We start from the raw sequence: 51,301 nt of genomic DNA, 5'->3' as shown, positions 1-51,301 counted from the left end.
CCAGGAAGAAAGTGGCAGTGTCCTGCTGGGTATGCTAGTGAGGTGGGAGGTGAAGGTGGTCCTGAGAACCTATCGAGGGCAAGGGTTGTGTCCTTTTCATCTTTGCTTCTTCCTGGCCTAACACAGGCCTGGCACAGGATTGTTACTAAATATTTGCAGAATGAAAGTTGAGAACTGCTTCTCTGAAGTCACTTGGAATTCTTAATCTTCGCCTTCAACTCCAAACCAGCATGACATTATAGGTCCTAGGCTGAGGCAGGAGCAGAAACAGGAATGAGGAGGAATGGACAGCTGAGACAACGCAAAGCGATTAACTGGCGAGGCAACACATCACTAAGTGCTCAACACAACTACAGACAGTGGCGTTCACATGCACGCTTAGGGTTACAACTATGACCGTACATACGCCCAGAAACCAAGCCAACAGAGTCTGTTCCACAGAAGAGCAGTACGTTTCCAGAGCCCACCTGGTCAGAGGACTTCCCGCAAAGAACTGTCACCTGTGAATAGAATGTGAACTATGCCGCTTCTGCGGGGTGCTTTTCCAGTGAGGATGAGTGGACTGGGGCGGGGGGTGGGCTCCTGGCACCGGCTGAGGACAACTACCCTGGCTAATTGTTCCCAGACTTCTATTTCAAGAACTCAAGTTTAGGAGCCAATTTAGAAAGAGTATCTTTTAGTAAGGGGCACACAAACTCCACAATCTCATTGCCCGTGTCAGAGCTGAACCCAGTCTAGTCAGTTTCACCGGGAGCTCAACCTCTTTCAGAGCGGCAGGGCCAGGGCACCAGATCTGTGGACAGAACTAGGCTGATTAACTTATCTAAATCCTGGTTGTTTCTCAGACCACTCCACACCCAAAATAAAATTATGGTTTTGAGAGTCTCATACTGTAGCTGTCTCAACTCTGCTCCCCTCCCCCACCAAAGCACCAAGGGATCAATCCCTGTTTCTCATAACCACTTCGTGGGTGAGGTCTGGCCAGAGGGAAGGCCAGGAGCCTTGAGGCCACGGCCCTTGCTCCGACAGGACCCTGGGGCCTGAGAGCCACTGAGAAGTCTGCACCTCTGTGAAGAAGTCTTCGCAGTATGCTTATGGCCAGGTTGAAAGCTGATTTTTGATTAGCAATAAATCCTGGCTGAATGAAAGAGACCGAGGTAGCCTATAAAAGTTTCCTATCCGGAGTACCATAGATGAATTATATGTATGCTGAGGTATTCATTCTTTAGAGTTTGGGGAAGGGGGATCTGGCTGGTCACTTCTGGCCACAAGCAATCTCAACAGGTTAACCCAGTCTACCTGTTTATCCCAGAATCATACAAATGTCTTTTTCTTTTTTTAAGTGTCATGAGGTAAAAAGGATAGGTCTATAGCATTATCCTGTTTAAAGATAAATCTTTATTTCTAATAACTTTTGTATACAAATTAATAAAATTTTAAGACCCTAATACATTACATAGCAGTGGTTCTTTTTTTTTTTTTTGAATAATTATCCCTTTGAGAATCTATAATGCCAAAGTCTTTCTCCCTAGAATGTGCCTCCACTCATTCATGCAATATTTTGTATACAACTTCAGAGGGTTACAGAATTCAGATTAAGTGTCCATTCTGGAAGGATTCTCAGACAAACCCACATTTACTAATTTTAGAGGAGCTCAACCGCTGCTTTCCCTCACCCTTTCTCTAGTACAGCTTCAAAAGACCAGAGAATTGTCAAGGAAATCTCTGAAGACAGCAGCATTACACTGAACTCCCTTGAAATTTCCCAGGGAGCATGCAGAAACCACTATCAACTCCAAGAGGCATTCCAGAGAAACTCCTAGCTGCTAACCATGGGCTCCAAGCATCAGCTACCCTGCAGGACCAACGCTGGTTGTCGGGAACCACTTACAGGTACAAAGCCGTTCTCTGCACACCTCCTTTTGGGTTTGGATGCATTTTTGGTTAGTGTTTATACCAGAAACCTCATGTAATTACCTTGCAGTCGCCCTTCTCCACTGCAAGCACATGACCTTGCTTGTGTGTTAATCACTCACAGTTGCCACTAATCAAGGCAAAAGTGTACAAATGGGGAGTGGGGGGAAAAGGAACATTTTCATCAATTAATTTTAGCAGCATCTTTATTGCAACAAAGAACCTGTAATAAAATGCAACAAAACTAATGTTTCACTTTACATGATTAAAAGCCATGTAGCCGAAAATGAGAAAACCCATAAAATTACTGGAGTGAGACATGCAATTCTCTTTATACATGTCAATGCTTAAAACAGCAGGCACTTTATGTTCTAAAATTAAAGACCTGAACTCCAATTGTGCTGGATACAACATAAATTTGTATTTGGGTTATTTAAAAACAAACATATAAACACTACTTTTCCTCGCTGTGAGGGACTTCTCAAATGGTTACCCAGAGCTGTCTCTTGACAAAATCAGAAAAGCAGGAGCCAGCACCTGGCACTAACATGTCTCCATATTTTAGGCTGCACGATGAACAGGTGAGGCTGGGTGGGGCTGGGAAGGTGGGAGTCAGGACAGTTTCCTTATTCCTTTGTGTCTGCCGGGAATCGACACTCACCTTCCATGTCTGAGTTTAGATATGGCCATGATTCTTTTCTTAATTTAACTTGCTGTAATTTGGGCTCCCGGGCTTAAGCAAGCTCTCTACACTACATCCCGATCCCCCAATCCCCCACCACACCAAGGAAGACACATTCAGTGTAACAATTTTAATTAACTTCAGAATGTCATATACTAATTCAGAATGTCATATACTAATTAGAAGTACTGCTTCATTAATAAGCATGCTTAGCATTTACTTTAGAATGGAAAAATTAACCATTTTATGTTATCTTTAAAATGTTTCATAGGAATATATTAATAAATACTTCTTTAAAAATTTGCCCTTTCTACATATCATTTAACTACCGTGAGTCAGGATAGCTGGATGGAGTCTAGTACCAAATGAACACTAACTGGATGTGGGGCCATGGGTGCATTTTCTCCTCTCTCTATACGTGGGTTCCTCCTCTGAAAAATGGGAACGTTAGATTATATCAAAGATAGAACAACTTGAAAATTTGATTCTATAATAATGAGAGATCTTATAGGAATCATTCCACCTACAGAGAGGACAGCGTTACAGAGAAGTCAGATATACCTTCTCTAAGAAATTAAACATGTAGTAAAAAAAAGGAAGCATCGATATCTGGATCTCATTCTTTTAAAAGGTAATGCATGCGTTGTGACTTCATCCTCGTGTATGAGGCTTTGGAAACCAGCCAGGAATGGCATAGAGGGAAAAACCTTCATTCCAAAATTAATCTCCAAAGGGGATATACAGTTAATGATCCCTTCATTAACTTTTTTTTTTTTTCAGAGTGAAAAAAGGGCCAATGGTTATCACAGATGAGCAGCTATCTTGACTATTATTTTAGGTTCTAATAAATCAGTTCAGTGTAAAAAAATCACCTGTAATTTTTTTAATCCAGCTTATTCTCTATAGAAGAGTTTCTTAAGGTAGCCCACAAGTAACTGGCTTTAGAATCATCTGGAAGGCTTGTTTGAAATGCAGATTCCTAATCTCCTCTCAAATCAACCAAATCCAGATTTCTAAGAGTGATGTTCAAGACTGCATCTCTTTTCATGAGCGTCTCAGATGAATCTTAGACGTCGAGTCCCACTGCTCAACAACACATAAGGAATCAAACCTGTTGATGGTTGTTCAAGGGCACTGATTTACCAGGTCTGCAAAACCTCCTACAATGTTAAACCTAGTGCTTTTTGGTTCTCACTAAAAACGTTGCTACTTTTACATACTCTTGCCTTTTAAGTTGTTACCCATAAATAGTTTTAGTGAGATTTCTACTGAGTGCTTTAATTGACTATGATGTGTTTCACACTGATTTTAAAAATCAAATTCAGTCGAGCTGTCTTTCTGCAAGTGAATTCAGTCAGGTATTTTTCCCCCTATGGAAGGAGAATGGCATTTAAGTGACTGGGAACTATATTTCTTGTGATAGAAGGGAAGCAGAAGGGAAGATGCAAAAGGAAAACATCTGTGAGTTCAAGAGTCCATGAGGTTCTCTAAGGTTTGTTTTGGTACAAGATGCCATTTTGAAGAAACACCTTATTGGGTAAGAGGTTTCAAATGAGTAGCTGTCTGTACACCATTTCTACTTTGCATATTACATAAGGGTGGATCCCTGGAGGCCAACTAGTCCACAAACAAAAGCTGTCTTCAGTAATCAGATACATAGTTAAGTCACTGGGGGAAAATACTTTCTTGGGGAAGAAGAGTTACCCAAATCAATTTAATTTAACATTGAAAAAAATATAAACAAATCTTGTTATGGGAAAATATCATAAACAAGAAAACCAATACATATACAGACATAAGGAAAAGTGTGGTACCTATCATACAGTATAAATACAAAAACAGAAGCTCGATCCCTTTCCATGGGCAGAACCGCCAGGCCACCCTGCCATCTCTGGACTTCCCCCAGCTCCCGTGCGGCCTTCAGTGACGAAGGCCACCTCTGACGCGCAGTCACCACCCTCACTGATGGCGGCTGTGCTCTCTCGGGGAGAAATCTACTCTCTTTGTAGTGGTGAGAAAGGAAAGGAATAATTTTTTTTTTTGAAAGTACTGGTAACAACTTTCCAAACACTGAGACTTGGGCTAAAAAGGGACATGGCTTCTCTGCCACTAGCTCCGATGTGACCCATCTAGCACCCTAAGAGTCTAAGATGGTAGATCCCAATCAGCACCGATCAGCACTATGAGCTCCCTTAATAGTCAAGTGCTGGGGCCAAGCCAGGAAAATGTCATGGCCATTCAAGAAGTCGCTTATAAGCTTGGAACACTGAAAAAGAGGGCCATGGCTTGCTGGGGATCGGTTTATGGTAAAGAGGTTGTCTGGAAACCTCCTTATTTTTAGCTCACAATATCTAAGTCATGCTCAAGCAATTTAAAAAGTTTAAAGAAAGTTTAAATTTGTAAGGTTTCCAAAATTAAGAAGAAAATAACAAAAAACTAGAATTATCAAAGTGACTCTAAGGAACCTTTCCTCCTGTGACTAACGTTAGTCTGTAACTGTGTTGGCAAGAGCGTGATTTCTTAATTCTGGTTTCCTTAACTAACAGTCTAGGAGTTTAAACTTCAATTCTGAACCTTTTCCGTGAGCATTTTTGGTCATACTGTGCTGCTGCCTAGGTGTTCAGCAGACCTTGGTCTGCCCTCATTCTCCATGCCCTGGTCTCCCCCGCTCCACCGAAATTCCCTTCTATCGCCCTAAAACTCTGAAACATTTTAATGAGGAAACACCCAATGGAAACTGGCACCACTAAATTTTCCGAAGAATACAAGTGAATGTGTACTTTTTTTCTTTTCCTAAAGGGAAAGACATTGCCTGCATATATTTAAGCTCTAATCATTTGATTAAAATTCTCCTGCCTGTTAATTATCAATGTTATAAGACTAATTAAATCCATGCTACATATACAGTTACTTGCCTTTATGTGAAAGGAAAAATCCACTCGGTCATATCATCATAGAGAACTATTTATACTAGAAACAGTTTAAATTGGCTAAAAACTGGTCAGACTTTGAATGAAGTAAGTGTCTTTAGGAGGCCACTAAGTTATCCTTGAAAAATCATTAATGACTGGTTAAGCCGTAGGTTTAATGGTGATTAGTTCATAACATGCTGGATATACCCCAAGCAATGAAGTATAAGCTATTCAGTTATATTTAAGTGCTATCAAATCTGTAACTAGTCAGAGATTCTGGAATTGAACCAAACCGATCACTAATATCATCATATTTGAACAAACTCAGAAGTATACTGTAAAAATACACTAAGTCCATGAGGTTTATAATGCTATTAAAAATGAAAATAAGGTAGTATGGATACATGGTGCTAATGTCTTATTTTTTTCAGTAATTCTCATGGTATTGCTGGGTCCCTTAAAAATATGTCATTCAATTTTGTGTGTGTATGAGATTACTTTAGGTTACGGTATTGGATTACGGTCCACGCGCTGTAAACACCTGCATGGCACCACGTATACTCTCGGAAGCAGATGCTATGTGGCAGGTATCAAAATGGGATGACCAATTCTATATTCTCTATTGACTAAACCTCCTCATTTGGTTAACAGCCAGTGTACGCCAAGTTCTGCACAGGTCAAAATTATATCACTTTCAGAGCAGCAATACGTGATCCAAGGTTTTCTTGAAGGTAGTGCAAAAGATGCAGTTCATAGTGTTCTCCCGACTCAGGAACTCTTATGCTATGTCTCTCCTGAGGGTAGATCTTGACGGCAACAACGACAAAAAACCAAAACACACAAAACAAGAAATTAATACTACATCGCCTTCCAAAGCTGTCCAGAGATTTTCAGCAGGATTAGTAATATACAGCAGAGCCTCTCCAAGGTACCATATACATACATCCTATCTTAAGGCCCTTCTCCTCTTTTTATTATTTCCTACGCACCACTGGGGCTTACAGAAGGATTTATCTGTAGACCACTGGCTCTCCAAGTGTGGTCTGCAGACTTCTGGGGACCTCAAAAACCCTTCCAAGGGATTCACAAGGTCAAAACGACTTTCAGAACAAAAGGAAGACATTATCTGCCTTTCTTCACTGTGCTGGCATTTGCACTGATAATGAAAGGCAGTGGTGGGTACAAGTGCTGGTGCCTTGGCCTGAATCAAGACAGTGACATACACTTGCAGCAAATAAGAAAAAAAAAAAAAAGCCAATTTCACTTAAGTAGCAGTAAAAATTACAATTTTATTAAATTGCAACCTCTGAGTAGAGGTCTTTTTAATATTCTGTGGTGATGAAATGGGAAGAATTCATAACGCAATTCTGTATAGAATGTCTCAAGGAAAAGCACTTGTACAACTGAGTTTTTAAATGGAACGTTTAAAATGGAACTCCATTTTTCACTTGAAAGAATGACAAGTATGATGATTCAGGCTTGGGTATTAGGCAAACATTTTCTCAAAAATGACGTGAGCTGGTCACTTCAAGGAAAACAATGACAGTACTTACTGCCAATGACGAAATTTTGAACTTTTAAGTGAAAATTAGAATTCTGGAAGACTTGCAGCTACCACTACTTCTAGCTCATGAGCCTCCCAAAACGTAGAGACTTTTCTGTTGAGATCAGTGGTAATATCAATGCATGTGATTTTTAAAACATTTTATAATGAAATGAGCCAACATTTAGAAGACTGGCATAATACAGTGAATCAGTATTTTCCAGATGACCAATGCATGGGTAAAAGATCCATCTAAAGTACAAGATCCAAGAGATTTTAATGTAACAGAGTATGAAAATATAGATTTGACTTCAGGTTTCACACTAAAACCAACCTTTAAGAAGCTACCATTTGTCCAGTTTTGGTGTTGTAATAAAGAATATCCACAACAGTCTGTAAAGGCTCCCATTTCTTTACAAATTTTATGAGGTCGAAATTTTTTTTATTTTGAAAAATTGTCCCCCCCCCATAAATAAACATATAATAGGTTATTATTAATTTTAAATAAATATTTTAAAATTTTCTTGGTCTTTTATCTTATACAAGAACTGCCGAACGACATAACTCACATAAACAAAAGCTCTTTGGTATATGAAGGGGTCCTGAGACCAAAACGCTTGAAAACCGCTGCCATAGATAAATATCTCGTAATACTTAACATAAATGTCAACTAGAACATAAAAAAGGGAAAAGCAATATTTTTCCTTTCTTATGAGCACATAATCTGTGTAAGGAGTAAAAAGAGAAAGCAAGGAATAACGAGTCCTCTTAAAAGCGTTTTTTTTTTGTAATGGAGCAATGGAGGTGGGTGACTTGTTGGTTTCTGCTCCAATGTCAATATAGAATAAAAGAAAATCAGAAAACCATGTAATTAGGTCCTGAAAGTCCTTTACAACAATGAAGTCAAGCAGCATTTCCTCACCCTTCCAAGGGGAAGAAGCAAAGCAAAGGAGGTTAGAGAATGGCCGGACTCCTGTCATTTTGTCCAGGATCATAAACTGACGGCAGATACAGATACACGAGGCATGTAATCCGATAGGTCAAATTTCAGCCTGACTTCAACAGCATCTTAACTTTTATCCAACTAGAGGCACTACTGACTATGCTTATTACTTTATTTCTCTTAAGCAGAGAGTTGCCACAGCTGAAAATCCGACCTTACTCCATAGTTTACTATATTTCAAAGTAATCAGTCAGTAATCATGACTATTTTAATGAGAAAATGTGAAAAGAACTCACCTGTAAATCATATGGCTTTCCAGCCCTCACTAAAAAACTCAGTAATATACTGGTGTGTGCAAAATGGACATTCTCATCCAAGAACCCATGTAAGAGGAGTAAACGATTTGGTCTGGAGAAATGGAAATATCGGAGGAGGATTAGGCAAGCCACTTATTATTTGGGAAAACCACTTAATTCCTTTAAACTAATCACAATTAAGTACATTAATGTTCTTATACTGTAATAGTAGAATAAGGATTCAACATTTCAATATTAAATTAGTACTATATTAACCAGATGATGTATGCAATGAAAGGTTAAAAAATTAAAATCTCATGTGTTCAGTTTCCTTTTGAGAAATCAGCACACATCAGTAGTTATAGCATGTCCCTAGGAGGAAGAACATCATTACATTATTTGTAAAATATATGTAAGCAGAAATAGAATTTTTTCCACCTTGAAATGGCTGTGTACTTAATTAAACTTCTTTTAGCACTTAAGCAATGGCTTCAAATATAACTTGTAAAAAAACCCAAATTATATGAACTGGCCTGTAATTCAGTTTTGAGAAACATCCATGCCTTCTAGTATTCCTATAAAATACTAGGCTTAGTTTTGTCATAGTTGTAAGTTTTTATTATTACTAAAGACAATTAAAAAAAATACGACTTTAAATTTATAATCTTAATTTTAAGGCTTGAACTTACTCAGAGGGGAACTTTTCTGCCTGCATGGCCACAGAGCCTAAGTAATAGCCTTGTTCATTCTGGTCAGGGTGACCCATATAACGTTCCGTGTAGCCTGTATCATAGAAGATCCACAGAGTGACGGGGGCCCCAGCAATGGCAACCTACATAAGAAAACAGTGACAGTCAAACGTGGTCCAGAAAAGAATGGCTAGCGATGAGAATCTGTATCTGCAAATTTACAGGCTAAAATTATCCTCAGGCTTTAGCCCCACGACTGGGGCATACATGGTCTCAGGCAACTCAGAAAATCAGAGTGGAGTGCCAAGGTCAGGAATCTGATACTGTGTGCGTCAGTTAGCTTCACGTTCCACGGGTGTGCCACACACCAAGTCCTTAACCTGGGCTAGCTGACACACAAACATGGGCCTTTGTTAAAAGAGGAGGCTGAACTAGAACGTAGGAATGCCTCAATGTAAACTCATTCCTGCTTCTGGTGAAAAAAATATGGGACAAGTGTCAGCTTTATATAGGAAAAGCAGTCATTTTTTTTAGCCTCTACTGGCAGTACAGAATTTAAAACAATGAATGAAATATATTTAAGCACTGAACACTTGCCTCACTTTAAGGCACCCACACACAGCTTTGTATTTAAATATTCTAATTACTTTCTCTACAGCTGTAAGCCTGGGAAAACTGCTTTCAGAGTTCATTTTGTGGTTATTATAAATAAAGATTATCTGAATATACATGTAAGAACAAAAACCCCATCATTTTTATTCCTAAAACTTTCTGCTGTGAAATAAAATCATGTTATTGCAATATTAAAAAAAGAAAAATGCTATTTTTAATTCCCATTTCTTTAACAACTGTTAGCTTCTTTTTCTATTTTCTTCTAGTATATTTTTGTAAGAAGTTGTTTATAGAATTGTAATCACTGTTATATATTTAATAATTTATTCATCCAATACAGATTTACTTAGGACCTACCATGAGCCAAGCACAGTGCTTAGCTGCTGAGGACACAGTATAGGACAGACAAGTCTCTGCCCCCAGAGCTTGGAGTCCAATAATTAAACAAGTAAGTACAACCCAGTATATATGTGTGTATTTCACTAATCCTGATTATCTCCCATAATCTTTGGCATATGTCTATAAATAGCCAATAACTGATTATCAAGTTGACAAGTGTTTTATATAGACATATATATAGATAAAGACATGTAAATATATCTCACATGGATATCACAAGATGACAAGATATATCTATTATCTCACGCAGCTATTAAACACACAAACCCTAACAATTCATAACACTGTCAACTCTGTAAACTGTCAGAAAATCGACATTTTCTCATACCCTCAATTTATAAAAAAAAAATTCTACCCTTATTGCAAAAAGGAGTACAGCAGGAAGTGACATACCCTGAAGATATCTGACCTCTGCATGAGTGCCATCAGGGACAGGTATCCTCCATAGGACCAGCCGTGGATGCCCACACGATCTAAGTCAATGAAATCATATTGAGAGGCTAGATATTGGAGTCCTTCCACCTGATCGTCAATTTCTATTTGACCCTGTCAAAAAAGGGTGAACATTTCACTGATGCTGATGAATAAAAATCTCATTATAAGAGCGCTTTTAAAGCTGATAGATGTTTTTACTAAAAATACCTGTAGTTTTTTTTAAGGTAAGAACTCACTATTAATTGAGATTCTGTTGCTCAAAAAAATTTTTTTACTCTATTTAGAGATAGGAACCTACAGCTTCTGTTGCTAGCCTGCCCTAGAGTTTAGCTATCCTTAGTCATAGTGTTCTTCCCTACTGTGACCCAAAATGTCCCTTGCTATGTGCGTATTTCCCATTTCCATTTGTTCTGTTGTCTGCTAAGAGGTCAGCATCTTCCTTGTAACAAGCCTTCCTATACCCAAAGATAAAAAATTGGCCCCCTTAAGTGGTTGACTAATTTTACTTCTCCTTTTGAAAACTTAATGCAGTAAAGCAGAAGGGATCACCCTCGAGACCTTTTCCTCCTATTTTCCCATCATCTACCTCTAGGAACTGAACAATCTCTTTTAAGTCCTGTTAAGTCCTAATTCCTATCACCACCACCCTGTCTGTATTACTAGGCCTGCCAGTGCACACAATCTCACTTCACTGAGCCAAAAACAAAAATAAAAACAAAAAAACTTACATGAGAATACAACATAAGGTCAAAGAACTGGCTGTGGGAGAAACTCCCCATGTCTTACTCAGCATGTCCAATACACTGGCAAACACAGTAACTGCCTTACTGTGCAAAAGGAACATCGGATTCTCATCATTTCCCAAAGCAGCAGAAAGGACATGGGGCATCTCTAAAAGGTAGCATTTAAAGCTTCCTGTAGAGAGAAAGAGGCTTGTCACAAGGAAGGCACTAACCAGTTGGTTTCTCTCTTCACAGAGGACAGAACAAATCTCAATAGTGTACAGGACGCTGAACACTAAATGTGCTGCCTTCTGGCTAAGCTGGACATATAAAATTGAAAGAGAGGGTATTTCTATGTACAAGTGGTTCTGTCTCAGCTCCCCAAAGTTACATACAGGTATCCACGAGCTAGCCTACTGAGTATCAAGTTGCATCTTCCCTCCCACCCCCAAACTCCAACACATGCTAACACACGCGCACTCACTCACAGCCCCTTCCCCCAACTCTTCCACTGGGATTTCACACCAAACAATGCACCGAAAATGTAAATGGTTTTAAAAGAAAAATGCTTGTATGCTCACACACCATTTTATATTTAAAGGCGCCTTCAAATTTAAGCCCTCGGTGACAGGATCCCCTGTTGTCTATCACTACAACCACATAACCCAGAGAGGCTAGGGTATTCAAGCGGAAATACTTGATTCCTTTAAACCGATTATTCACCAACTGCACCTGAGGAAGAAATACAAGTTCAGTGAAATTTATTACATGGTAGCATACAAAAGCATAAGAGAGGCAGGATGCAAAAAACAGAAAGCTGAACGTTTTCATATTATTTTGCCTATAAAATAAAATTTTATAGAACACAACATGAGATTGACTCTCTTAACAAAAATTTAAGTGTATGATACAGTATTGTTAATCACAGGACAATGTTGTATGGCACATCTCTAGAACTTACTTATCTTGCATAATTAAGATCTTTTTTTTGCCTGCTGATTACCAATTCCCCATTTCCCCCCTCCCTGATTTATTTTTAAATTAACTTGAACACCAGAAATTGACATAACATTGCAAACTGACTATACTTCAATTTAAAAAAAAAGTATATAAATTAACTTAAATCTTTTCATGTTTATGTTACTTTTCTTTCTTAACTTCATGTTCAAGGTTCAGAGCAATTACTGAGCAACTATAGCCTTCAAAACTATAACCTATATATTAATTATATACAAGAGTTTTAACCTGCCCCATAGAAAAAGGGACTAAAATGATTACTTCTACCCTGAGGAAGAATTTTATCATTCAAATGACGGAATAAGATAATTTTTCCTCCCTACTTCTCTCTTCTGGGATTTTCTCTGATCAGTAGGGGAAAAATATAGTATTTTAATGAATACACTGTGACCAGCTGGCTCCCTTTTTCCTTTTACACAAATCAGTGCAAAAAGTACAGGAATTCTTAAATAACTTTATTGCCCTGGAGGCCTGCTTCTTCTCAGAAGGTATTTAAACATAATGCCCTTTGGCACTAAGCATTCAAAAGTTTCCTTCAATATCGATTCTTCAAAACCTGTGTTCTGCTATTACTCAACCTGCTCTCTTGTGCATTTCTGTTTGCAAAACAGTGCCTGTCACACAGGAAACACCATAAATATTTATTGAATAAACATTTTACAACATACAATTGTCATCAATGAAAAGTTTAAGGAACTAAGCGTTGATGACTTTAATGGGGAAATAGTTATTGCTTTTCTTGAATTTCACTTTTGTCCAACTATAGACATTGCTGCATTTAGTGACAAAGTAATTCACTTCATGGTATGAATTGTGACACTGTTGCTATTCAAAAGATTCCCACTTTGACCCGAATATACACCAAGAAAAACAATGTTTGGACCATTGATATGATTTAACCAAATTTCACAAGGCTGTTATGTGCTATTGGAAAGATCTGGTCCTACATTAAGGAGCCTCTTCATAACTAACCCAGATGGTCATCAAACACAGGGATGAACGATCTCCCAGTGGGCTGAATGGCCAAACACATTCTATCATGCAGTCTTATGGGGAACTCTCCCTGCAAACCAAATACCACATTCTCCTGTGGCCTCATCAAATCTGAATGCTTCCAAAGAATACTTTGAGAAAGAAACTGTTCTGTAAGTGAAAAAAAAAATTCAGTTTTAAAGAGGAATACTTTGAGAAAGAAACTGTTCTGTAAGTGAAAAAAAAAATTCAGTTTTAAAGAGTTCCACATAATTAAACAATTTTGTCCTAACTACATTTGCTAGGACTCTTTTTTTTTAAATTATGGTAAAACATGCATTTTAATCACTTGAAGGGTATAATTCAGTGGTATTAAGTATAGTCACACTGTTATACAACCATCATCACCATCCATTTCCAGAGCTTCTTCATCATCCCAAAAAGAAACTTCAAACCTATTACGTAATACCTCCCGATCCCTCTCCCAGTCCTTGGCCACCTCTCTATTCTACTCTGTCTTGATGAATTTGTTTCTTCTAGGTACCTCAAACAAGTGGAATAATACAATATTTATCTTTTTGTGTCTGGTTCGTTTCACTTAGCACAATGTCCTCAAGATTCATCTGTATTGTAGCATGCGTCAGAACGCCCTCCTTTTTTAAGGCTGCGTAATATTCCATCATATACCATATTCTGTTCACCCATTCATCTGTCAGTGGACACTGGGGTTGCTTCCGCCCTTTGGCTATCATGAATAATGTTGCAGTGAACATTGGTATACAAGCATCGGTTCAAGTCTCTGCTTTTAATTCTTTTGGGTGTATACTCTGAAATGGAATTGCTGGATCAGATTATAATTCTGTGTTTAACTTTTGAAGTATTATCATATTGTTTCCCATACTGGCTGCACCATTTTACATTCCCATCAGCAATGTACCAGAGTTCCAATTTTGCCCCACACCCTCACCAACATTTGTTATTTTCCTTTTATCCCCCTTTTGGATAATAGCTGTCCTAGGGGGTGTAAAGTGGTATCTCCTTGTGGTTCTGATCTGCATTCCTAATGACTAGTGATACTGAGTATCTTTTCGTACATCTTAGACTTTCAAATTTAATTACTAATATAAGGAGTCTTCTGGTCTTAAAATCCAGACAACCAACTAGTTTTCATAGTGTTTTTTCAAACATCTCATATATCATTTCTTCACTGAGAAGGAAAAACATTCTTCTTGCTTAGCTGTAATAGCAAAATAATATAACAAAACATGTAAAGTTCTTGAGTGTCCTGTAATTTCTCTCTTGAATTTCTTTATATTATACCTTTGTTTGAAGTTTACAAACATTTGGCTTCAGGTTTTTAATGGAAGTCTAATTTAACTCTTTCACGGTCTGTGTGTAGATGATCCATGTTTTGCTTGTTTGTGAAACTCACTAAACAATGGCAAAGTGATTTAACTTGATATGTGATCATCATTACTGAGACTTTATGGCTTATGTACTTATTTTATTTTTTTGAATGACTTGACATCTAAATACATTTCCAGATCTGAATAACTAAGTATAATTATAAAGGATACTTACTGAGTCCAAGGGAGTTGCTTTATAAAAACAGGGTAACTATATTCAGGGGCTCAATTTAAGATATATAACCAAGATTAAACATTTAAAAAAATTTCCAATTAACCAATTCACTTACCCCAAGTACTTTACTCTGACAGTCAATAAAATTTATGTAATACTCACATGCCAATATTTAATCCAGAAAAAGGAAAAACAATGTGTAAACATTTTGCAGTGCTGAATAGTAGTACAGCAGTTGCTTTAACTAGCTCATAAAAATAGTATAGCTTATTTAAGAGAAATGACCTTAGAATGAAGGCAGGGGAATTCACTAGGCTAACCAAGGCTTTCAAAAATATGTTTAGACTCTTTAGTTACGGAGGCATTTAATTATTTAGTTTTATTTCCCAAACAAGTTTCTCTAGATAGGAAACAATATATTTACTTACTGACATGAATATTACATTCCCCATGACAGTTACAGTCCTCGCTGTAAATTAAGAAATTGACACTGACTTTCAAATTAGCCATCTAGCAAAACCCAGCTTCCTGAACTCCTAATCTGGATAATTAGAACACAAGCCAGAGTCAATAAAAGGAGAGGCTCAGCAAAGCTCAAATCTTAATTGGCTAGACACTTAAAAAACAAATCACCTAAAAAAGAAAAAGAAAAAATACACACACACACACATATGTATGTACATAAATATGCCCACCTGAGGACCACCATATATAAACAGCACAGTGGGGTATTTCTTTCCAGGTTGAAGATCATGAGGTTTGTACAGCATCCCATACAATGTAAATCCAGTAGTGCTTTCAAAAGAGAAAATTTCTGGAGGGGTATAGTCAGGAAGAGGACCTGCGAGGAGGTTACAAAGAGTCTGTAAAAGGAGTTCTTATGGGAGCTCGACAATCTAAGAGCAAGGAAAAGGTACCATAAACCCACAACCACATACACAAATAACTGACTCTCCCCCTTTCAGGTGATGAGCAAGAAATTAAGCATGAACAGTTACCTTTAAAAAAGAAAATCTAATGAACATGTCAAATTATCTATTTCAGAAGCAGACACACAGTACTATGAATAATCCTTGGAGTCAAGGAGGTATTTACATGCAGAACAATACAGATACTTTGCACTCGGTTTGGTGTGACTTATTGATGGTTAAGCCATATACCTGATTAGAAACTGAAAGCACAAATTAACTTAGACAATTTAACTTGATCACAGCAGGTGCTCAAAACACATTTGTTTCTGATCATTAGAGAATAAGCCTAATCAGGACGCAGAAAAAAAGGAAGTCATGATTAGTCTCAGGTTTTCCAAAGCTATGCAGACCTATCCTAAGTCTGCGTATACTGGACGATGTGACAGTCTAAGCAGAGACCGTATTACTAATCCTGATCGTGGACATCAAAATATTCTTACACCTTGTGCTTTTGCACTGATGTTCTAAGTCCTTAGCAGACATTAATAAACGAAGATACTTAACAGAAAGAAGGATTTGGGGATAAAATGAATTAAAAGATAAATAAAATCAGTCCATTCTTTATGTTTAAGAAATCAAGCATTTTAAAAATAATTCGTAGTGCTCTTCACTCTCACACAGAATGAGTGTTCTATCTTTTATTAAGATAGCCATTACAAGTTATTTAGAATTTAAGAAAGTCACCAGCTGGTATTCCTTAAAGCTGCAGCTTCCCTGCTCAAGAGTTCAGCATACGTTATCTTCAAGTGCATTTGTTTATCTGGGAAATCATCCAAACATGTGAATAAGTCATTTCCTAGCTGATATCTTGACTATTTTAATCTTATTTTCAAAAAGGCCTTCCAGACCTGCTCCTGCCTAAAGTTATCTGGTAGTTGACAGACTAGGAGGGGTGGGATCAATCAGGAAGCCAGCAGCTCAGGGACAGGCAGTGGTGAGGGATGGGAAGACTGTCCGGGAAACGTGGACATACGACACAGGTTTAGTGCATTAATGTACTAATTCTACTTAAGACCAGTTTCAGGGAAATGAGTACCTGCTGAATCCAAAATGGTGGCCCAAAATTCCTTTGTTTTGGAAGCTGGGTCATCTTCAGGACTTGATAGCTTGTAAAGGGACACACAGTGTGGATTCTTCTGGTTACTATACTTACTTATAAAGAAGTCACAATGCTAGAGAAAGGAAAAACAATTACTTTTTCCCCAGGGAAAAGTAAAAACCTCTGCCCTGATGCTATAGCAGGAGCATGCTAAGAGTCTGACCATTTATATACACATACAATGCTAAAGTTAAGGCTAAGCTTTTTGCAGGCCAACTTCACTGATTTTCACATTACTGAGGAGGAGTATTACATGAGCAGAGTGTTTTTTATACGACAGGAAACCCTTTACAAACAAGGGCTTAATACCCGGCTGATGCAGCAGGAGTGGGAATAGCCACGGTCGGTCAGCCTTGTCGCCTCTCCAGGATTTACATAACTGACCACGTACAGGTGATGTTCTAAAGGAGAGTCTTTGGTGCCTTCAAAATATACCAGCTTTCTGACTTCATCAACCTGGATCTGTCAAAATAGCAACAACAGAAAATTCAGTACTAGCAAAACCTTGGCAAGGCCAGTAATTCAACAAACAATACCCAATTTTATTCAGAATCATTTCAGTCACCTTTGATTTGTGCCTCTATTAAAAAATTTGTCACCAATGTTAATAAACCTGAGTTGGTTTTATTCATGTCTTATAGCTAAGACTAGATTCTGTCCAAAAAAAAAAAAAAAAAAAAAAAAAAAGGACGACTGAGTTGCATGCTAGTGGCAGAGTTTCCAATATGGTTAGAATGTATGCTCTTCCTAAGATACACTGATTATTTCATTAAAATGACAACCCTCTACAGAGAGAAAATACCTATACAGGTCAACCATTCATGCACATTTAAGCGTCTAATTTTAGCATTCTGCCTATTTCTCAGTGCAGCATTATCTTGAGCAGTATTCTTTTGGTCTTTTGCACAAATTTGCAAAAATGTTTTATCTGTTTGGGGTTGGCAGGTAACTGAACTCAATCACTCAATCAGTTTCAATACTGGTATAGTTTATAAATAAGTATGGATAAGACCTTTTAAGTCTTCAATTCCAAACTCAAAAAAAAAACAAAAACAAAAACTGCAAGTAAACTCACGGCTGAATTCACTTGATGTTCTTCCCAAATTACAGTAAGATTTTAAATAACTGGCTTTTATTGTTTCTTTTTAAGATCTTCTACCAGCCTACTCAAATAATGTTTAATAAAATTCACCATTTTTTTTTACATAGCAAAGAAAACATAGATACATTTCTAAAATGAATATTTTTAAATGCCACATATTCTTCAGGAAGCTTCTTCATCATTACAAACACTTTTAGCATGCATGGATACAGAAATAAATACAGTTGACATTAAGTAGGCCCATATGACAGAGACAGAAAGGATATAAGGGATAAGAAATGGCAAAATCATGAAACCTCACAGGTACGTGTTAATCTGTGTGAAAGGTCAGGATGGGTTCTGCTCGTGACCTAGAGGCTAGAAGTCAGGCCTTTCAAAATTGAATAAATAACTTATTAATTCCTCACTCCCCTTTTCTTTGTTTCATGTAACAACTTTACAGGAAACACGTGAGGCCTTCAGCATCACATGAGTATCAAAATCACCTGAGGGGCTTGTGAAACAGACTGCTGGGTCCCATTACCAGAGTTTCTGATTCAGGAGGTCTGGAGTGGGCCCAAGAATTTGCAGTTCTAAAAAGTTCCCAGAGATGCCAATGCTTGGCTTCTGGTGCAGGGGCCATACTTTGAGAACCCTAAGGGGGCACATGGACTCAGAAGTCTCAAAGCTTTACCCAACTACTGTCATTAGAAATCTTTGGGTGTGAACTAGGTCACTGGCAAAAGTAAAGAAGGGAAGAGTGACTTAAAAAAAATAAAGCAAGGATAGAGGGAAAATAGAAGAGTTAGAAAGAGGACACAAACACATCACAGAAATAAGCATGACATACACAAAGAAGAAAACTGATGCACAAGATAGCTAGTAGTAGAAAGACATTCAGGTTGCCCAAATAGGGTTCAGATCTGTATAAATACAGTTTTAAGGGCTCCCTCAGTATTATCCAACCATTACACAGCATGAAGTTTACATCAGCATAATTTTTTGTTATCAGAATTCAGAATTCCACTGTAAGATTCTTCTCAGGTGACAGTAACATCCAAGGTCCCTCAACAGAAAAAATACATATATTGACTACATAACCAGAAGGCCATGTGACACTCTCAGTGGAAATGAGACTTTAAAAGTTGCCTATTATATTCTAAAGTTTTTACCAACAAAAACAAACCTGGGACCTGGATCTTCTTTCTTTCTCCTTAATCACCCTGGGGACTACGAGTGACTTCTATAGTAGCCAGTATACATAATCCTTCAATAAATCTCCGAATCAGTTTGAGGAAATCACAGGCCTTCACTAAATCCTGGTAGCATACATCAACTTAACTGTATGTATCACACATATAAAGGATGGAGTTCTTAGAGCTCTCATGAAACTGACCACCTAACTGAAAGTTGAAACAAATGTGAAATACTATAAAAGGCAAAAGAAAAAAAATTAGAATTCATTGAATTGCTACAGAAAGCCATATGCCAAGGGTGATTTCTTATCAGTCTATGCTCTCTATAAATGTCCATCATATTTGCAGGTGGTAGATGAAACTTTACATTTGTGAGATAAGGTAAACAGATGAACACAAGAGCTTCAATACCTCAGAAGCAGTAAACGCAACTTCTAATACAGAAATGACAGGAGTAGCCTGTAAGAGATTTAGAAATAATTTTCAAACTGTATCCTAACTCACAGCTTTTGCTAGACTCGGAAAGTATTTTAAGTAGTAACACTGTATTTGAAAATGCTGACTTTTAGTAACCACAGCACATCTAACACTAGGGTTATGAAATGGGTGGGATTTATACATTAAACTAAGACTCTTCTTTTCTAACAACTTGAGCTCTTCAGGCCCTAATTTAATAGTTTCAAAATACTGGGGTCAAATGAAGTTGCACTCCTGGTTTTTTGTACTGTATACACACAGCCGATGTTGACGAAACATGTTATTAGAATAAGAGAACATACATTAGATCCATGTCGGCCAAGAACTTCCCATTCACCACTGGTAATTGCTATTTCCTCTTTGACAGGACATTTGAAATCACCTAAAGATAAATACAGTTGTAATTCAGCACTTCGCACCAGACTATAAACAAATGAAACAATGAAGAACAGTATTCTAAATGCTTTTTTCCAAAAAAGTACACTGAAAAATTCAAGTTATGTTTGCAGTAATGAAAATGTTTTGGAACTAGATAGAGGTGGTAGTTGTACAATATCATGAATGTACTAAATGCCACTGTTCATTTTAAATGTACATTTTAAACTGGTTAATTTAATGTATGTGAATTTCACCTTAATATAAAGTCTACAGTTAGAAACATTCCAGGTTGTGAGTCTTCATGATGGAATGATCTACATAAGTAAAGTAAAAACAGCAAAATAGATTCTTATGGCAAAGCCAGAAAAGAACTCAAAGTCACTTGCCTTCCTAAACCTTTGCCTAGACAAACAAAATCATGTAATGGGTCAATAAGGCATTCATTTCTTCTAGAAATGCAACAAAACTACTTAAGAAGCCCAGAAGGAACATTTTAATACCATTGTTTTTTATTTGCCAAAAATAAACCGGGTATTTACCATAGTATATGCCAATATGTCCCATTTATCTTTATGAGATTCTGTCTTGATACATGAGGTTCTCAGTGGCCTAAGGAGGAGGCTGAAAAAAATGGAAACCATTGCCCTATGCCTGGCTAGTGCTAGGTATGGCTGTGAGGAGTGACAGCTGAGGACAGGCTGAGATGGTCAGATGATACAGGATCTTAACTAGGGTCCCACTCAAGTTAAAAAAACAGACTTCTTTTTCTTAGATACAAAAATTCCACTTAAGTACATTAAATTTTATCACCAGAAAATGAATATTATTTAACATATATAACAAATTCAAATTGTTTCACATTATAGCCACTTAAGGAAGGAAAGAGGAGAGAGGAACAAAATAAAATGGACATCAGGAAAAGGAGGAAGATCTGCAGCAAGAAAGAATAAGTAAAAAGGAGGGAAATGAAAAGAAGTACAGAAACTGAAGGGCCCAGAAACAGACACCAAGAAGGAACAGAGACTAGGCGTTCTGAATGAACCTCAGCAGAGGGGAAAAGCTCTTCTTATTCCTCAATTGGAGTATAAAATTTTAAGCTATCTTCTTTCTATTACTGTCCCAAGCATGTTGTTTTAGTTAACTAACTACTATTCACAGCTCTCTGACCAGTCTTCATCACTAAACTTTCTGGCATTCCATAAGTGGATTTATTTAATTTCTGAACACCAGAAGAATTGGTAGGGCAACTTCACGCTAAGGGCCAAGTTAAATTAAGGCTCTTAGGGAAGAAATCTCCATCTTAGATATACAAGATCTTGTCTGACTTTAAAAAAAAATTAGACTAAGGAAAGGAGCAAAGTCATAGGCAGTATTTACTTTGCTAAGATGGAGCTCACTGTTTCCCAAGTAAGAATGATATTTAAAAGGCCATGTTGAGGGGGAAAAGTATAGCTCAGTGGTAGAGTGCATGCTTAGCAGGCACGAGGTCCTGGGTTTGATCCCCAGTACCTCCGTCAAATAAAAGTAGGTAAATAAATAAATAAACCTAATTAGCCCTCCATCCCAAAAAAGGCCATGTTGAAAAAACAAACAACCCAAATAAAAAGTTGAGAAAGGATCTGAATAGACATCTCTCCAAAGATACACAAATGGCCAATAAGCAGATGAAGGAATGTACAGTATTACTAACCAGCAGGAAAGTGCAAATCAGAAGCACAATGACATACCATTTCACACCCCCCGTAGACAGCTATTGCCAAAACAAACAAACAAACAAAAAACCCTAGAAAAATCACAAAATTTGGAGGATGTGGAGAAATAAGAACCTTTGTGCACTGCTAACAGGAATGTATTATTAAAGTGTAGCTGCTATGGAAAAGAGTATGGTGGTTCTTCAAAAAATTAAAAAAGAAATTACCATGTCCAGCCATTTCACTTCTGTGTATATACCCAGAAGAACTGAAAGCAGGGTCCGTACACCCATGTTCGTAGCAGTATTACTCCCAATAGCCAAAAGGTGGAAGCAACCCAACTGTTCATGGGTAGATGAATGGATAAACAAAAACAAAATGTGGTATATACATACAATGAAATATTATTCAACCTTGAAAAGGAAGGCCATTCTGATATGTGCTACAACCTAGATGAACCTTGAGGACACTATGCTAAATGAAATAAGCCAGACATTAAAGGACAAATATACTTATATAAAAGTATAATTATACTTAAATGAGGTATCTAGAGTAGTCAAATTCATAGAGACAGAAAGTGGTTGCCAGGGACTGAGGGGAGGAAGGAATGAAGAGTTATTATTTATTTTCCACTAAATTAGGTATTACACATTGGATAGTTTCAGTTTTAGAAAATGAAAAAAGTGCTGGAGATGGATGGCGGTGATGGCTGCAGAACAATGTTAACATACTTAATGCCATGAAACTGCACACTTAAAATGGTTAAATTGGTAAATTTTGTTATGTGTATTTTACCACAAAAAATGGCTGAGTCTGTTAAGTTACAAATGGCAGTTAAGCATATAACATTATAAAATGCCTAGGGTCCAAAACAAACTCTGTATTTTTAAAGTAGAAAACCATAACTCAATTTTTCAAATACCCAGGAGATGTATCTGATGTACTATTTCATTTTTTCTAGGCTTACACATTCTATATTACATTTCCCAGAAGGAAAACCATCACATTTTAAAAAGAAATTAACTTCAGCTGACATAATATTTAATTTCACTTTGGGCAACATAATTTTATCAGTCCGAAGTGCTGTAACTATAAATTAACTTTAGCGTGGATGCAGACAGTATTAAAAAAATCTAGTATGTACAAATATCTACTCACTATATAACATTTTTAAAATAGCTTTTTTAATCTAAAAATTATATGGGCTGATTTTAAACAAATTAAAAAGTACAGTCAAGGTCAAAGTCAAAAAAAAAAAAAAAAGAGAAAGTAGAAATAAATAATCCCAGTACCCAGAGATGACCCACTATGAACAGTTTATTATGTATCCACCGAGAACTCTGTCCTACGCTTATAAAGTATACAAAAAAAAAAAAAAAATTAGATTACCCTGCCCCTCCCACCTCTGCTCCCAACATTTTTTCCTTTTTAAATAAAAAAGGATTTCTTACTTGGGGCAGGCAGCCCACCACTGGATCGTTTATATTTGCTCTCCTTTAAAATGGATGTGATTTTATATAAATGACGGAAACCTGTTTTGCATTCAGAGGCAAAAATAAATTCAATTTCATCTTCATGACTTTGGGGAAAAACATGAAAGATGTCATGGATCTGTAAAATGAATAGCTTAATTTACTATACACATTAATGAAAATACTACATAAACAATTCAATTAAGCCAGAGAAAGAAGAATTACTTGATAAACATACTCCGAAATATAAATAACCGTCAGGCTGGGGGCATGGTATATGCACAATGTTAGATTTTGCCTGGGCCTTTCATATTTATCTTACTTTAGTCAAACACTTCATCTATTTAGAAATAAATGTTTCCAAATGGAGAAGATAGAAAAATGTGGCCAATAACTGTTTCTTACTCACCATTCTCTGCAATCCTTTGAAACATGGCACGAGGTTTGTTTAATGATATAAACCTTATTACAGAAATGATGAGGATAAATTTTTTTTTTTTTTTTACTTTTCTTTTCCAGAGAGAAACATTCTAACAGTTGAAGGGAAAGCAGATGTTCATCTGGTTTATGTGAATCATATGAAGCCTATATTCAGCCAGGGAGTGAGCTGGCTTTATTTATTTTGTATCTTGTTTTAAGTTTTTTCCACTAAACTGGAAAATTCAAAATTAATCCCAAACTGGTATATTTTGGTATAGTTTGCCAACTTAAAAGAGAAAGCCCTTTCCAAAAAAGACAGAACTCCTGTGGTCCTCTCAGAGGCCCTTGGATGAGGCAGTGTTTTCGATATCCAGGAACAAGGGCAATTCTGCAGCCAGGGAGACGTCATTTCAGTGGCATCTACTTTCTGTCTACAAACCCCTCCCCATTCTGGAACCATCATTCCACTTTGAAATGTTCTAACTAAGCAAATAATGTTCATGATTACTTTGAACTTAAAAAATTCATTTTGATAGACCGCGCTCAAGCTTCATTCGCTTTAGCACTCTGAGAAAATATTTAAACCAAGTACAAGAAAACATGCATACATTTATCCAGATGTCTGTTGTTTCTTCATAGATAATAAGTGGCGTCACAGAGTCAGGCACTGACTCAATGAGTCTCTGCCTCTCCATGGCATCATCTTCTACTGGGATAAATAACTCAGGTGAGATCAACACTATCTGCAGGCGAGTCTGGGAGCGATCGAGCAGGATGGCCCAAGCACTGTTTAGATAAATAAAAGGAAAGAACCAAAAATAAAGCCAACTTGCAGAAAATGAATACTCTACTACTTCCTCCCCTAGCACCCATCAGTTATTTCTGTAATCACAAAGGAAGAATTGCTTTAGTTTATGTTAAATTATCACTTATAAATGACTAATTTAAAGTATTAGCTTATTCTACACTTATTTTAAGCTTGAGCAGAGTTTTTTAAAGTGGTTTTCTTTAAATTTCCAAAACCACAGGTGGCTTTTGAAATTGTTTTCTCCCTTTAATGTCAACAAACACCAGCCTTGTGAAACTCCTGTTATCCGCATTAGACACAGGAACTATGTGTAATCAACTTTACATAAGGCTCTACAAATATTTGCTTAAATTATATAATAATAAAAGTACACACTTACACGTGAGCCTGAAAGTCATACAATTTAACCACAAATAACACTGTGAAACCATGACTGGCTAGGTAAGAGACAATTAAAATGCAATGCACCTACACTTACAGGATTACAAATCCACAAGTCAATTTAGTTCAGGAAAAATTCTTTGTGCAGAAATAACTATGCTGCAAATTTACATGTGAAGGCAGCTGCCCTGGAAAGAAAAACCTAATAGCACAGACAGTTCTGGATCCTAAATTATTTGTAAGGAAGTGACAATTTAACATACGCACTATTTTCCCTCTGGAGTCCATCCAGCTCTGGCAATATATTCAGCTCCTTCAAACAGAATCTCAAAAGGCTGAATTAGCTCCTTATCTATGACATCTATAATCTATTAAAAAAGAAAAAAAGGAATCTAGTTATAGAAGACTCAAATAATTCGCTTACTGGTCCACTTAAATCACTATCTTTAACAACATGACACCTTTTCAGTCTTAGGTTAATAGGATGTAGCAAAACCAGCAATAAGTTGTGGGTTACCTATACTGGTGTTCTTTATGCCTAAAAAAGTTCTAACTACAAGAATTAGCAAAATCTAAAAGTCTTTTCCCATGAGTTTATACTAATAGAACTCTTGAAAATCACCAGTAAATCAGGTTTTAATCACTTTAGACTCTAGTATCTAAGAAAAATCATAGTCCCTAGTTCCTTATATTTTACCCTAAAATATTATTTGTATAATATATTAGTGAAATGGTCCTGGGTAAGCAAACTTTTTCCCTTTAAAAGTCTAGCTAATACAATTTAAAAAAAATAAATTTTTAAAAATGGGCAAAAGATCTGAATAGACAGTCCCCCAGAGAAGATATACAAATGGCTAATAAGCACATAAAAAGATCACCATCATTAGCCATCATAAAAATGTAAATCAAAACCACAGTAAGTACAACTTCAAACCCACTAGGATGGCTATGAGACAAACAGGAACAAGTGTTGATAAGTATGTGGAAAACTTGGAAACCTCACACACTGCTGGTGGAAATATAAAATAGTACAGCCACCTGGGAGAAGTTCAGCAGATCTTCAAAGATTAAATAAACATAGAGTTATCCTAGGACCGAACAAATCCACTCCTAGGTATCTAACCAAGAGAAATGAAAACTTGTACACCCACATTATTGGCAGCAGTATTTTTAACAGCCAAGAGTTGGAACAACCCAAATGTCCATAACTGATGAACAGATAAATAAAATGTGGTATATCCATACAATGGAATATTCTTAGGTGATAAAAAGTAATGAAGTGCTGTTATATAGTGTAACATGATTAGTGCTTGAAAACATGATATTAATTAAAGAATCTAGACTAGATACTGTATGATTCCATTTACACAAAATGTCCAGTGTATGCAAATCCACAGACAAAGATTAACGGTTACCCCGGGGCTGAGGGGCATAGGAAGGTTTGGGGGTGATGACCAAGGGATGTGGGTTTCTTCTAGAGATGATGAAAATATTCTAAAGTTGACTGTGGTGATGGCTGCACAACTCTGTGAATACACTAAAAGCCATTTTAAACTTTAAATGAGTGAATTGTACTGTATGTGAATTATATCTCAATAAAGCTGTTTTTAAAAAGTCTAGCAGAGAAGACTGCTTTTTAATTAATTTTGTATATATTCAGCTTACAAGGATTTGGCTGTCCAAATCAGAGAACAGTAGTATAAGAGAAGTGAGGGATATTTATATCAATCTACCATAGACATCTATTCAGCACAGAAGGTAACTTACCAGTCAAAAGCCACTATTTAAAAAACAATGATCTGGAGAATTAGCAAAGGCAAAGGGGAAACCCTATTGGAAAGCAGTAGTAAATATGCATATCCCCATATTCCTATTGAGAACCAGCAGAAAGTTTTCAAAGTAGAAAATCAGGTCAACCTGAAATCATGATCTGCAGATCTCAGCAAGTTCAACGAGTCCAAAACATAAAAAAGTGTATTTAGGATCTCTACTGACTGACTAGTCAAATGACACAAAAAGTTAACTCGGCATTTTATACTTACCCTTCCTTCCGTATCAATCAGTATCTCCGACATCTTAAAAGTGACTTTTGGATTTGCTGTGCCTTTAGAAAGAGACATAAATGAACAGTAATGCACATCCAAAATTATTCAAACTAATGTTGCCAGGTCAATCCTTTTTTCACTTCAGTTAAATCAGGGATACTGCATAGAGTCAGGGCTTGATAGCATAAGAAACTCAAAACTCCATTTCAAATTCACAATTTTTAATATGGGTATTAAAAAAAAGCTGTAAAATATCAAGTCAGTAGGTAATAAAGAAGGGAAATCCTGTATCATTTTACAGTTGAAATGCTGTAAACAGCAATATGGGGGGGAAATTACTAATTCATTAAGAACATAATCCCTTAAAAATCTTCACTTCCTAGCAAAGACACTTTTTTATTCATTTCTTGAAATAATCAGTACACTTCCCCAGCTTTGAAAATAACTAAAAGGATCAGCTTGTAATTAGAAAAGCTACTTCAGGGACACTTAATACACAACTCATCCTTACTAAGGCTGTAAAGAACCAGTGTTGACCATCCCTTGGGATAACTGCAGAAAAAATCTTGTTTCAAAAGTAGGAATGAATGAATACAAATGCCAAAGGAATACAGTACCTGTTTTAGGATAACGGAATGAATCTGCCCTCCTTGTTTCCAACATAGGTGATGTAACATGAATAATTTCCACCTCAGATTCATCATTTTCTTCATACAGAATTCTAAGAATTTTGCTGCCACTGGGAGCTTAAAAGGAAATTAAATATTGAAAATGTAGAAGAATTATGCCAGAAATTAATCATAATTGACCAGTCCCTCTAGTATTATATTTCCCATAGTGAAAAATAGTTTATATATGAACTACGCTGCCTTTTATGTTTGAAAATATCACTAGTCTTTGTAGTAGCAAGCTAAGTTACTGCTAAGCCACTTTTACTGGTTAAAGGTTATTCTTTTTGGAGGGCATGTAAAAAAATACATATACATATTTAAAACAGGGGAAACACTTGTGAAGGATTTCAGTGCTTGCATACCTTAAAATGTATTAGTGTTGAAAAATGAATCATTATATTTACAATATTTCCTATAAAAAGTCCTATTTCAATAGAATCAAGTTTTTTGAATAGTTTCTCTAATTCATGTCACAATCTTGTTCTAACAACATAGTTATTATAAAACACTTTACATCTTAAAATAAAATGTCCAAATCAAAGACATGGCTTAAAAATAAATATTTTTCATGGTCCCTTAGAGACGTGTTCAAAAATGCTATCTGCAATCCACTAGTGGGTTATGAAATCTTTTAATGGCTCATAACCAGCATTTAAAAAATACAGCAAACAGAAAAAACTACACAATGTCAGAGTGCATTACACATAAGGATAAGTATTGCTTCATGAACTTTGTTTTCAGTTTTATGTATAGAGTACATGTACAATGTGTTAGGCTAGAATGGAAAATAAATTTCTTACTGGATCGTAAGACAAAGTTTGAAAGCTCCTGCTTCAGAGAGTTTTTTCTTGGCAAGGAAAATACTCATCAATTCACCAAGAAAAAGGACGAATTTGTCCCTTTCTCTGATCCATTCATACACTAATTTGGCCATCTGTTCTTGCGGACTCTCTAGCCAGTCCTATGTTCTTCCAGCAACTCTCATTAAGGTGTGATATTTTAATTTTGCTACCGACATTACCAAGACCAGCTTCTAGATGAACAATTGGCAAGGAGAGTTGAAGGACCTGGGGCACTGAACCACAATACAGTTGTTTTTACTAGAATTCATTATGGTGGGATACAGCCTGAATATTCTAAATAATTACTGCTAGGATCCAGTCTTCAGCACTTCAGAATCTACTGTTCAGAATTAAGACTCTGTGCACTTAACTAATTGGTAGTTCAATCTCATAACACTGTAATTGACCTATAATAGATTATTTTGAACCGTCTTACTTGTTTCAGCCTCTGGACACCACCAATAGCCAGAATATCTATCAAATTCTTCTTGAAGAACAAAGGTAGCAACTCCGGCTGACCTGGGATCCTCCTCCATGTTGGCTAGCTCTATGCAAACATAAAAGGCAAATCTCACAGGAAGTTCTTTATCTTTTCATAGGCACAAGGCAGAATGATTCAGTTTACTTTGAAAGGCAGCTGTTGTATAGTGGTGAACTCTGGAGCCAAATGGACTGAATTCAAATCTGGATTCCATCATTTACTAACAGACTGACCTCAGGCAAATCACCCTGTCACATTTGACTGCTGTGTCCCACTTGCAAATGAGAATAAGAACCTACCTTATATGACTGTTATGAAGATTAAATGAGTTACTTCACAGAAAGTACTTAAAACAGAGCCTAAACCTTAGCATGTGTTCCATAAATGTTAGTTATTATTTTCCCATTTGGTTAAAATCATGGGAAAAAGAATCCATGTAAGGGTCATGGTGACTTACAACTCTCCCACACAGAGAAGTACATCTTTAGACCTAGAAGGGGTTTTTACAGATCATGTGATTCACCATTCCTCCCCTCTCCCCTTCCTCCCATTCAAGCAGAGCAGATCAGTTTTTATCTGTTTTACACTTAGGTTTCCAGCAAATAGTTGAAGGGAACTTTTGCTTTAAAAAAACAAAAATAAAAACAAAACCCCCCACAAAGCCATGATTACATAAGATTTCACAGCATGGGGAAATGTTTATAATATACTTGAATTTTAAAAAGCATATTACTAAATGATATGCACGTTGTGATTCCCTTTATAAAAATGTTATACAAATATATACTTTTTAAAGTGTTGGAACATAAAACAAAATGTGGTTCTCTCCAAATAGTGAGACTATGGACAAGCTTTTTTAAAAAAACGCTTTATATTTTACAAAATCTTAAGTGTACCATTTATTTTTAAAAATGCATATACTTGTATAACCACACCCTATCCAGACACAGAATATTTCCAACACCCCAGAATGTTTTCTCATCCCCCTTCCCAGGCAAGATCCATGCCCACCCCAGAAGCAACCATTGATGTGACTTCTATCACTGTAGGTTAATAGTTTTGCATATTCTAGAATTTCATAGAAGTGAAATCATACAGTATACACTTTGTGGTTTGTTGCTGAGTGATATTCTACCATAGTTCTTTTACCTGTTCGTCTGTTAATGGATATCTGGGCAGCTTCTAGTGTTTGGCTATTATGAATAAAAATGCTATGATCATTTTTGTGTAAGAATCTTTGTGGATGCATGTTTTCAGTTCTGTTGAATAAAGACCTAAGAGTGGAATGGCTGGGTAGTACGCTTAGTGTGCACTTAAATTTGTAAGAAACTGGCACACAGTTTTCCAAAGTATTTGTATTATTTTCTACTCTTACTAGCAATGTATGAAAATTCCTCTCCAACATTTGGTCTTCTAAGGGATGTGCAGTAGGATCTCACAGTGATTTTAATTTTATAGGCGAGTTTCAATGTACTATCTTTCTTATCTGTATTTTCTATATATTGCCTGAAACAAATGCGCAATATAAACGAACATCCCCTTGTCCAAAAATTTTGAGTCCAGAAGTATTTAGAACTCAGATTGTGGAGGATTTTTCATATACTGTACATCTAACCACATAATTTGCCATGTCTCCAGCAGGGCAATGAAACACCTGTAATCAAATACACCAGTTTTCCCGCAGCAAACTTATGAATAGGCACGCTAAGAAGGATTAAGATTATAAATAGCCTCAGGTCAGTTCAGGTCAGGTTGTGCCACCAAATGAGTTTTTAGCACCAGCCTAATGAAAACTAAGTTCAGTTGTCAGAGTTTCTTGAATTTGGGAATTAATGAGATAGCCAAAACAGTGCTCAGTTTTCTTGGACCTTTGAACGACTCCAAAGCTATACCTTCCACACTGTTTTATATTTTGTTCTCCTTTAGATGTGAGAATAGGTCCCACTCATTTGTATCTCCCTATCACTTACTCAGACCTCAATTACTAAGATTTATCAGATGAATAAGTGGTATCAACCTTGTTCTCACAATAAGATATGTCATCTGCGTATTGGCTGGTATTATGTTACTTTAAAATTCCTCTATCATACTGGGCAGAGAATAAACATATGCACATGTGGACTGACTAAACCCATTCAAGGAGAACCTGCACATGGAACCTGCTGTGAATAAGAGTAAGAGTGATGATGCGTACTCTCTGCCTTCCTATCTAAACAAACATTAAGTAGCAGTTGCTCGGTAAAACACTTCACGAATATTAAGTCTCAGTAACAACCTTATGATATCATGCTACTAATTAACCTTTTTAGAGATGTGGAAGCAAAGAGCTAGGTTAAGTAACACTCAGAGAAACAGAGCTCAAGTGGTAGATGTGGGCCTCAAGCCCCGATACCCCAGTTCCAGACTGCATTTCTAACCGCTACACTAGTCCTGGAAATAATAAATATACCACATACCTACATGTACAGAAAAGAATAAAAACACTGCTATAGCATCCTGCAAGATTTCAGGGTTTCTACTTTAAATTGTGCCAATCTTCACAATAATCCTGTGTGGAAAACAATTCTACAGAAGATTAAAAAACATACAAACTGAAAAAAGAAAAAGCCTTCATTCTAACAGTTACTGTCAAAGCTTTGCAGTCTCAGCCTTTAAAGTAACTAGCTCATAGTGAGAGTTTAATGTTTGTTAAAAGCATGAACAAATGGTGAGGATTCCCAACCCCGATTTACCACTACCAGCCTAACCTGTCTACTGCCAGTGGTAGCTGTTCTGATTCCCTGACTACAAACGGAGACTCATTAAACACCAAAACATGTACTTTTTACTTAGAATTTTCCCTATTCCACCCCCTTTTCCTATCCTATGCTCTAGTTTCAGGCTATAAAGCCTGGAAAATTGCAACAGTCAAGCTTTGGTGTCCCAGTCTGTAGACTTGAACTTCTCATATATACATTGCACAAAATATCCAGAACAATTTCTCTATGACTCTGACCACACCACTCAACTGCTAAAAACATTTCAGTGAATCCCCGTATCATGATAAAGGCCATGTTCATTTACATGAGGTACAGTCTGTCCCTGTCCTGGCTCTTCTTATCTGCCAGCTTTATCTTTCCTCACATCTTGACTCATACCTCATGCTTTAGGACCAGAAGACTGCTTCTAATTCCTCACACACACCACAGGACCTTCTGCATCAAGCCCTTTCTCATGGAGTCCCCCTGCTTGCTGTGTACTGGCTAATGTACAGTCACCACTTAAGATCAGTTTAAGTGTCATCTCTACAGTGAAGCCTTTCCTGACATTTACTGCCTACCTCACTGGTGTTCTCATAACACCCCACGTTTTCCTCTTATCATCCTGTTTTGTTATTTATAATTTCCTTGAGGGCCAGGACTATATCTTATTCAATTCGGTACCTTTAGTTTCTGCCCGAGTGCCTGGCACATAGGAACTGGATCTATCTTTGTTGACTGTTCGAATAGTTAGAACAGGTTTCTTGACTCCTGATTCAGTGCTCTATCAGTGTAAAAAGTTCAGGAAGAGGCGGCTTCTATAACACTGATTATCCTAATGAAAAAGTGTTTACCGTCAATACACTATCATATTCTAAAATAATTTATTAAGATGCCCAATAAACCAGTTTTGTGGAACATTAGCTTATGCAAAAGTTGAACAAATAAATTTCTAGAGTGACTGTCCTTCATTATGCAGCTTCATCTTAAGGTCTATCTCATATGTTAAAAAAAAAAAAAAAAAGCAATACACTATTTCCCATCTTTATTTGTATGAAAGCTTTAGAGGAAAACATCCGTATATTTTCTGTGCTTTCAGTAGTGTGTAGCATTATTATAGTTAGTTTAATAAAAATTAAATGTTTCCACAATACACATAGTTCTACAAAGTTTTATTTTTCCTATTATGACAAAATAACCAAGTAGGCTCTCCAAAAAGGGGAGATAAATTTTTAGGTAGTTCTTACAATGTGTATTAGGTTTTTCTGTTTGTTTTCTTAAAAACAAGATTAACTTTTTTAATTAAAATTTTATTCTAATCAGAACAGTTGGGGAAATTCTGGCAGTCTTATTAGGCTAAAAGAATAATCATGCCAGAGGTGCTACTGTTATAAACTGAACATTAAAACAAGGCAGCATTATATAGGTGGTACATACCAGTTATCCTCTGTACTTTTGCTTTTTTTAATTTTAAAGATTTCAATTTAAAATATAAAGATCACCCAGCATGCTTCAATTTCAAAATGTAAGCAAAAGCAAGTTACATTTTAAAAATACTTTTCAGAAATGCAGATTTGAAGAACTTGAAAACCTGAATTACCATTGTGTACATAGGTGAGCCTCCTTTCTTCTCTCGTTACAATGTTGGATATCCAAATATCATTGCTATGTATAAAAGCGATCCAGTCTGGATCAGCCGGGCATAATTTTGGATCCATCCGAATGTTGGGACAACTAGTCTCCACTAAATTGGGCCGTAAGGGTTGTTGCTAGAAAAGTAAACAACATTTAAAGGCAAGTATCAGGCTGATACATACATACTTGTTTGCCAGCACCCTTCCTATAAAATGAATACTAATTCTGGTGGGGAGGGCATAGCTCAGTGGTAGACTGCGTGCCTAGCATGTGTGAGGTCCTGGGTTCAATCCTCAGTACCTCCATTAAAAAGATAAATAGAACTTAAAAAACCTTATTACCTCCCCCACAAAATAAAACAAACAAAAATTTTTCAAAAAATGAATACTAATTCCAAGTAAAATGTCAACTATGATAATTGGTCCCCAGCAAAATACATTTTCATATGCCTTAACTTATAAAGGACTCATTTTTTTTTAATATGAATTAATAAGAGAGGAAATAGAGACAATATTAGCGCACTTTACAAATTTTGTTGCCCAAGCTTATTAGTAGAGTAATTGTTATTTGTTATGTACTTTATTAAACTTATTTACTGACTATTTTATTTATTACATATTTCCAATTAATTTTGCTAGTATAAAACAGTTTGCTCAAAAAAATACAATGAAAGCCAGAATCATCACAATTCTATAGGAGGACTGTTCTAATATCACATAAAAAAATTGCCTGGAATAAAACCAAACATTTAAAACTGCTTATTATGATGAATTAAGCTTTTAGGGGAAACAAAAAGGAATTGCCTTGTGATTTCATTATCTTCCAAAACACCCCTCAGTACTTACTCAGAAAACGGGCACTGATGTCCTTTATTATCTCTGTCTACATAGAAACTGGTTTTAGCATTTTAAAAATCGTATACGAATGTCACTGAAAAAATTATTAACTCTTAAAACTGGAAATTTATACTCGTATTTCTTGTTTTCTTTACTACTAAATTAGTAGTAAACAATTGGTGGGTAAACATAATTTTTTGGTTTAATTATGTTTCTGATTTGGGTGCAAATAACCTTTAGGACCCAAAAATAGATTTAACAAGTAGTAATACCGACTTACAGTAAATCCTTGCGGCCCTCCATCTTTTACATGATAAATTCCACTACCAGCTTGAAACAGAAATGTTCCACTTCCTTGGTGATAATCGTAAGAAGCAATTCCAACTGTTCCAATGCGTTTTCTTTCTCTTAATAGTTCTTCTTCTCGAGAGTACATTCCATAGTCCAGTGTGGCCTAATGTAGAAGGAAAGAAAAGTCTCCTGTTCCAGTCTTCTGAGAGCTGGCTTTTTGCTTTTAGCACTGAAATCCTAATATGATTGAGTTTACATTTTGAGTGATCCCAAAATTTGCCAGCAACTCTAAGTAGATTAATTGTAGGAAGTCTGCCGAAAGATTTCTTGGTAAAGGGTCCCTAGATGATTACTGTATACATTAGAGAACAAGAATTAAGTATTGTCACCTTGGCTTGGCATTCAAGATGTTCAACAACTTAAATGGTAATTAAGCAGTTTTCATGCAGTTAGGAGCACAGGCTTTGAAATCAAGTGATTTGAATCTAGGCTTTGACCATTTCTAGAAGTCTGACTTTGGGCAAGTAGCTTAACTTCTTCAAAAGTAATTTTCCTAACTTTCAAAATAGTATTAAATCACCTACCTCAGCTTTGTGAAGATTAACTTAGAAAAAAATATGTAAAATGTTCAGCACATCGATTGGCACAGAGTGAAGCTCTCAAATATCAGCTGTCGTTAGTACCTTTCCACTATACCTACTGATGCTCCTGTTATAAAACCTTGGGTCAGGCTGGTCACATCACTGATGTAAAACCCAATATGTGGTGTTCTGCCTCCTGGCCTTTGTTCCATTTTCTCCCCTTGAAAGGCCATTTTTCTTTCTATCCATCCGAGTTTTACTAATGTTCCAAAACCTTAGACCTAATTCAACCTTGGCCAGGAAAGTTTCCTATGGTGATCTTTTCTCAGAAATTTATATCTAAGAGTTACTGTCTCTTTTACTCACTTGGCTATGGCTTTGTTTTTCACTATCTCTGACTAGAAACAGATTAAAAAAACAACAACAACAACTTGAGAGCAGAATCTGTGTCATTTTGTTTTCATACCTATAGCATCTGTTAAAATTGCTCTCAAAGAATATTTGTAATTAATGACTGACAACGAGGAGAGACTTTCCTAAGCTAAAAATATCATTTGATACATGTATAAATTTTAAAAAGGAATATAAAGAAAACAAATCTAGTAAGTGCTAGCTTAAAAAATTTACATCCACATCTTCCCTCACTAATAGTTCTTTATGATAAATGAAGGGTTAAATAAGGGAATGATAAATAAGGGAAACTATATAGTATATTTTTAAATAACTCATGGATTAAAGGGAAATAGAAAGTATTTTGAACTAAATGAAAATGAAAACTCAACATATCAAAACATATGCGCTGTAATTAATGTGGTACCTAAAGGTAAATTTGTAACACCAAGTGCCTATGTAAGAAAAAAAGAAAGGTCTCAAACTAGTGACCTCAGCTACCACCTTTTGAAATAAGAAAAAAGACCAAAAAGGAGCAGAAGAAAGGAAATAATAAAGTTCAGAGTATAAAACAATGAAATAGAAAAAAGAAAATGATAGAGAAAAATAAATGAAACCAAACTGATAAACCCTTAGCCAGACAGATCAGAAAAAAAAGGGGGTGGGTGGAGAAGACACAAATTACACAAAATATCAGGAATAAGAGAGGGATATCACCAAAGATTCTTCAGACATTAAAAAGCTTAGGAAATATTAAGAACTTTATGCCAATTCAATTACTTAGATGAAATGGAAACATTCCCAAACAGATACAAACAACCAAAGCTTCCTCAAAAAGAAATAACATAACTTCAATAGCACTATATCTAATGAAGAAACTGAATTTGTAGTTAAAAATTTTTCCACAAGGAAAACTACAGGTCCAGATAGCTTCACTACCAAACAAATTCTTCTAGAAAATTAGAAAGAAGGAAGTAACTCCCAACTTATTCTGTGGCTCACTTAACACTTAACAAAATCAGATAGACATGACAAGAACTCTACTGACCAATATCCCTCACGAACATGAACATTAAAAAAAATCTAAAAAAAATTTTAGCATATTGAATCCAACAATATTTAAAAGAATAATAAATTATAACCTAGTGGGCTTTTACCAGGAATGCAGGTTGATTTAACATTCAACAATCATGTGATATTTTACCATATTAACAAATTAAAAAAGAAAAATCCTATGATCTTTTTTCAAGACACACAAAAAATTTGACAAAATTCTGATAAAAACTCTAAGCAAATTAGAAACAGAAGGGAACTTCCTCAGCCTAAGAAAGGACATTTATGAGACACTTACAGCTAACAGACTTACAGGTAAAGGACTGACTGAGTCCTCTTAAGATCAGGAAGAAGACTAGAGCATCTGCTTTCATGACTTCTATTCAGCATCGTACTGGAATAGTTTGCCAGTACAATGAGGCAAGAAAAAGAGACAAAAGGCAACTATATTGGAAAGGATGAAGTCAAACTGTCAGTGTTTGCAGACAATATGACCGTTTGTATGGAAAAACCCAATGGAAGCTATTAAAAAACCTAGTGGAATTAATAAACGAGTTTAAGCAAGGTTGCAGGATATAAGAGCAATATACAAAACCAACTATATTTCTAAATACTAGCAATGAACACCAACCAGAAGCTGAAATTAGAAAACAAAACCATTTACAATAGAATAAAAAATATTAAATACTGAAGAGAGAAATCTTGTGAGAGACTGTGCAAGACTGGTTTGATTGCTGCCTGGAGGTGGGTGGGTAGCGGGGAATGAAAAAGGGTACAAGGAAACTCTGGGGGGTAATGACTGAGGTCATGATTTCACAGATATATATGTATGTCCAAATCTGTTAAATTGTACACTTTAATGTTTGCAATTTATTATACGTCAATTATATCTCAATAAAGCTTTAAAAAATGAAACCACATAAAGCACTAGATGAAAACATGGGTAAATTGTTTTATAAGTTGGGTGTAGGAAAACTGTCCTAAGACAGAAGACACAAATTCTAGAAGCAATACCAAAAAAGGTTGATAAATTTTATTACACAAAAATCTTTCAAGTGGTACTCACATACACCACAAAGAAAGTAAAAACACAAATGACAACCTTGGGAAAATATTTGCAAACTATATCACAGACAAAGGGTTAATTTCTCCAGTATATAAAAGACTCCTAAAAATGAAGAAAAAGACCAATCACCCCATAGAAAGATGCATTAGAGATATCAATAAACAATTTACAGAGAAAGAAATGCAAATAGCCTTTAACTATATAAAAAGATGATCAACTTTGCCTATAGCAGAAATGCAAATTAAACTAAACTGGGATACCATTTCCATCTATCGGATTGGCAAAAAATCCAAATGTGTGACCACATACTGTGTTGAAGAGTCTGTGGGAAAACACACACACTTATACTAATCTTCTTTGTATCGTTCCAGTTTTAGTGTATGTGCTGCCGAGGCAAGCATGAAAGGAGATTCTTATGCAGGATAAATGAGTAAAGACCTAGAAACAACTACCAACCCAGTAATAATGAGCATCTCTAGTACGCAGATCATGATATCTTAATACCAATTCCCCGTACAGGAACCAGGGCCCCTTAGAGAAATGGCTGATTCCAAGTGCGGGATAAGTAATGTGAAGATCATCATGAAACATCTTCATCATGCCAGAGAGCAAGAGAGCTATCAACTATCACCACGGTCATGTCAAAAGGATTTGACATGTCAAGTTGAAGGGGCTTCCATCAACCAAAATTAAGACAGTTCGTACAGTAAGAATAACTGTCAATGGATCAAAATAATCAGAGAAGTGGCGGTAGCGACTATGAGGGGGAACTGGCAAGGCTACAACGAAACACTAATGGCCAAGATTTGATAATTGTTGAAACTTGTTTACATGTGATTCTATTTTTGTATGGTTTGAAATTTTCCATAATAAAAGCTTAAAAAAAAAAACTTTGACTCACTAATTTGCAAACTATTCCATAAGAAAACTGCCATTATTTCAGTTCAACACACTGTTCTTAGAATAAAGAATTTTTGTTTTAAAGAAAAGTCACAAGCTTATGTAAAAAACATCCGTGATTTTGACGGACACAGTCAAAATGATTAGTTGTCATGGAAGTTACTTTTTTTTAATTAGGAGAAATATCACATTTTAGTTCATTTAGCCCAAACATGCTGTTCAGTAGTACTCAATGTAAAAATAATAAGTGAGAACCAAAAAAGCAAACAATCACACCCAAACTATCATCTTGTTCTTGGGATGTTTTCAATTATTTACATTTTGTCTAAAGACAAAATATTGAAGAAGAAACAAAAAAATTCTAACTTTTAATTTTACATAAATTGAATTATACTATTTAGAAACAAAAACAGAATTTAGTATCTTTATTTAACCCTTATGTTAGCGCTGTAACTAAATATTAGAACTACAAATTCAATTTAAAGATTTAAATAAAAAGCTTCCTGAAAATATATTACTTCTTTTACGTGAATAACTACAAAATGTGAGAACTACATAACTAGCAAGTTTGTAAAAGGGAAAGGTGGTTAAACAGGAAGAAGGCAGTTTTCATAAAAAAATCTGAATTGTAATATCCCTTAGCTTCAGATATTGACAACTAAATGAAATTTAAGGGCCATACATGCAAAATCATAAAAATGTTTTAATTCCTTTTGACTCATATCTGCTTTAAATATAAAACCCCAACTGAATTTCTGCCTCTAAATAAATGAAACATCTAAAAACTTATACCAAGTCAGAAATAACAATGTTTAATCCCACCTGAAAAAGATCCAAAAGAGGCTTCCAAGAGAGCATTAAGACTGCTGCTCTGTTGATGGTTTTGGGAATTTCAGAATAAAAGAGTGTATTTTCTCTGTTCTCACCAGACATAGCTTTAAAAGAAAAAAATCACTTTGTTATTTTTTAAAACTAGCAATCTATTACAACCATAGTAGTAAGTACATAACACCTTCTATGTGCTGCAAAATTTTGCACTCTATAGGACTTAACAATGAATGTTAACAAGTAGGAGATGCACACGCCACATACCATGGTAATTTTCTTCAATAAAACCCAGGCTTCACAGAAAAATCCTAAGATTTCCTTTTAATATTCAAATTTTAGTCCTTCTCAAAACATAAAAGTGTATAAAATGATGTAGTGACAAGTGTCATTTTTAGTTTTTTTTGAAAATTATGTCTTAAGTTGGCAAGTTAAGTTAATTAAGTTGGCAATAGACTCATTAGATTCCAAATGGGGGTGCTTTATGATAACTTCAGATTATTAAACTGCTTCTTTTTCTGAATCATTTAAAGTACCTATTTAGAAATATACACAGGTCTAATCGAATTTATAACTGAACTAAAAATGTTCTATAACTGTAATCACTAATACATTTCAAATGAAAGTATACTCATATTAAAACAACACAATCTGATGATACTTGATTTGCTAAAAGTATCTTTATCCTTTATTGTTAGGAATTGTGAAAGAGAGAGATCTATGCTACGTAGAAGATAGGCCTATTCTGTGAAATCATACAATAATTGAATGGGAAGATCACAGCAGTGGAGAATGAACTACATACGAAAAAAAAGAAGTAAGAAAAATACAGCATGGTTATCAAGATGTGAACCAAAGAAAACCCTTCAACCCTAAAAGGTACCAGAAAGGTATCACTTCCAAAAAAGCTCGGGGACAGTGAAGGAAGGAGAAAATAAATCACACAGGAAGGACAAAACCTGTCTCTAGAGGAACAAATCCTCAGCCTAGAGGTCCTGATAACGGCCGTGAAAGTAGTCTGTGGAAGGGCATGGTTAATTTCCATCCTAATCCCTGCAAAAGTTGGGGATGAGCTCCCACACATCCACAGCTTCTTTATCCCTTTATTTTCCTAAACATTTCTTAAGCATTTTTTAGTTTCTGTTGACTTTTGGGGTAAAAAGTTAGGTATCAACTGACATTTACTTCAGTACTTGATTTTGCCTTAAATCTATTTTGTATGTTCCAGGATAACTTTGTTACAGAATTCTTAAGACGGTAGTCACCTACCAATATCATCAATGATTTTACAAAATGTGATCACAGCCTCCTTAAGCCTTCTCCTTCTAAGAGACTTCAGCCTGCAAATATGAAAAAGCTGGTTCTCTTCTAGCCTCAAATGAGAGCCATTCCCCACAATCACTTCAGCTGCCCCTCTTGAAACTGCTCCCTGCTCCATAATGCCTTCCTTGGCTTCAACCATTATCAGTAAGGATTCCCAAGGCAGTCTACGAACACACCCCAGTTCTGCATAAAAACAAAATGGGCTTTTCTCATTGTTTCTTTCCTGATGACACACAGGTATTTACCGGTGTCCGAGGTCTGTTCAAAATTTTGAAACAATGGATTTATATGGAAAAAATTTTAAAATTCAGACAGATAGAAAAGACTTGAGCAAATGAAATGGCATGCAACTTTCTTGAAAAGCTCAACATGTTAAAGACTGTCAATTTTCCCTACCTTCATCTATAGATATAACATAATCCTAAAACAGTATAAATAGGATTGGGAGTAAAGAGCTTTACGAGCTACTTTTTACATTCTCACAGGAAAACAAGCAAACAAAAATAGTCAAGAGAAGTATGAGAAAGAGTGATGAAGGGTGACTAGTACTATCGAACAGTAAAACATCTAAAGCTATGATAATAATAATAGCAACAGCATAGTATTAGCACTTGATTTGACAGATCAACGGAACAAAACAAAGTCCAAAGTATATAAAGATTTTAAAAACACAATGAAATATGTAAAGATCGCAAAACATATAAATTGGAGTTGAGAAAGCCTTTCAAGATATGATGCAAAACTACATAAAAGGAAAAATTTAACTAGCAAAAACAAAAAATCACAAATTTCTACATGGCAAAGGCACTAAAGGCAAAAGACAAACTCAACTTCAGGGGGAAATACTACAGTGGGTTAATTCCCTTATTGTACAAAAAAATGCTTTAGGTCAAAAAGAAGAGCACACCCAACCCAACAAGAAAACAGACAATGATTACAAACAGATCAGTCATAGAAAAGGAAATACAAATGTCTTGTAAATATGTGAGGAGATGCTCAACCTCGCTCATAAGAGAAATACGAATTAAAACTACAGTGAAATATGGGGATTAATGTACAGCATGATGACTATAATTAACAATACTGTATTGCATATTTGAAAGTTGCTAAGAAAATAAATCTTAGAAGTTGTCATCAGAGAAAAATTTTTTTTATTAACTATGTGTGGTGACAGATGTTAACTGGATTTACTGCGGTGATCATTTAGCAATGTGTACGAATACTGAACCATTGAGTTGCACACATAAAACTAATATAATGTTAAATGTCAACTATACCTCAATTTAAAAAAATAATAATTTTTTGAAAACTACAAAGATGGACTAATGTTCACCAATCAGACTGAGAAAGATAAAGGTTGATTACTCACTATTGGTTCAAGTGTGGAGAAACAGATACCCTGAGACAATGCTGATAGGGATGTAAACCCTACAGTCTCATTGGAGGGGCAACTTGACAGTATTAGTAATATCAATGTCAGAATAGACACACTTTTTGACTCAGTAATTCCACTCTTTGGAATTACTCTTAGAAGTAAAGTCACACACAGACAAAACGATCTAGAAGTGAGATTCTCTGTCTCTTGTTTTGTAATAACAAAACAGAAAAACCTAAATGCCCATTATTAGAGGCCTAGTTAAGTAAAATATGGCACAATTACATAATGGAATATTCTGGAGTTGCTAGAAAATGAACCTATAATTACTGATGTAGACTTATGAAGAGAGTATCTCTTTTTAAAAAAACACATGAAACAGCTTTGGAGGAGGGGAGGAAACCTATTTTTAAAAACTTACTAAAGGCACAACAGGAGGTCAGTGCCCTCATACACGCCTCTGGCTACTCAGCCCTTCCTTCCCCATCCAAGCCCCAGCCATTCGACTCCACTCGGGCCACAGTTCCTCCAGGGTTCCCATCCCTCTCACATCCTTTTCTTCCTCACTCTACCAACCAGAAATTCATTCCCTTCAGGCTCCGAGTTAGGAAAATAAAATAGCCTGACTACAGGAAGGAAGCTCTAAGATTTATGGGCTTATGATTCTACTCAACTACTGTATGTGGAGAGAAACTCCCTTCTTTAAGCAGGTTTAATAGCAACATAAGCATTTCATGAAAGAGTTGTTTACAGATAAGAATTATGGATGGTACGGCTATAATTTTAAAACATTATACTAAATATAAGGTTTCCCCCCCTAATTATGCCCAAACTCTCTTCCAACCACTGCCTGAATTAACAATTATGGATGGGCTTCCCTTTCCTTTCTTTCTTTTTTTTTTTTCCCCAGGTGGGGAGGGAAATAAGTAGATGGGCTTTTCCTATACAGCTTCTCCAATCTGAGGAAAATTTGATTTTTTTGCCTCCTTAAAAGCCTTAACGTAAGTTTCTTGAGAAATATATATACATATATATATATATGTATATATATAATCTACTCAAATGACGTATCTAAATATTTTAGCATCAATAAATCTCTCAATAAATATGTATTCAATGAGCAACAAGGAATAGGCTCTTGAGATTTAAGCTAATAATAATACAAATAATAATTACCAGCTGGTGAATGACAGGCAGTGTACTGTAACTTACAACTATTATTTCTAATCCTAAAAATAAATATTTGTAATGTGACAGTTGCTTGGGTGATGGGAATGCGGTCTAAAAATTGTTTTCTTTTTCTTTCCCTTTCTAGGTTTCCTTCTTCAAACTAACCATAGTAAAACTTGATTTGGTTATACAAACACAGCATTGAGTTTATTAACATTTGAGTTTGGAAGTGTTTTCATGTAAAATGTTTAGTACTTACAACAATCCTCTGAGATAGATATTAATCCTCATTTGATAGATAAGGAAACTTGAGACCCACAGGGTAAATAAGGTACCCATGGACTGAGCGCAGGTCTTCTGATTTCAAGACTGGCTCTTTATTCACTGCTTTATATCTATTACGTGCTAGCTTAGTCATTTCTTTCAATCCTAAGCTGTGCCTAGGCAAGGTAGTTGCTCAAGATTTATAACCTTTTTTATTACCTTTATTACCTTTTACTGTGACATCTTAATAAAGCATTTAAGGTACATAAACAAACAAGTGAATCAGAAAAAGAAGTCAATCAGTGATGTAATTATTTAATTTAGACAAATCTTAAATCTGGAGTGAATGGGCTCAGGAAGAAGAGACCAAGAACAGCCTTGTTTTTTTAAAAAAAAAAAAAAAAAAAAAAGAGATGCAATTGTTAAGCGTGGGAACAAACTACTGGTTTTATTATGTTCCTAACCTGACCATTCCTACGGGAAGGCATTTTGAACTAGCTTTAGGAAGAAGCAATATCTAGCACCTCTAACTTTGACTTTGAAAGTAAGATCATGATCAATCCATGATTTGTTACCTGGAAGTGAAAATATAATGGGACAAAACAAATAAAAGAGCACTAAAACTGAAGTTCTTCAAATCAGCTTTTTTTCCTTTAATGGAACCATTACTGATTCATTAATTTATTCACCAAAATTTGAGTGCCAATTGCATCTAGCCTCTAAGTTTGAATTAAGAAAGCATTTCCTTTCAGAAACCATGACTTCATACTCACCAAGGTAATAGATCCTGTCTGAATGCGGCCCATCTGGATCATTCCTCTTTACAAACATAAAATCATGAGGTGCCTTAGCCATCATGTAGCCATGATATTTTCTGGTATCAGCAAGGAGCTTTTTAAGCTGACTCCAGGAATATCGCTCAACATAAAATGGCTCCAGTTTAGGCCGATCCTGTGATTCAACATTCTCCTCACACTCTGCAGTTTCAAAGATCTCAACACCCAGCTGTTCTGTTTCCATCGCTGCTGCCATGTTGCATTTTCCTAGAAAAAGAAGGCACATGAAGTTCACAGGTCTGCCTTCTCATATGAATCAGAATGACAGTCTGACAGGGCCCTCCCACCAAAAAAAGGAAAGAAAAAAAATGCTTTTCAGTAGTTGCAATGAAACCTAGTAAGGCAATAACTCCCCCTTCTGTGTTCATTTCAAAAGTGAGATTTTTTTTTTTTAATTGAGGTCATGTCTATTTCACAGTGACTATAAACCCCTTTGGTAACTTTCATAAGAGGCTCTCCTTAGGTATCTCTTGCCAAAATTCCTTTTTCTTTCCCACACTGGAAGGAAACAGGCCACATGCCAGTTGGCTGCTATGCTCCTTCCACGAGTTTGTCAATACCGAAGCTAAGTATGCCAAGGGAGTTAAGTGTTTTTGCACTTTAAAAAAGTAACACACCTGATAAACGTGGACTTCTTCAGCTAACAGAAATAATCATGGCAAATTAGAACAGTAATAAAATTGTTGCAAACAATGTACTTGTAATAATCTTCCTAGGTCACTTACCCAAGATAATATAAATACTGTTTCCTTTTAAGTGGGACTCCAAAACAACAAAAGACCTAACTGGCTGCTACATTTTTCCCTTGTCGTTTGCTTCTCCCTAGAAATCATTCCTTTCTGATGATCCCTTGTGGTAACTCTACACTATAAGGAATCTATGTGACTATTATTACAGAGTATACAACTTTTATTCTCATGATTAAGTGAGAGGGAAAAAAAGATACCATCTTCAAGTGGCTTTAGGTGAAGCGGTTTATGCAGAAAGCATTTAATGTTTGTACTATCAATATTTTGATAAAAGTCTGAACTCAGTTTATGCATTCAACTCCAAAACAGTGTTAATATTTCATCTACTAATCATGTTTCTTTCATTTTGCAAATCCAGAAGAGGATTATTTTTCCTTTATCTATTTTAATATTTAAATGTAACAGGTGCAAAGTGTCAGAGAAAACAACAAGTAGTGTTATCATAAGCCACTGTCTGGTATTCTGACATGCATTATTCATAACACTACCAAAAAGGAACAACATGAACAGAAATTCTAGGGCAACTTGCTCTTTTTCAACTAATAAATGTCAAAAACATGTGGACTTGGAAGATTAAACTAGATTACATTTGTGTAACCAATTCAGATAATTATTAACTACTGCTACAACAAAAATCAATACATGGCTGAATATTTAACATGATGTCTTTTTTAAAGCTTAGTTTCACAAGTTGACAGAGTTCATGGTAACTACCAACCACAGAGAAAAAGTAATTAGCAGGTGTGGGTTGTGAATTAGTCCATCACTGTGCTGTACGGCATATAAGATGAACAGAACTGTGTGGCCTGGATACTGTGTCTTTTTTCAAGCTACGGTGAACTACACTACCATTTCCAATGTAACAGTAGCAAGAGCAGCCAGAAAACCCACTCAAGAGTTCCATAAGTATACAACTTGTAATATTATTACAACTGGGCATTTACCGCCAGTGATTGAACCCAAACAGCTCAAAAGAGAAAAAGTCATTTAGCTCAACTGGTACTCAGTACACTGATAGTAAGTAGCAGTATGTGATAATAGTCGTTTGCTGATCTAAAAGCTGATGGAGGTCGGTTTCTATCAAATATGTCAGTGGATCTACTTTGATTCGTAACAGAGTGAGGGGCAGGTAAGAGAAGAGATATAAATTGGGCTTATTTTTCTCAACTTCCCTTGTGTTAAAATCATCTCCAAACCACTGCTGGAAACAATTGGTCTAGGGGGATAAAACAGAGAAGCTCAGCCCACAGACCTCCCAAGCTTACTGCCGATTCTTGAGTCATCATTAACGTGACATCTCTCCTCCATGAAAGTTGCATTAGCTTGTGTATAAGCAAAATTATCTAGTATTCCTAAATTGTATTAGGTCTCTAGACTACTTCTCTCTCTACATACATACACAAATTGTACAGTTCAAATAACACTACTATTCTCTATTTTATGATAAATGTATGTCCTGCATTTCCTAGGATAGACCTGATACTATATAATTTTAGTAATTTACACAAACGGGTAACCAAATGATTTAAGTTCCAGATTTCCTTAACACCTTATGCACAAATGCATTCTCAAAATATGCGACCCAAGTTGTCCAATTTCAAAAATTATAAAACAGGTCATCACCCATTCTCCGCACCATGCATGTTTCACTGCCCCACCTATCTCTTCACTTTGGGCCCTTCCGTGGTGCCTACCTGATTGTATTTTCATCTGCTCAGATCTCTTCCACATTCAAAGAGATCTTTTTCAAGTGACTCAACTTCAAGCATAGATCCCTCTGCTCATCCTGCTCTCTTCTCACAGGAGTCTTTCCTTTTCTCACCATCCAATCCTGCTCACCAGGATAATGAAATACAATATAAGGCTGTTGATCATTATTAAAATGGATCACATGTGGCCAAAAAAAAAAAAAAAAATTAAACCTAAAGTCTCAAGCAGTACTTAAAACTGATGCATAAATATTTTTTTCTGGTATAATGCCTGAATTATTTTGTATCTGCATTTTCGTTATGAAAATTGTAATTTTATTTCAGAAGTGTATAACCCAATTTACTCAAAAGAATATCCGAACAGCAGTGTAAATCCTGACATCGACAAACGTTAAAAGCAAAATTATGGAAGACCTTTAAAAAATATAAAAGGCATACAGATGAGAGGTTACTCAGTGGCTATTGCAAATCCTCAAAAACGACAGATGATTAACATAATTTATTTCTATGTGCCTAGTCCTGTTCTTCTGCCTTTTACATTAATAATACATTTGTATTACTTTACAGAATACATAATCAAGCTGGTTGGAGATATAATAGATTCAGTAGAATAACCAGGAAGAATTATAGAACAGGCCATTTTTGTGGAAAGAGCACTTGCAGTTAACAAGATTTTCACAAGATAAAGTATGTACTATCCATTTTCATTGCATCGCATTTTTGCTTCTTTCCTTTCCACAAATATCCTGAAAATAATCAAACTAGGTGACTTTTCCAGAAAAGGAAGTGTTGAGTTTGTTCAAATTCTGGCTGAGTAAAAGAAAAGAAATTTTTTAAAAAAGCAGGATGTGTGATTGTACCTGTTACTCTGTTATCAGTTTTAATTCTGCGCTCTCGTAGCCCAAATAGGCGATGGAGAGAGATGTGGTGAGAACAGCTCAGTGGTAAATGGAGGGGAAAAGGTGAAGCTGTGCTAGCACAGTAACAATGGAGTAAGACGTCAAGGCACCTTCCCACGCATTAAGCCTTCATTCAGAGAAGAGCATGTTGGGTTAGAAAACAGCTTCAGGACTCTTGAATTTGGATCCACTCAAATGTCATTCCTTAATTTTTAATCCAGGAGCCAGTCTGTCCACTTAAACACCCCAAACCACGTTGAAGCCTAGCTATTTCACTCGCCAGGGTTCACAGCTAGTTGAGGGTTCATTATCACAAAGTGGGCAAAGATCTTGAAAGCTAGAATGAGTAAGAGGAGAGGTGCAGAAGAGAATGTGGAGAAGGGGGCTTGGGGGGGGGGATGCCAAAACTTAGAAGAAAAGTGCGTGAAGGGAAAGGTTTGAAAAAAGAAAGGAAAGTACCTATCCTTCCCCGGTTGGGTGAAATAGAATGAAAAGAGGCCAGTGACCAAGGAGGGAATCGAGCTAGAGTGGGACAGTAGAAAGGACACCAGCTGGGAAACCAGAAAATCTCAGTCCGAATCCGATCTGCCACAATCGGACTTTAGGCAAATCCCTTCGCCTCTGTGGGCTTCCGTTTCTCATCTGTAAGCCCGGACAGTACCCGGCTCCCAACCCCAGCAAGGCTCAATTAAAATAACGGACGTGGAGGTCCGGAGGCCAGCACCCAGCGCTCCGGGGGCGCCCAGTGAACGTTGGCTGACTCGGAATGTCAGAGCCTCGGCTCTTCCGGCAAGTGGGGCCCCGCCACCGGCTCTGGCCCGCGCACGGCGGCGCGCCGGATAAACCGCAGAGCGGGCTAACCGGGAGAACGCGCCGGGCGGCCCCTCGGAGAGGCCCGGGTGGGCTGGGGCCCAGGCCTTGCGGGCGAAGGGGAAGGGGAGGGGGCGGATACTGCACCTTCCCCCCCGGCCCCGCCCGGACCGTCCCGACGCGCGCTACGAAGCGGGCCTGCGCCGCTTCATGCCGCGCCGCCTCCACTCCCGACCCGGCTGCAGCGGCTTCCTCCGCGACGGCGCCGGTGGTAACCGAAGCGGTGAACGCGGCACTTAAAGGCGGCGGCGGCGGCAGCGGCTCCAGCACTTCCGGTTTCTTGCGAGCCGCCCTCCGACCAGGCAAAGCGCAACGGGGCCAAGAAGGACTTCGTTCTCTGCCAGTCGGGGTCCTTTACGACAGGGCCGTCTAGTGGCCGGAGGAGCGAACGAGGCGAGGGAAGGAGACTAGTCGAGAGTGGGGGACAGATGAAATACACAAAGGGGCAATGACTTGCTGCAAATCGCAGGACGAATTGTGGCGCGTCTCTACTCACCTGTTTTTTTCGTTCAACAAATATATATTGAGGGCCTCCTATGTGCCAGGCGGAGTAGTAGACGCTGAGATTAGAGCAAGGAGCAAGCCAGGCAAAAGTCCCTGTCCCTTCATGGAGAGGACATGGAGAAGGAAGCAACCACCGCCTTGGGGATCTTCTGGGTATCTCATTTTTATGGTGAGAAAACCTGGCTTTAGTACTAATTAATGACCTTCAGCAGGTCAGTCAATCTCCTTGAGCCATGGTTTCTTTATCTGTGAAAAAGATAAAATAACGTCACTAAATTGCAATTAAGGAAAACCATGTGTATCACACAAACACATAAAGATGAAGAAAGTGGGGCCCAGGACGGGGAATTGAGTGACTGGCTAGCATCAGAACCGGAGGCAGATCCCCAGACTCACAATTTATTTTCTGTTCTGCACCATACATTGGCTGAGAGAAAGAGAAAAATGAAGCCTAGTGAGATGACTGGGAAAGTGCCACGTGTAGAACAAAACAGTGGACAAGCTGGGTCTTCCCTATTCTCTGTTATTACAAGGAACCATGTGTCAGAGGTGTGTGTCATTAGGGTTTATTATGACACCACTAGTGAAAGATAATTTGGGTACCAAGTTTCACTCATCAGTATGTAATTATCCACTCTGAGGTTAAATGAGTTCTTGCTTAATGAGTTCTTAAATTGAATTCCTCTGAAAGTAAAGGTACAGTCACGTTTTACTGGGACTCCTCTATGAATTTCCTGCAAAAAACAAAGCACCCAAAAGTAGGTTTTAAGGCTATGAATGCACATGCTCATGCTAACAAAATGCAATGAAACATCTTGTACTTCATTTCATTCATCCAAATGTTTCCTGAATCTCTGCCATGTGCCTGTCACTGTTCCAAGTACTGGGGCTACAACAGTGAACGAAGTCGGCAAAATCCCTGTCTTTGTGCAGTTTACATTCTAATAAGAGGAAACAGACCTCCCTGAAAGCAAACAAACAGAAAATATATAATTTTATGGATTTAAAAAATGAGCCCCAGAGAGGTAAAGGATTTAAAGTCACATCCTAATTATGAATTGAACTAGCATTGAATTCAGATTTCTTGGTTTTCATATCTTATTTTCTCTTTTTATGCAGAGTTTAAAAGCCTCTAACCCTGAGAAAGCTGTAGAGGAACATCTCACACAGCCACGCACCCTGGCAACTTTGCACGTATCCACAGAGGCCTCCAAGGCAAAGGCTTGAACTGAAACTTATCTGAGACTTAGCAGAAGGCTTTGTGATCTTTCCACAACTGGAAAGAACCACAGACTTATGAGGGAAGACCTTGAGGCAATCTCTCCTGGGAGGTTGTCCGGAGGCAGGTTCTGATGAGGTGTGCGCTTTCTGCCCCACCCCCATCACAAAAGAGTTGAGAATATAAAAACCTCTTAGTTACAGTCTTAAATTGTCTCCTCAGTATCCAGATTTCCCAAAACTTACAGTGCATCCATCTGGCTCCTTTTACTTCATTAGTGTCCTTTTTCTCATGTGGGACAAGGACCACCGGCAGCTGGTACCTTGATGCATTCTTCCCTTTGTTATATATGTAAGTAATAAACTGAGGAATGCAGTGGCTCGTTGTATCTTTACTGGCTGGATCCATCAGGACTGGCCTTGCCAAACTTGTGTGTGTGCTTGACAAAGCCTAGCTTTATGCTGCCCTGCACTCTAGGAACTCCTCAGGAGAAGGCACATGAGGTCTGAATAAATAGTAGAGAGGGATTGATACAAATCTGTCCCTGCCATAAACTGAAACAAATCACAAAGCATCATGAAACAGTCATATTCTGACATAATGAACAACAGGCAGGTAAGTGTGAATGAAAATGAGGGTGGTAAGGCCAAGTGAGGACCATTCCTGGGGAACCGTGGGCTGCATCCCGCAATCAGTGCCTATTTGAAGGAATCAGGCCCCCATCCAGTTCTGGCCTCATGTTTTAGAGACAGCTTTCCACACTGGACCTCATCAGAGACCAACCTGTCTCACAGTTCTGCATCTAACAGTCCCATGATCTTCAGGCAGTGGTACTTCTGCTCAGGTACTCATGGGTCAGATCATGGACTCCTGGAGTCAGGAAGGCCTGGGTTCACATCCTGGCTCCTCTCCTTCCTAACAGTGCAATATAGGGCTTTTCTAAGTTTGATTTCTCTCATCTGATTTCTCCCCCCTTCTCTATTTGGAAAAATTTTATTTAGTCTGTATATTATTCCAAATATTTTCTGTCTTGAATGTGCAGCTGGGCTTAAAAGAGAACAGTCTGACGTTTCTGTTTTCTAATCCCAAAGTTATAACTCCCAGGAAACGATTGCCTAATGCTAGCTCCCTATATTGGGAAGGATCAAGGGTCACAAAGGAAGAAAACAAAAACATAAGTTGCTTCCCACTTCCCAGTATCTTACCACTAGATAAAGTTGTAAAAGAAATTTTTGTATTTTTTATCAAAAATATTTTCAGTATTGCTAGTTTCTTTTTCACCATTTTACACAGCTGTAGAGTTTTCCCACTGAGTTGTCGTACCGCAATTCATTTGGC

At 36.8% G+C, this 51,301-nt stretch overlaps 1 protein-coding gene across 8 annotated transcripts; it reads right to left on the bottom strand.

Moving 5' to 3' along the window:
- Window positions 1-2,102: 2,102 nt before the first annotated feature.
- Window positions 2,103-48,532, bottom strand: DPP8 (dipeptidyl peptidase 8). Of its 8 annotated transcripts, none has more exons than XM_074366311.1 (21): window positions 48,328-48,532; window positions 46,457-46,593; window positions 43,951-44,220; window positions 39,043-39,155; window positions 34,220-34,393; window positions 33,069-33,237; window positions 28,686-28,796; window positions 27,354-27,482; window positions 26,734-26,795; window positions 24,959-25,059; window positions 24,111-24,288; window positions 23,062-23,221; window positions 19,844-19,923; window positions 17,097-17,249; window positions 16,725-16,860; window positions 15,413-15,558; window positions 11,733-11,879; window positions 10,384-10,536; window positions 8,980-9,122; window positions 8,291-8,402; window positions 2,103-6,314 (listed from the first exon to the last, which is right to left on the bottom strand). In XM_074366311.1, exons 2-21 carry the CDS (start codon window positions 46,491-46,493, stop codon window positions 6,192-6,194), a joined length of 2,697 nt encoding a protein of 898 aa, XP_074222412.1. In that variant the 5' UTR covers window positions 46,494-46,593; window positions 48,328-48,532; the 3' UTR covers window positions 2,103-6,191. The 8 variants fall into 8 exon arrangements, 7 of the variants coding, with proteins under 7 accessions (XP_074222412.1, XP_010953677.1, XP_074222413.1 ...); XM_010955375.3 differs by lacking the exon at window positions 48,328-48,532 and adding an exon at window positions 47,332-48,320; XM_074366312.1 differs by lacking the exon at window positions 46,457-46,593.
- Between the last annotated feature and the right edge of the window lie 2,769 nt (window positions 48,533-51,301).

This window comes from Camelus bactrianus, chromosome 6, assembly GCF_048773025.1.
Source record: "Camelus bactrianus isolate YW-2024 breed Bactrian camel chromosome 6, ASM4877302v1, whole genome shotgun sequence".
In the NCBI taxonomy this organism is placed as follows: Eukaryota; Metazoa; Chordata; class Mammalia; order Artiodactyla; family Camelidae; genus Camelus; species Camelus bactrianus.
This window is presented reverse-complemented; position numbering and strand designations above follow the sequence as displayed.

Coding starts and splice junctions, on each gene's coding strand:
- DPP8 (XM_074366311.1), bottom strand. CDS start 46,493: ATGTGGAAGAGATCTGAGCAGATGAAAATACAATCAG. Junction 19,924..23,061: donor TGGTGGGCTGCCTGCCCCAA/GTAAGAAATCCT, acceptor ATTTATCTTTAG/GTGATTTCAAATGTCCTGTC. Junction 9,123..10,383: donor AGAGGTCAGATATCTTCAGG/GTATGTCACTTC, acceptor TTTCTTATGTAG/GTTGCCATTGCTGGGGCCCC.